This window comes from Bos taurus, chromosome 24, assembly GCF_002263795.3.
Source record: "Bos taurus isolate L1 Dominette 01449 registration number 42190680 breed Hereford chromosome 24, ARS-UCD2.0, whole genome shotgun sequence".
Taxonomy (NCBI): Eukaryota; Metazoa; Chordata; class Mammalia; order Artiodactyla; family Bovidae; genus Bos; species Bos taurus.
In genome coordinates this window covers 11,011,056-11,083,144 of record NC_037351.1, presented here as the reverse complement: position 1 = coordinate 11,083,144, position 72,089 = coordinate 11,011,056, and positions in this window count along the sequence as shown.

Sequence of the window (72,089 nt, the reverse complement as noted above, 5' to 3'; positions counted from 1 at the left end):
CTTTAAGAAAATACAGGCATGATGGCCTCTTACCGTGAGTAAAATATGTATATCAGATCTTTTGTATTCTGAGTTTTTCTGTTATTTTATCCCGGTGACATCAAGGTCTTCAATAGACACCAACTCAGCCAGTTGTCCTCTGGCCAGAAGAAAAATTAAAACAAACACCTTAAATTGGTCATCCCTAAGTTGAGTATATGGTACTCGTGGGCATGCTCTGGGATATCGACAAAGGCTCCACTAAATAATTGTGACTTGCGGTCCTGCAGGGGTTTGGGTGCCTCTGGCAGCCTTTGTTGTTTAGCTGGTGTACTCAGCTCACATTCACCCACGAGGGCAAGATGCGCCTCTAAGCAGCTGACCACATCATCACCGGGTATCCTGAACTGTGCTATTTATTCGATCTCACTTGAGAATCACAGAGAATCCACTTGTTTAATAGAAAACAGCCTAGTTTAGAGTCAGTTTCCTCTAGACATGCTTCTCAGCAAAGGCCTTAAAATGGCTTGCCAGTGGAAATAAGGGGACATAATTAGTAAAATAAAAATAGTTTCATAAACACTGTTGTATGTGGCAGGTCTTGCTTTTAGTTCCTAATGATCAGTCTGGGAATTTTTTAGAAAGATAATAGGGTCTGTAAACTTGTAGTGTGTTCTATCTACAGGAGTACCATATGCTGTAGACACAAAGTCATCTTTAAGAGCTAAACACTCTGTTCCAGTTGGTCATTTCTTGGTGTTGATCATGTAAAAAGTTAGAAGTGCTAATGAGTTACATTCCGTAAAAGTGGCTTCTTTTCCTTCATCCTAGGTTGAAGTGTTTAAGAACAGCAGAGATGTTGGCCCTCTGCCCTAACCTACATTTTTTTCTAATAGAAATTAATATACTTTCCTCTAGTATGCCTGTATGAATATTTTAGCATTTGATGCAAACATTACATTTAGTTATATTAAAGGAATATAAATTTCAAGCAAATGTGAACCCAAGAGAAGCAGAGAGTATGTTTATTGATGTCATAAGACCATAGGTATTGTACTATGTAGTTTTCCAAAGAGCATTGACAACGTATATATTTCTGTATAACTATTTCCTATAGTATATTAATTGTGCCAGTGGTGTGATATACTTGACTTATGACTGTGAAATCAAAAAAGTTTATATTTAAGTGAATGAGTCTGCTACTATATAATGTTTTACATAATTAAAATAAATTTCCATGTGTATCTAAGATTTCTAGTCATATAGATGTGTGTCCATGAAATTGTAAAAACCAAGAAAATGCAGTCAAACTATTAGCTTTAAACTTTCATTGAGGTTATCTGAATTCTAGAATTGAACTCATTTTTCACTTATATATTACTGTTAACTCTGACTTCCACTAAGATTCTTTAAGAGAATTTCTTGAGTTTCCCTCTTTCTATTCTCTACAAACATATTCCAATTAGGCTGTTACCTTCCCCACTCCCAAGTCCACTAAGACTGCTCTTAACAAGGCACAGGTGCTGTCCTTTGTTGCTGTTCAGTTGCTCAGTCTTTGCTCCAACTCTTTGTGACGCTGTGGACTGCAGCACACCAGGCTTCCCTGTCCTTCACATCTCCTGGAGTTTGCTCAAACTCATGTGCATTGAGCCGGTGATGCCATCCAACCATCTCATTCTCTATCATCCCCTTCTCCTCCTGCCTTCAATCTCCTGCTGTCCTGCTGTTGCTGCTCTAAGTCACTTCAGTCGTGTCCGATTCTGTGTGACCCCATAGACGGCAGCCCACCAGGCTCCCCCGTCCCTGGGATTCTCCAGGCCAGAACACTGGAGTGGGTTGCCATTTCCTTCTCCAATGCATGAAAGTGAAGAGTGAAAGCGAAGTCGCTCAGTTGTGTCCGACTCTTCGCAACCCTATGGACTGCAGCCCACTAGGCTCCTCCATCCATGGGATTTTTCCAGGCAAGAGTACTGGAGTGGGTTGTTATTGCCTTCTCCTATGTGTTTCTAAATTCAGTGGTCCATTCTTAACTTTTAGCTTACTTAATCTAGCAACAGCATTAGAATCAGTCACTCCCACCTCTTTGATTGACTTCCTCTCTAGCCTTGCAGGACACCACTCCCTCTTTGCTTTTCGCCTGCTTTCCTACTCACACCTTCCCCTCCTCAGTTACTGGTTCCTCAGGGGCAGTGGCCGGGAGGAGCAACATGCCAGAGGCCAGGGGCGGCGACGAGAGGAGTTACCCGGAGCCTTTGCTGAGCCGGCACAGGAGGGCCTAGAGGAGCTATCCCACATTGAAGGTCAGGAAGGGCGGCGGTGAGGAGATACCCCTTGTCCAAGGTAAGGAGCAATGGCTGTGCTTTGCTGGAGCAGCCATTAAGAGATACCCCACACTCAAGGTAATAGAAACCCAAGTAAGATGGTAGGTGTTGCAAGAGGGCATCAGAGGGCAAACACACTGAAACCATACTCACAGAAAACTAGTCAATCTAATCACACTAGGACCACAGCCTTGCCTAACTCAATGAAACTAAGCCATGCCTGTGGGGCAACCCAAGATGGGTGGGTCATGGTGGAGAGATTTGACAGAATGTGGTCCACTGGAGAAGGGAATGGCAAACCACTTCAGTATTCTTGCCTTGAGAACACCATGAACAGGATGAAAAGGCAAAATGATAGGATACTGCAAGAGAAACTCCCCAGGTCAGTAGGTGCCCAATATGCTACTGGAGATCAGTGGAGAAATAACTCCAGAAAGAATGAAGGGATGGAGCCAAAGCAAAAACAATACCCAGCTGTGGATGTGACTGGTGATAGAAGCAAGGTCCGATGCTGTAAAGAGCAATATTGCATAGGAACCTGGAATGTCAGGTCCATGAATCAAGGCAAATTGGAAGTGGTCAAACAAGAGATGGCAAGAGTGAATGTCGACATTCTAGGAATCAGCGAACTAAAATAGTCTGGAATGGGTGAATTTAATTCTGATGACCATTATATCTACTACTGCGGGCAGGAATCCCTCAGAAGAAATGGAGTAGCCATCATGGTCAACAAAAGAGTCTGAAATGCAGTACTTGGATGCAATCTCAAAACCGACAGAATGATCTCTGTTAGTTTCCAAGGAAAACCATTCAATATCACAGTAATCCAAGTCTATACCCCAACCAGTAACCCTGAAGAAGCTGAAATTGAACGGTTCTATCAAGACCTTTTAGAACTAACACCCCAAAAAGATGTCCTTTTCATTATAGGGGACTGGAATGCAAAAGTAGGAAGTCAAGAAACACCTGGAGTAACAGGCAAATTTGGCCTTGGAATACGGAATGAAGCAGGGCAAAGACTAATAGAGTTTGGCCAAGAAAATGCACTGGTCATAACAAACACCCTCTTCCAACAACATAAGAGAAGACTCTACACATGGACATCACCAGATGGTCAATACCGAAATCAGATTGATTATATTCTTTGCAGCCAAAGATGGAGAAGCTCTATACAGTCAGCAAAAACAAGACCAGGAGCTGACTGTGGCTCAGACGATGAACTCCTTATTGCCAAATTCAGACTTAAATTGAAGAAAGTAGGGAAAACCACTAGACCATTCAGGTATGACCTAAATCAAATCCCTTATGATTATACAGTAGAAGTGAGAAATAGATTAAAGGGCCTAGATCTGATAGATAGAGTGCCTGATGAACTATGGAATGAGGTTCGTGACATTGTACAGGAGACAGGGATCAAGACCATTCCCATAGAAAAGAAATGCAAAAAAGCAAAATGGCTGTCTGGGGAAGCCTTACAAATAGCTGTGAAAAGAAGAGAAGCCAAAAGCAAAGGAAAAAAGGAAAGATATAAACATCTGAATGCAGAGTTCCAAAGAATAGCAAGAAGAAATAAGAAAGGCTTCTTCAGTGATCAATGCAAAGAAATAGAAGAAAACAACAGAATGGGAAAGACTAGGGATCTCTTCAAGAAAATCAGAGATATCAAAGGAACATTTCATGCAAAGATGAGCTTGATAAAGGACAGAAATGGTGTGGACCTAACAGAAGCAGAAGATATTAAGAAAAAATAGCAAGAATACACAGAAGAACGGTACAAAAAAGATCTTCATGACCCAGATAATCATGATGGTGTGATCACTGACCTAGAGCCAGACATCCTGGAATGTGAAGTCAAGTGGGCCTTAGAAAGCATCACTACGAACAAAGCTAGTGGAGATGATGGAATTCCAGTTGAGCTACTCCAAATCCTGAAAGATGATGCTGTGAAAGTGCTGCACTCAATATGCCAGCAAATTTGGAAAACTCAGCAGTGGCCACAGGACTGGAAAAGGTCAGTTTTCATTCCAATCCCAAAGAAAGGCAGTGCCAAAGAATGCTCAAACTACCACACAATTGCACTCATCTCACATGCTAGTAAAGTAATGCTCAAAATTCTCCAAGCCAGGCTTCAGCAATATGTGAACTGTGAACTTCCAGATGTTCAAGCTGGTTTTAGAAAAGGCAGAGGAACCAGAGATCAAATTGCAAACATCCGCTGGATCATAGAAAAAGCAAGAGAGTTCCAGAAAAACATCTGTTTCTGCTTTATTGACTATGCCAAAGCCTTTGACTGTGTGGATCACAATAAACTGTGGAAAATTCTTCAAGAGATGGGAATACCAGACCACCTGATCTGCCTCTTGAGAAATCTGTGTGCAGGTCAGGAAGCAACAGTTAGAACTGGACATGGAACAACAGACTGGTTCCAAATAGGAAAAGGAGTTCATCAAGGCTGTATATTGTCACCCTGTTTATTTAACTTCTATGCAGAGTACATCATGAGAAACGCTGGACTGGAAGAAACACAAACTGGAATCAAGATTGCCGGGAGAAATATCAATAACCTCAGATATGCAGATGACACCACCCTTATGGCAGAAAGTGAAGAGGAACTCAAAAGCCTCTTGATGAAAGTGAAAGTGCAGAGTGAAAAAGTTGGCTTAAAGCTCAATATTCAGAAAACGAAGATCATGGCATCTGGTCCCATCACTTCATGGGAAATAGATGGGGAAACAGTGGAAACAGTGTCAGACTTTATTTTTTGGGGCTCCAAAATCATTACATATGGTGAATGCAGCCATGAAATTAAAAGACGCTTACTCCTTGGAAGGAAAGTTATGACCAACCTGGATAGCATATTGAAAAGCAGAGACATTACTTTGCCAACAAAGGTTCGTCTAGTCAAGGCTATGGTTTTTCCTGTGGTCATGTATGGATGTGAGAGTTGGACTGTGAAGAAGGCTGAGCGCTGAAGAATTGATGCTTTTGAACTGTGGTGTTAGAGAAGACTCTTGAGAGTCCCTTGGACTGCAAGGAGATCCAACCAGTCCATTCTGAAGGAGATCAGCCCTGGGATTTCTTTGGTAGGACTGATTTTGAATCTGAAACTCCAGTACTTTGGCCACTTCATGCAAAGAGTTGATTCACTGGAAAAGACCCTGATGCTGGGAGGGATTGAGGGCAGGAGGAGAAGGGGACGACAGAGGATGAGATGGCTGGATGGCATCACTGACTCGATGGACGTGAGTCTGGGTGAACTCCGGGAGTTGGTGATGGACATGGAGGCCTGGTGTGCTGCGATTCATGGGGTCGCAAAGAGTCGGACACAACTGAGCGACTGATCTGATCTGATCTTCTCCAGACTCCTTAGTGTGGCTGACCAGAATCTGTCCCTGTGGTTGCTTGTGCTCTTGGGTGATCTTGTTCAGGGTCATGACTTTATACAGCACCCAAATCCTGACACTGCTGAAGCTCCATCTCTAACCCAGACTCATGTGTATTCAGCCAGCTATTAGATTTCTCCTCTCGAGTGTTTAGTGTACATCCAGTAGTTAGTATACATCTAACATACACATTGAGATTTAACATTTTGAAACAGAACTCCAAATCCCTAGAAACATCCTCCAGCTGCAGCATTACTCATCTCGGTTGATGGCAACTTGAATAATCCAGTAGTTTAGATCAAAATATTTTGGATTCACTTTTGTTTCTTCTTTGATTCTCACACTATGCCCAGCTCACAAAACCTCCTGTTGTCTTAAATTCCAAAATACGTTTATGACATGACCACTTTCACTGACACCACTGGTGCCACCCTGGTCTGCACTATCCTTACTTCTAACCTAGATTTATGTCATTAATGTCCCAGGTTGTATGCTTTCCTCTCTACAGTCCAATCTTGACAAAGTCAAGTAATCCTCTTAAAACAAAAGATGGATTATGTCTCCTACACTTAAACTCTGCAGTGGCTTCTGGATGAACTCAAAGGAAAAGCCAAAGTGCTTACATGACCCTACATGATGTATACCCCACCTTCTGCCATAAACTCTGGATTTATCCTCTACATTTATCTCCCTAACTCACTCCATCTCACTGGCCACATTCTTCTGTTTGGGGAACAGACCAGAAAGTGTCCTACCAATATGTATTTCTGCATTTTCTGGTGCCCTTGACCGAATTTTTTTTTCTTGTCTATCTAAGCTGTCTAAGAAACACAGACTTCAAGTCTGTGTTTGAAAATTGTGTTAGTGATGAGACCTATCTACTCTGCACACATGACTTTAAATTGCAGCTCATTCCAAGGTACATGATTCTTTCTACCCTACTCTATTTCATATAAACTCTACATCAATCATTACTTTCTTCTATATTATATTACACACTCATTTATTATGTTTATTGTTGATTTTTTCTCTCTCTCCATGTGCCTTGTTCACTGTTATCATCCAGCCCCCATAAGTACAAACTAGTTTCTTAACTAAAGATTCATCATACTGAATTAACTTAGCTATATTGTCAGCAGAAACAAAACATACCCTTCCCTGATTATCACTGATCCTTCTAGAAGAGGGTTTTATTTAACACGAAGTGGAACAAAGAACCCTACATAGAATTTACAGAACCATCTTACCCTCTATTTATTTCTCACTTAAAGTAGACTTTATTTTTTGGAACACTTGTAAGTTGACAGGAAAAAAAAAAAAAAAATGATCAAAAGAGACAAAGAGAACCCTCACCCCTCTACCCCTGCACAATCACGGCCTCCCTTATCAGTGTTCCCCCCAAGAGTGGCATGGTTACACTCTAGTTTGTTATTTGTGAATCCTTGAACTAATAAAATGAAATAAACTTTACTCTCCTCAAACAGCAAAATGGTTAAGTGAGACAAAATAAGTGAAATAGTTAAAAAGCCAAATTAGATTTTTTTTTAAATGTGGGATGCCCATAGTCCCTGGAAACGAACTGGCAATTAATTATAGTTTTCTTTCATCCTTCTCTCTATTTCCTTTCAAGTTTTCAATTTCCTTGCCCTGAGGCATCATGATTTTAAAGATAAAGCTTTGCTTTGGTTTATTTTTAATGCCTATTTATTGCTCACATTGTTGTGCCAGTTAATATTCTGTTATGTCCTGTGTATTAGTGCTTGCCATGTTCCTGAATTTTTAGCAGTAGTCTGTTAAAAATATACTTGCACCTGAGGAAGCAAATTTCATCCAAATGTCATTCATTCACTATTACACTTTAGGATGCAAATAGAACTTTTTCTCTGCTAGAAGATTATGATTTATTATTAATGAGAAGATAACTTTAAATAAATTAATGTAAAGATCTCCAAATATTCTACATCAGTAAAAACAAACTTGATCTTTGGAATAATTGCTTTTGATAGACAGGCATAATTTGTTTCAGTTTATGGATGGAGAAGTCAAGGTTATATGAGCTATCTAGGTACAGAACTCAGCCAATCAGTCAATCAACATGCAAGTCAGTCATGTTATTCTTCCCACTTAGTTCACTTGCCTAACACTCAGTTGGCACTTGCCCAAGCATTGTAATGTAACACTGTTATCAAATATTCACAGGAGGACTCTATCCCACTGCCTTACACAGAGCATCTAATGCCTTTGACTTCAGTTAACCTGTCCATGAGGACTACTAAAAGGATTTTCATGTAGAATACATTGAGACTCAAATGTATGGGAAACATTTAACTTTTATACATATCATATATATATATAACTATTGAAGCTTTTGTGGAAAGCTGTCCCACTTGACTATATAACAAACTCTTCCTTCCACTCTGAAAATGTAAAATAGAGAGTAAAGCAGTCCAGTCTTTAAAGTATGATTGATGACTCTCTCCACCCCTCTTCCATTCAGTCTTACCATGGAGACTTTAAATGAGAGAATATTAAAGTGTATGCCATATAAGTTAAAGATGTTACATATGAGAAAAAAGTTATCTTCAATAACTCAGAAAGAGTCACACATATTTCTGCCTATATTTCCCAAATTATAAAACTCAGTATTTCTTCTCTGTAATGTTTTCCACTTTGCAATATTTTTTTTTCAAAAACAAGATAAACCAAGCAAACAGAAAAACAAATAGAAAAAATTAAAAAGGAAATGCATTTAGGATAATAAGGCATATGTTCTCAAGGAATACTGCTCCACTGAACCTAATTCTGAACCTAATTGCCTGGAAAATCCCATGGACGGAGGAGCCTGGTGGGCTGCAGTCCATGGGGTCACTAAGAGTTGGACACGACTGAGTGACTTCACTTTCACTTTTCACTTTCATGCATTGGAGAAGGAAATGGCAACCCACTCCAGTGTTCTTGCCTGGAGAATCTCACAGACCGTGGAGCCTGGCGGGCTGCTGTCTATGGGGTTGCACATAGTCAGACACGACTGAAGCGACTTAGCAGCAGCGGAACCTAACTCTAAGACTGAAAACTGAGAAAGAGTAGGACTGTCTCCAAGTTGTTCTTGTTTAGTCATTCAGTTGTGTCCGACTCTTTGCAACCCCATGGACTGTAACCTGTCAGGCTCCGCTGTCTGTGGAATTTCCTAGGCAAGAAAACTGGAGTGGGTTGCCATTTCCTTCTTCAGGGGATCTTCCCAACCCAAGGATTGAACCCATGCTTTCTGCATTAGCAGGCAGATTCTTTACCACTGAGCCACCAGGGAAGCCCTCTCTGCAAGTTCCAGTTTCAGTTCAGTTGCTCAGTCGTGTCCGACTCTTTGTGACCCCATGGACTGCAGTACACCAGGCTCCCCTGTCCCTCACCAACTCCCAGAGCTTACTCAAACTCATGTCCATTGAGTCAGTGATACCATCCAACCATCTCATCCTCTGTCATCCCCTTCTCCTTCCCCCTTCAATTATTCCCAGCATCAGGATCTTTCCAAATGAGTCAGTTCTTCATATCAAGTGGCCAAAGTATTGGAGTTTCAGCTTCAGCATCTGTCCTTCCAATGAATATTCAGGACTGATTTCCTTTAGGATGGACTGGTTTGATCTTGCAGTCCAAGAGTCTTCTCCAAAACCACAGTTCAAAAGCATCCATTCTTCAGCGCTCAACTTTCTTTATAGTCCACTCTCACATCCATATATGACTACTGGTAAAACCAAAGCTTTGAAAAAGTGAAGGTCGCTCAGTCATGTCCAACTCTTTGCGACCCTGTGGCTGTAGACTACCAGGCTCCTCAGCCCATGAGATTTTCCAGGCAAGAGTACTGAAGTGGGTTGCCATTTCCTTCTCCAGGGGATCTTCCCGACCCAGGGATCAAACCCAGGTCTCTGACACTGTAGGCAGGTATTTTACTGTCTGAGCCACTAGGGAAGTCACACCAAAGCTTTGACCAGAGAACAAAAAGATGATAATGTGTAGTGGCAACTGATCAACCTGTGACCCATACGTACGTGAAAGAATGAATATGAATTATTTAGCTCCTATTAGGTCCTACCTGAGAGTTATTGTCTGTATCAGTGAATGAAAGAGAGAAGTGAAGATGGAGAAGGAAAAAAGTGCTAACATTTTTTAGCACTTACCAAAGGCCAGGCAGTTGGCTGTGAGGTTTTATATTTTATTGGATTTAATTTTCTCAGGACCCTAGGGGGTATAATTGGATCTATTTTTCTGCTGCTTAAATATGAGCCTTGGCTCAGTTGAGTCTTGTTAGACTTTGTCAGCTCTTGACCTTGTTGACATAGCTGCAAGTGACACACATCAATGGATGAGCCAAGAGAAAGCTCTCTGGTGGACACTATGCAGTGGGAGGAAAATGAGCTTATAGTCAGGCCTGGGAGGCCTGACTTATTAACAGCATCCCAAATATGGTTGGTAAGTTGGTTGAAATGTTCTATAAGTCTTAAAAGCTTATTTCTGCTGAAAGTCTTTAAAACCCCAAGAGGGCAAGTTTTCATCATAGAGTAGTAATTTGAACATTAGCCAAGTCGGATATATTGTATTTTCAGTTATGAAGAGTTTTTGTTTGTTTCCCCTTTCAGATTTAGATGAAATTATCTGACACGAGTTTGGGAAAATGAAAAATAGGTGATAACAGATTAGATTCTACCAAAAATGCTGATTGGTACAAGAGGTCTAACAAGACGGGTGTCAGAAGTGCTTGGGGACCAATAAACCCTGCACGGTTGCTTCCCTTAGACAGGTGGCTGCAAGATTCTTACATTATAAATTAAGGAAACAGTTGGAACTCACCTTTAAACGTCAGCGTTCCTGTCAGAGCCCTGACAAGGTGATCTGTGGTGCTGACTCTGTTTCAGCAACTGTTCACAGGCACATTTTTAGAATCAGATGCTTCTTTTAAACAAAATACTTTTCCTTGCCACTCAGTTGAAGCCTTGAACCTATTTCTTGAGCGTTGGTTTGGACAGAGAAGTTATGTTTTACTGCAATATGTAACTTGTGCTTCAAGGCTCAAACAATTAAAGGACTAATAAAAGTATAGAAGATAGTGTGATTCAAGCCACAATCATCCCAACAGAAGTGCTATTCCTTCTAACTGTTTCATCTTTGCTTTCATTTTATTAAGGAAATGAAATTTGTTACTACTGTACACATTCATGTATATTTTGTACTATACATGCCATGAACTTTTCTAGTTGATAAACAAATCTAGATATAAGTGTATTTAAGATATAAATATAGGCCTTTTGGTGCTAGTGGTAAAGGACCTGCCAATGCAGGAGACTTAAGAGACTTAAGAGTTTGATCCCTGGATTGGGAAGATCTCCAGGAGGAGTGCATGGCAACCCACTCCAGTATTCTTGCCTGGAGAATTCCAAGGACAGAGGAGCCTGGTGGCTACAATCCATGGGGTCACAGAGTCAGACTTGACTGAAGTGAGTTAGCATGCACCAAGATATAAGTACATATAAGTTGTTTTTTGGTAGATCAAGCTCCCTTGGGTCTACCTTCTCATGTGTTTCTAGAACTTAAAAAAATAAGCATATTTCAGACTGGCTTTGCCCTGGAGAGGCGTATAACTTTGAAACTTTATCTCCTCATCTGTGAAGTGATGATAACACCTAATTTGTTAAGCTGGATTGACATATATGAACCTAACAAATATGGGCATGTATTGAATCTCACTAAGTAAATTACACATATGGCATAAACATTACAGCTAAAGGGAACAGTGCCTGAGAAGTACATAGCATACTGCCTGGCACTAGAAAATACTCGAAATGACAGCAGTGGTGATGATGATGATAATGATGGTAAAGGTGATGCTGACTATTTTTATGATTATGTCAGCAGTCCTTTTATTATCTACGTAAATAAGCACAGGATTGATCTTAAAGTCTTACTTAGATAGTTAACGTATTTTTAGCTTGATTTGACTTTCAATTGAAATTTAGTTACTGGTGGTACAACTTAAATGAGTTGGACACTGGCTAGCAGTAACTTTCGGAGTTCGTGGTGAAATGTTTAATGAGTGAACTTCAGCACTAACTGAAAATTGCAACTGAGTACCTGGGGGGAGAGATTGGAGAGTCAGCTCTGAGAGCCAAGTTGGAGAATCAGTCAGGTGAGAAAGGAAAATTACTTCCTTCTGATTAGAAACAGAGAGCCATGGGAATTTGTTTTGCTGATGAGCAGACACGTAACATAATGGAGATTTTTTTTTTTTTTTTTTTTTTGCTTTTTGCTTCTGCCTGGAAAGAGAGAAACAGAGAAAGTCATAACAAAGAGCAAGGGGGAAATAAAGCAGGGACTTTCGAGATGATTAGGAAAACCAGAAAGCAAAAAGGATAACCATCTCCTTAATAGACTTAGGGACTGAATGAAGGAAAACCTCTAGGAGAAAACTCACTCATTGTTTTACACCCAGTTTCCCTGGAACCTCCAAGTTGCTATTACATAAGTGACTCACAGACTGTTTTGGTCTGAAGTTATCTTCTAGATGAAGCTTGGTATGGTGGGAAAATAAACGGCTTTTGATCCAGGTGGACCATGTCCTATATACTGATAACTGTGCAAATTATTTAACCTATTCTGAAGCCCACCTTCTTCTTTATTAAAAGGTACATAGTAATAGCATCCTGAAATTATATGGTAAGAACAAATAAAAATGCAGTTTGTGTACATAGTTTCTTGCAGAAAATACTTTAAAATGCTCATTATAATCCACTATCTAAGACCATTTCTTCTATCTTTTCTATTGATCTTTCTCCTTCCATCTCATAGGATTCTCTCTTGCTGCTTTATTCTTTAAAAGCGATATTTGCCATTCCTAGTCAATATTGGCTTGTCCTTTGTCTTCCGTAATCAAATATATAATGATGCTTGGCTGCAGAGATTGTTTCCTAGTTCCAGATCTACATTTAAACTACTAACTAAATTGCTGTCTCCACTTGTATGTCCTTCAGACACAATAGATTCAGCACGTCCCTCAGTGACAGCATCAGATCACCTCTTAACCTCTTCCTTCTCTTCCAATAATCACTAGCTTTATTCATGGTTTTATAGCACTATTTGTTTTCAAAGTTATAACCCAGAGATTGACTCCCATATTTATCACTTCGAACTTGGAAAAAAATCATGTTCTTTCTAATGTTTGGAAGCTAGACTAATTCCCAAGCCTTTAGTTTAAATCTGTGCCATCATCACCTAGACTGATCTCTTAAAGAGTCACTTTTCCTTTGACCTCTTCCCTCTTCAGTGAATCACCAAAATTTTTCCTGTGTTGGTGAAAGTCAAACATTTTATAACTAAGCACAACTGAGCTATGAAGAAAAAAAGAAAACTTGGTAAAAGAATCAGACAAAGCTGGAAAGAAATGAAAGTGAAAGTATTAGTCACTCAGTAGTGTCTGATACTTTATGACCCCATGGACCATAGCCTGCCAGGCTCCTCTGTCCATGGGATTCTCCAGGCAAGAATACTGGAGTGGGGAGCCATTTCCTTCTACAGGGGATCTTCCCAACCCAGGGATCGAACGGGCTGGGTCTCCTGCACTATAGGCAGATTCTTTACTGTCTGAGCCACCAGGGAAGCCCAGAAAGAAATGGTACATGATTGTACTAGGTTGCATTGCAACGGGTACTAGGTATTGGTTTTAAGTTCTCATGCCTCATCAAGTAAGAAGTACAATTATCTGTAAACCATTTGTACATAGTGGAATAAATAGAAAACATCAAAATCTTCACTAGCAGTTTCACTGTCAGCTGATGACATTAACTCATACTTTGCTAGAAAGGTTGCTGTCATGAAATATGAACTCACTCATCTTCCATTCAGTTCAGTTCAGTTCAGTCACTCAGTCATGTCCGATTCTTTGCAACCCCATGAATCGCAGCATGCCAGGCCTCCCTGTCTATCACCAGCTACTGGAGTTCACTCAGACTCACGTCCATCAAGTCAGTGATGCCATCCAGCCATCTCATCCTCTGTGGTCCCCTTATTCTCCTGCCCCCAATCCCTCCCAGCATCACAGTCTTTTCCAATGAGTCAACTCTTTGCATGAGGTGGCCAAAGTACTGGAGTTTCAGCTGTAGCATCATTCCTTCCAAAGAAATCCCAGGGCTGACCTCCTTCAGAATGGACTGGTTGGATCTCCTTGCAGTCCAAGGGACTCTCAAGAGTCTTCTCCAACACCACAGTTCAAAATCATCAATTCTTTGGCGCTCAGCCTTCTTCACAGTCCAACTCTCACATCCATACATGACCACAGGAAAAACCATAGCCTTAACTAGACAGACCTTTGTTGGCAAAGTAATGTCTCTGCTTTTGAATATGCTATCTAGGTTGTTCATAACTTTTCTTCCAAGGAGTAAGCGTCTTTTAATTTCATGGCTGCAGTCACCATCTGTAGTGATTTTGGAGCCAAAAAAAATAGTCTGACACTGTTTCCACTGTTCCCCCATCTATTTCCAATGAAGTGATGGGACTGCATGCCATGATCTTCATTTTCTGAATGTTGAGCTTTAGGCCAACTTTTCACTCTCCACTTTCACTTTCATCAAGAGGCTTTTGAGTTCCTCTTCACTTTCTGCCATTAGGGTGGTGTCATCTGCATATCTGAGGTTATTGATATTTCTCCCGGCATCTTGTGTTTCTTCCAGTCCAGCATTTCTCATGATGTACTCTGCATATAAGTTAAATAAGCAGGGAGACAATATACAGCCTTGATGTACTCCTTTTCTTATTCGAAACCAGTCTGTACCACAGCCTTGTCTAACTCAATGAAACTAAGCCACGCCCATTGGGCAACCCAAGACAGGTGGGTCATGGTGGAGAGATCTGACAGAATGAGGTCCACTGAAGAAGGGAATGGCAAACCACTTCAGTATCCTTGCCTTGAGAACCCCATCTTCCATAGTTTCTATAATAAACTATTTCGTATATTGACTCAGCATCTCTCTCTCTTTTTTAATATATGAAGTCATTTCTCTTGTTATAGCTGAAACAAATGCATGGCTTGAGTCATACTGCAGGACAAGCATGCTCACATATATCAGTGATCCACAATGTACAAATGTAGGTTCTGCCATCCAGGTCATTCCTCCATAAATTATTTCTTCCACTAGTGAAACTTCAACCTTATTAATAACTGAACCATTTGTTATCCAAAGCATAAATACATAATATATTCTTCCCTAAATAAAAATAAGCACAATATAATAAACAAGCAAGCAAAAAGAAAGTCCCTCTCCTCCCTCATACAACCTCTCTCTCTCTCTGGATTTTGAATGTCTTGAAGGAGCAGTCAGTCCCCATAACTTGCACTTCTTCAGTACCCTCTCCTTTCAATCTGGCATGTATTTCCACAATTTGTTAGTAAACAATCCTTTACAAAACACTATTTCTAGAGTTATTACTGGTTTTAATTCCTTAAATCCACTTAGTTTCATATCAGTCCCCTTCCTACTTAGCTTTTGTGTAGTATTGGGCATTTTATGACATTGTTTAAATGTGTTGTAGAGAATCAAGCTTTCACCTTATGTTTCAAATTACTCTTTAAGAGTAACACTTATTTTACCTGTAAAATGACTTTTTCACAGTGTGCAATGCTAATAGATACGTTTGTTATTTAAAGAGAATCTGCAGTATTTATATTTAATTATAAATTAGAAGTGGATCAATGAGGTCATAGTGCATTAAGTAATGAATGGCTGATGAATAAATTCGTATTTCTGAGATGATCATAGTTTACAACCTTAATTGAGTCATTGATAGTCTAACAAATGTGGTTTCCTTCAATAACATCCACAGTCTAATGTTATTAGACGAATGTCCCCAAACCATTAATATGTTTGTTATTATAAGAAAACTATGTGCATTTTTAGTAAATAGACTTGAAATTTGATATATGATGATAAGACATAAAAGTATCCATAAGGCCATCCCCAGCGACCAAAATTTGTAATATTAAAAGTTGAGATCTGCTAAAAACTATAAGGTATCCCAATGGGCAGACTCCCAAGTGCTCATTTTAGATGCAAACATGGAGGAAATGAAGACCAACAAAGTAGTATCTTCCGGAGAAAGAATTCATTGTCTCATGGAAGACAATGAGATGGATATCATCGAAAGAACAGAATTGAAGGTTGCCACGTGGGATCAGGCTCTGACAATTCAGATTCATTCAGTGCTCATCTAACAGGATGGCATTTGTATAGTTTCCCCTTCAAGTTTTTGTAAAATGTGGGGCTAAACTAAGCTATTCAGTTCTATTACTACCTTTATAAACTGAGTGTGTGTATTATGTTTAGTGTGTTGGGCAAATCTAATTCTAATCTGAACCAATACCTATCTCCCTAGGGACTATTCTTGTCACAAGGAAGAAACATGACTAAGTTGATTTAAACTGAAGAGAAGGATTTTATCATGGGTGGGAGAAATGTTCTTTATCTTAGGCAGGAAGTGAACAGGAAAGTATTTTGGCCTGGATTTTGTGGGCAATTTTCCAAAGATCACCAACAGAAACTAGTCTTGAAATGAGGCTGATGTGAACAGGAAAAAAAAAAAAAAGACAGAAAAATTTTGAGTTCTAGATGTCATTGTTGAAAGGCTCCACCTACCAGCCCTGCATGCTGTCATGTGAAATGGTGGGCTTATTTGTTTTGAAGACTGAGGTTTCATGGTTTCTGCTACTTATAACAGAAGATGTCTTAATTCAGACAGTATTTTAAATCAGCCCCTTATATTCCATCTTATTCCCAATCGCTTTATTAAAGCTACTTCATTTCTTTCAACTTTATCTTTTCCCCCAGTAGGCAGGACTAGAAATCTTGGAGTGATTCTTGAACACTTCCCTTCCTATATCCTGTAAATCCTATACAAGGCAACCAAGTGTTGCTTCCCCTTAAACATCCCTAAAATGTCTTCATATCTGATCTTTTACTCAAGTAGAAGTTACAGAAAACCTCCTAGATATGCAGTGTACTGGGGGTCTGTCTATCTTTCCTGGAGTAATACGATGCTGCCTATAGAATTCTACCAGTCTGATCTTCTAATGTCCCTAACTAATAAAATCCCCATTTACAGTTTCTATTTATTTCCAACCACTCAATTAGGACAGTGTTAGTGGAAACTGAGTTAATGATGTAATCTTGAGAATGAGTTAGATAACAGGGCTCAGGTTCCATCAGATAGAACAGTTCATTTTACGGTTGTGATTCTCCTGAGCACTTTTCTCAATTTGTGGCAAACAATGAAAACCTTTCACTATTTCTTTTGTGACTCTGCCTTTCTGGCTGTATTCTGGGATTTCTTGAAGGTTCAAAGCATGGTCTACCTTTTGCTTTTTTTGTATCGCTTATAACACTAGTGACCACATTACGTATTCATGGAACAATCTACATATTGAATAATAATGACAACTAGGAAAAAACATGTCTCAGTTTTCTACTACTGAGTAACAAGTTGCCAGAAATTTAGTAACTTGAAACACCATTTATCATTTTGTATTTCCTGTGTGTTAGAAGTCTGGCATAATGTGTCTGAATCTTCTACTAAGGCTCTCCTTGGGCTAAAATCAGGACGTAAGTCCAAAAAGTCAAGGCTGCTGTTCTCGTCTGGAGTTCTGGACGCTCTTCTGGTGCAGTGGGCTTTGATAGAATGTATGTATTTCTCATGTTTTCCTTGTGGACCCCTCCATCTTCAAGCACATCAACTATTTCTCTTGCTTCAGATATCTTTAATTTTCTCTCCTGCTCTTAAGCGTTCATGTGATTACATTGGGCCCACCAGGCTATCCAGGACAATCTTCTTATCTTAAATTCAACTGAATTGTAAAACTATATGTAGAGTTCCTTTGTTCAGGTAATGTAACATTTTCATGGGTTTTTCAGGTGGCTTAGTGGTAACAAAACCATCTGCAAATGCAAGAGATGTAACTTTGATCCCTGGATCAGGAAGATTCCCTGGAGAAGGACATGGCAACCTGCTGCAGTATTCTTACCTGGAAAATTCCATGGACAGAGGAGGCTGGCAGGCTATATAGTCCATGAGGTTACAAAAGAGTCAGACACGACTTTGCCACTAAGCAACAACAACATTTTCATAGACACAGCACCAGGGGACAGTGTTACTAGGGGCCAGGATCCTGCCAGTCACAGCACGCATAAAGCATATATCAGTTGAGCATAGCAGAATACAAAATGTTTTACAATGTAATTGAAAACGTGTAAAAAAATATGGGCAGGTGGGGTCAGAAAATTATTCTAAAATATTAAGACTGATATAAATTAATTTTTTCTATGTATACAAGCCTTTCATCTTTTATAACATAAAAATAGAAGAAATATAAACACCAACATAAAATTTATGTTTAAAGGGTTAAGTGAAAATCAGTCCAACTCTTTGCAACCCCATGGACTATATAGTCCATGGAATTTTCCAGGGCAGAATACTGGGATGGGTAGCCTTCTCCTTCTCCAGGGGATCTTCCCAACCCAGGGATCGAATCCAGATCTCCCACATTGCAGGCAGATTCTTTACCAGTTGAGCCACAAGGGAAGCCTATAAAGGGTTAAAAAATGCATCTAAATATTTGTCAGTGGCAAGGCTTATTAGTGAATTTTATTTCTTATTTTATTACATAAGGTTGAAATTTTTCCTTGATTTAGTAAAGCTTATGGGGTTATTTTTCATTTTATTAGGTAATGATAAATAACCTATCTGTCAGAATCACCCAATACATCAAGTATCTAATTTGTGTAGCTGATGGAGGGTGGGGAAAAAAAAAAGCATGATTACAGTGTTAATGGAAGAAATGCAATTATATATTAACTCAGCATATGTACCCTGGAAAGAGAATAGGTGATACTGTGGCATGTTCAGAGATGCCTGTGAGTAAGAACAGTTGACTTTCATTCTAATCTTACAATTATGAAGCAAATTTTATAATGGAGCAAGTACTCATATTAGGGTAAAAGGTATTTTTAACAACTATTGTGTAGAAACATTATTTTATTTTTATCAACTTTTAACATTTTAATCCTGTTAGCTGTTAATATCTAATAGAGGGTATTATGCAAATACAGATAATAATCTGAGAATCTTCCAAATGAAACATGTCTGTACAGATGGTCTGAAATGCTGAATTGTTTTCAGTGTCCTTTAACAACTGTCCAAACAGAAGTACACTTACAGGCCTGCTCTCATTTTCATTGGTAAATCATGAATTATTTTGAGACATATTAATTTAAGTTGGATTACACTCAGGAAAAACATAGCTGTTTCTACATTGTAAATAAACTTTGAAAATACACATGAATAAGCAGAGAGCCCTTGGGATGTGTGTAACAGTAGATTTGTGAACATAGTTTTAAATAACTTATTTTTTAATAAATTTGAAGATTTTCCACATTTTTTTCCTCCTTTCCTCCCACCTTTCAACATCCAAATACACTTGTGGTTTTGTATAAAAATGTAATACACACCCTTTCCTGGTGGCTAAGGATGAAAAGATTGCATTGATTGTGATAGATTAGTTTTATTCCCCAAGCTGCTTGGAGCTGTTGAGATGATCGCAGGAGTTGACAGGGTTGATACTGTGTAATGTAACTGGAGATAATCAAGAGATTTTTTATACATTATTCACACATTGTTTCTATCAGTTCAACAGCCCTCAAAAGAGTCTATCCATTTTATAGCAATCTAGTTCTCTGACTCTGCAGGTAAGGTTAAGACAAATACATTTCTATACAGTATAGAAGAAATTGTGTAAAATTCGTAGATTCATTTTTAATGGATCATGATTTAAAATTATAGAATACTATTTTTAATTGTAAAAAATAGCACTAAGTGAAGCATTTCTTGTTCTAAATAAAATGATTGTTCCTATTTATTATTGTTTATCCTTATATTACTTTACTATAAAATTGATAAAATAGATAAAAATCATTTTAAAAGCAACATAAAATTTATGTCATTTGGTACCTTTTTAAAAAAACTGTAAAATTATCTGTATTCAGTTCCTATCAACTAAATCTTTTCTTATTTTAAAACTCCAGTTGGAAGGTTGACAACAGGAAAAGCCAACACTCATGCTAAAAAGGTGCTGTTGAGAGCTCATTTGAAGAAACCGAGAAAAAGAGGAAAGCATGTGTCGAGTAAAAAAATTACTAATTTCCTAGGCAGCAGTGTGATTAAATATTGGAATGATCACCTATAATTAAGCCAAACTTAAGAGTAACTAGTGGGATAAAACCAAAATAGTGCAAGGTGCAGAAAGGTTAAGGAAACATTTTTACCAAGTAACAAGTCTATTGTAATTGCCTTTGTCTACACTTATTATAACTCTTCTTCAATTCTTGATCTACTTCTCCATTGTTATATATGTAGTTTATAAGAGGAGATTTTATTCATTCTTATGGACTTTTTATTTTCCCCTTTCATCTTTATCGATAGATACACAGATAGGTAGATGGATAAATATACATTAAAACCTTGCATATGCTAGGCACTAGGAACAGAGAGATGTGAAATCTAATAGCCATGTTGGAATAGGGAGTTAAACAAATAAAGAAATAGTTACATAAATATGGGAAGAGTCCTAAAGTGTAGAGAGTGAAGGAAATATATTAAGAGGCTTATAGGAAGCATCTAACTGCCTGGAATGGTCTGCGGGTATCAAGGATGAATGTGTTCACTAATGATCAAGTGGATAGGTGAGCAACGTATCGGAAATAAAACATGTGCTGCACTTAGGGAAAATATGATTTGAAATATCCAAAAAAGGCTGTGAGAACAATCCGTCAGGTCAAGTATACAAAGATTGTTATTAAGATTTTTCCTCACAAATGAATAGGAGCTGCTCTGTCTTGACCCAGACCATCATTTAGGGTGGTTTAAGTGAGCTAAAATGACTGAACAAAACCAGTGTGTCACCGCCCCCGATTTCCTTGCCCAGACACATAGGTAAAACATATTTGTATCTTGATGGACGTCTTGCATCCCATCACCTTCCCAAACTAGATTGTTAGAGTAAGATGAAGTAGATTTAAACATTGAGCCCTAGTGGCTCAGTGGCAAAGAATCTGCCCGCAGTGCAGGAGACACAAGAGACATAGGTTCAATCCCTGGGTCAGGAAGATCCCCTGGAGGAGGAAATGACAACCCACTCCAGTATTCTTGTCTGGGAAATCCCATGGACAGAGGAGCCTGATGGGCTACAATTTAACAGGTCGCAAAGAGTTCGACATGACTAGTGACTAAACACACAAACACACAGTATATTTAAAAAGCCCTTGGTTCAAGAAAAAATAGTAATATTAACAAGTGTCAATATATTTATAGTGAAAAATGTTAGCTGCACAGTTGTGTCTCTTTGTGACCCCATGGACTGTAGCCCGCCAGGCTCCTCTGTCCATGGGATCCTCCAGGCAGGAATACTGGAATGGGTAGCCTTTCTTCCTCCAGGAGACCTTCAGGACCGAGGGATCAAAGCCAAGTCTACTGCATTGCAGGCAGATTCTTTACTGTCTGAGCCATCAGGGAGGTCCTCGATATATTTATAGGGCTTCAGTTTACACATTAAAGCGCAAAATCTAAAGAGTAAATTCTTCCTAAACCCTAGCATAAATGAAAGATAAGGTCTCTCTGGGCTCTTTTATAGCATTCTAGAAGTTCTAAGTGTACAAGAGCACAGCTGAGAAGCAGGCTGAAGGAGATAAGAGTGGTGAATGTGGCTTATATCCACAGGTGTGGGGCCAGGAAGCTAAAATGAATAATAAACCGGGGCTTTAAAGGTGGAAGTGAACAATTAAGCATTAAGTAAATGTAAAAGTAGAGGGATAAGTTCTAGCAAAATGCATGTTGAGGGTCTTGCAACTATATTTCTGCATTGTGGCAAGACAATTAATGAAGGTGGCAGGAAAGCCAGCAAGTAATGCATTATAATTATCAATCAATAAGTGCAATGAATGCATTGATCAAAGTCTAAATATCTCCTGCATTAAGTAGGGGCATAATGGAACTATAATTACTAGTATCGGTGGACTCCCAGAACAGTTTCTTCAAGGTCAGTCATAATACTGAAATGTGAAAATGTTGGGCAAATAGCCCAATTAGAGACATTTATAAGTTTGAGATAAAGGAAGCTGAAAGACAGCTGAATCAGTAAAAGATAAGAAGAATTTTCCATGCTTAGTACTTGCTGAGCTTCTGATTAGCCAACTGAGATTAAAACATAACCAAAGGGGCAAAAAGTAATAGAATACTCTCATTTATCAGGATGATGTTGGATATTATATATATACTGTGTGTGTTGAGAAATATACAAAATTACATGTTAAGTCATTTATCCCTCAAATGGGAAAAACAACAGCAAAATAATTTACTTTTTACAACTAAAGAGAACATGAAACTATATAAATATTACTTGAAATTCTATTTATCAGGGCTTTAAAAGGGCAAAAATATGATGCATGACAAAAATTCATATGATTCCTTGTTTTAAAAATCGCTATGTACATCTCTTTGGTGTGTCAGTGTTATTGATTAGATTAGATTTGGTTTACTCAGGTTGCCTCAGACCAATTTAGCTGGCTAGCCTTAAGTGTTCTAGCTGACAGATCACTCTTCCCCGTGTCAGTTAGGGAATTGCAAGGATTTTTTTTGAACTCCGTAAAAAGTGTCATTAAGGATTTCCTCCATGCCAGGCATGACTATTGCCTTCAACCCTGCTTTGACATATCATTTATTCAAGGGTGTCCTTGTTGCCTTTCCCTCCTCTAAACTCAGTAATTATGGTGCCACACTATTTAGCCTTAGAGAAAAATTTCCAGAACAATTCCAGATAGTTCAGAACTCAGCAAGCTGTCAGTCCATTTGCTCCAGCAATGATACAACCATTTATATTGCAGAAGAATTCTATAGCCTTATGAAGCAGTATAAACTCAAAATGATATTTTAACCTAAATTTAAAATATCCTCTTCCCCTTTGCAAAAACGTCGACCTAAGCTGCTTTCAGTGATGTATGTCTTTAAATATTCCTGTCAATATTTATTATCAATTTTAAGTGGATTACATGAATGAAACTTTTAATTCTGCATTAGTGCAGACAAATGGAACAATAATCAGAGGTGTTAAATATTAACTGACGTAACTTCGAGTATTTCTCTTCCATCTCCAAATAATTCTTTCTAAATTCTTGACCTTAGTACCATTTGCTACTTTCATTCATTATGTTTATCTACCAATCAGCTAGTTAGACTGGATTCTGTTGCACCATTTCCAGGATCATCCCTGATAACTTCAGCATCACAGTATCACAAGGGCTTTGTGGCAGTTGCTTTACTCCTTGAAATATTCATGGTGTCATGCAGGTCCTTTTCATGCTCACCTCTAATATGGATTTTCTCTACTTCTCAACTTTCAGCTACCTACTTCTTTGGGATTGGCTTAAACCTTTATATTACCAGTAGCTTCTTCTCCAAGTAGAACACATTACCCCATGTTCCTAACTCATTAACTCAATCATTCCCATGTCAAGGTTCCAGCACTCCAGAAAAGTTTTCTTTTCCAAAAATCCTTGTATTTACTTTTTATTTTTTTTAAGTATCCAGTATTTTTTTTTTTTTAAATTTCGACCTCTCTGCATATGAGATCTCAATCCCCTGACCAGGGATCAAACCAGAGCCCCTTGCATTGGAAATACGGAGTCTTAACCACTAGACTTCCAGGGAAGTCCCCAGAAAAGCTTTCTAAACACACTGATATTGCCATTTTTTCCAGAGGAGTTTCAACTGAATGCATCACAATTTTTTTTTTAAAAGAAAACATATGTAAAAGAGGGAACTTTTAAAATCATAAAGCATATTCTAATATACAAAAATAGATTTTAAAGCTAATGAGGGATCATTTATTTACTAAGGTTAATGATATGTGAAGGACTGGAGAGCACAATGATTGGGGAGGAAAGTGAGAGAAGCGTGTTTTGGCATTCTATATTTTAGTTGCTTATTGTATGTCCGAATGAAGATATCAAGTCACCACAGCATTATATTGCAAATATATGTGTGTGTCATCTTAATATTATACAAATATTCATCACTTTTAGGTTTCACTCTGGCTTCCATCCCATTTTTTTGTTCTCCTTCCTAGTAAAATTCTTCACAAACTGCTTGCTGACTCTGCTTCCTTTCTTCCCTGGTCTCTTCTGTCCACTCTAGACTGGAGGACTCTCCCTGAGTTCTCAGTGACAATCCATAAACTTTTTGTTGTTCAGTCGTGAAGCCGTGTCCCAACTGTTTGCAACCCCATGGACTGTAACCCACCAGGCTCCTCTGTCCATGGAATTCTCCAGGCAAGAATACCGGAGTGAGTTGCCGTTTCCTTCTCCTTCTCCAGGGAGTCTTCCCAACCCAGGGATCGAACCTGTGTTTCCTGCTTGGCAGGGTGGACTCTTTATCACTGAGCCACCTGGGAAGATATACAAAGGTCGTTCACTATCAAATCAGTAGTGTAATCACTGCAATTCCCTGGAATGCAGATGCATATCGTGCAATAGCTACTTGATAGCTTTATTGGATGTTTTATAATCAGCCACAATTTAGCATGGCAAAATATAACTGTCATTTTCTCCCCAAATATTTTTCTTTTTAGTCTTTCTCATATTAGTAATTTTAATAAATGTACTATCCATCATTGTCTACTTTTATTTCATTAAAATTTACTAAAATTTTATGCAAACATCACACAGTATGTTGATGTGTATAATGAAATTTTATTAAAATTTGTAAAAAATATTATTACCAACAACAGTGAAACCTAGACATAATCTTGATGCACATCTTTTTTCGTTACACCCAACAGCGAGATCTGCAACTTTGTCTCCAAAACATAAATGAACTTTTCCTGATTCTCTCCATATCCACAGTTCTACCATAGTCTTATCACTCAGCTTTCATGGTTCCCACACAACGGCTAGAATGGCCTTTTAATAGACATTAGATCATGTAACTCTACTATAGAACATTGTGCAATGACCTGTTAAGCATTCAGAATTAAATCCAGTATCTATATATACCATGACGTACAAGCCTTTCATAACTTGGTCTTTGCTTATTACAACTATCCCTCTCCCCTTGAATACAATGCAGCCGCTTGCACTTTCTGTTCCTTGTCCTAGCCATAGTTTGGACCACTCTGCATATGGACATTTCCATAGCCAGATTTCATAGAACTCTAGATGACAATTAAATCAGATAAATTTTAGAAAGTGAGTGAAGAGCTACATATGTTAATTTGATCAGAGGCTACATCTGTACCACTTCTTAGTTTCATTGGTTTCATAGAACTTGTCACTGCTTGAAGCTATCTTACTTATTGGTTTGCCTTTTTTCCCCTCTTTCTGCCAACTAGAATTTATGCTTCAGGAGAAAAAGAAGCAGTGGTATTGTGAATATCGCTGAGTGTTGAAGCCTTATCACCTGGAACAGCTAGCTATAGGATAAGATCTGTATTATATTTAATGAATAAACCAAATAAATGAACACAATTGTGAATATTTTCTCATTATAGAATCAAGTTAAAGTTTTGCTCTAGGCCTTTAACACCAATTTATCTTTGTAGTGTGTTTTTAATTTGATAAGCCCCTATAGACGTTTAGATCCAGTGTTTTCTATCATTCCTAAAGTCAACAAGAAAATGAGGAAATAATAAATTGTGGGTGCTCAGTCCAACAAGCTGGCTCTTCTCATTCCAACTTCCAAATATGACTCACATTTCCTGAGTTTCTTAACAATTAGGTGATTTTTCTTTTCTGAAAAAAATGCCCTCAGGCATTAAATCTCAGCGCCTGTTGGCAGCGGTGGCTCTCCACACCTGCTGTCCTCAGCAGCTCCTGTTTCTGCTTCTGGCCAGAACACCTCTCCGTAGTGACTCATGGCATCCATCACTCCTGGAGGGCCCAGACAATGCTAGTAGTTTCCCTGGGGCTTCCTCTCTCACTTCGTTTGACCTGTGGCTACCTTGTCTTCTTTGCACTCAACTCTAGCATCAGTTTCTCACCCTCAGCCTTGCAGCCCTTTGGAGTGGATACTTAACCTGCCGTGACAGCCTTTCCTTTGTGTTGTTGGATATTTAGCAGCAACCCTGGCCTCTTCCCACTAGATCCAGTGGCTCCTCCCAGCTGGGACAACCGCAAATGTTCCCAGATAATGACAAGTTTCCTTAGGACCCCGAGTCACCCACCCACCCATGAGAAACACCGGTCTCATGGACAAGTCACTGAATGAGACTTTCTACAAAATACCTCTTCCCCTTGACTTCCATGGACTGATTGTCTCCTATTCACTACCTGCTTGATGCTTCTTCTTTGTCTTTTATGAGAAATGATGTCCTGGAATTCCTAAGGTTCAGTTCTTCGTTTTTCTCTTTTCATTCTATATGTATCCTATAAAAGCTATGGGCGACCGGGGAAATCTGGTTGCCCATAACTTCAACATTACCTTAAAAGCTGTTTTCTCTGGCAAGAGCCCCAAAGTCCCAGTAGAGGTCCTATGTCTTTGTTATACACTCTTTCAAGACTGTTGCATTCCTTCAGAGTGCTAATCTCAGATTGTAAGTCTTATGTAATGCATTCATAGTTTTCGTACTGTTTTTATTAATGGCTGTCTCCTACATAAGACTATAAGCTCCCCGAGAGCTGGATCATTTATATATTTTGTTTTCCATGTATTCCAATAAGGCTCAAAATACCCTCAACCAAATTCTAGGAACAACTTGGATTTCCCCAGGCTAGACATAAAATATACTCTTTGAATAGCCTTCTTAACTAAGATTATTTCTGACAATACCCGCTTAGGTATTTTCAATAAACCCAGTACGTTCCAGTTCTGTAGATTCAGTCTTCTCTCACTTACAAGATTTGTCTTGACGTAAAGCTTTCAGTACTATCAATAACTTCATTCAGGAAAATGTGGTTACTGTCTGTTAGGTTTAACCAGGACATGTGAACAGTTGCTCATTTGTTTCATTTTTGTTCCACAGGAATACGGCCCTTTTTATGTACTTTCTTTTTAGGTTTTTCATTCTAGTTTTTTTGGGTTTTTTTAAGAATATTTTCTTCTTGTCTCTATTTTTAGAAACTGGTTTGATTTTGGCCAGTTTTCTCCTTTGGGCCTGAAGCCTTTGTTTGTGCTCTGTTGCCTGTGGGCCAATAACCCTGTAGGCTAATGGCCAGCATCACGAGTATGGCTCCTACCCCGACAACGCACTCACCTGTTAGCAAACATTTCTTATGGTTCAAGCTGCATGACATGAACCTTTTAACCTTAACATAAGCTGAAGTCAGGACACGGCAGCCCCCATGAGACCTTACAACGTACAGACAAGTCTAAAACTTAGTCCTGGACCATGCCCAATGCTTTACTACAAAAAGCACATACCCCCTCAAAAATAAGTGCCAAATATGACGATCATCTTCATATATATGTTGTCAGAAATATACCATTATCCATAACAGAGATAGCAATGGAAATGCAGTTTAATTCAGCATCAAAAATATCTTACCCCTTCAGCAAATGTTAACTGAGGGATGATGCTTATCTGGCACTCTTCTAGATTTTCAGTATATCAATGCACAACACACACACACACACACACACACAAAATCCAAATAGAAAATTCTTGCTCTAAAGGATTGTCTCCACACATAACACACAGTGAGGATGTGGCTGAGTGATTTTTTTTCCTGAGCTTCAGTATTCCCATTGTAAAGGGCAGAATGATAATATCAAATTAATCCTTGGAAAGTCTAAATTAGACGGAGGACTGGTACAGTGCTTGGAATAAGAGAATATCAGTTGTTCGTGGTTTTTCATTTATTTTTTTTTTAGATTATTCCTACAATCTCTCCCAAAATAACACATGAGATTCTGAGCTATGCATTAGCAATCTCAGGACCCTAACTTTCATATCTACTAAATAGACTTAGGTCAAAATGATGAAAGCCTCCTCAGAAAACGTGGTATAATTATGATTTATTCAAACCTGATACAAACTAACTACAGTAATAATCATTTTACAACTGGATTTTTAAGCTTTTTGTTTGTGTGATTTTTTTTTAAAAGGAGGAATTAAAGTTCAGTTGTAAGGATGGCTGTACTTCTGAAACAGAGGGGTAAATCCTAAAAATGATCCTCTCACAGTTCTGTTCAGGTGCTTCCCTGTTAGGCCCCCTCCTACGGGGATGCTCGCCATCAGCATCTGCACATGAGAACAGGAGCTGCCTCCTGACACTTCCCAACCTCAGATACCGTGTCTATCCCACCCACTCCTGATGTTCCCCTTCACCTTGGTGCCTGTAGTCTTGGCTCTAGCAAGGAAGCAAAAGGTCAAAAAGAAAGTCACCAGGTGACTTGTGTGTACAAGAGAGGAGGAATTCAAAGAAAGATGGCTTGCAGAGTGAGTTGGGTGACAACGGTCAGTCTGTGGGAATTTCTTTTCCGTGGGTTATGAGATTTTGTCAAAAGGAAGTATTTCTCCCAAAATTGGGAGCATGCAAACTACTAATCAGTTTAGCTTTGTGTTGTATGCTAGTTTGGAAAAGAAAATATAATGTTTAAAAAAAAGCCTTTATGACGGATTTTGTAAATAGATTGTCACAGGGTAACCTGTTCTCTGGGCTTTCTTGGTGGCTCAGTGGTAAAGAATCCTCCTGCCAATGGAGGAGCTACAGGACATGCAGGTTCAATCCCTGGGTCAGGAAGATCCCCTGGAGGAGGGCATGACAACCCACTCCAGCATTCTTGCCTGGAGAATCCCATGGACAGAGGAGCCTGGCAGTCCATGGGGTCACAAAGAGTTGGACACGACTGAGCAACTAAACAACAACAACCTATTCTCCAGCTGCAATCTCATCACTTCATATGGGTGTAGTCTGAATAAACTGTGTGTGGTAGATGATCAATAAAAGGATGTTTTAAGGAAAAAGAAAGAACTCACAAGGATTGGAAAGAGTAAAACTTTTACTTGCAGATGATTAATTGTGTATGATTCCTAAGAAATTATTAGGAATAATAATTAGATAAGGTTACAGATTGCAAGAGCAAGAAAATTAGATTAATTGTGCAGTAAGCAAAAGAAAAAATGTCACCAATATTTACATTGGCCTCACAAAATATAGGATGTGTAACAGCATTGGTGGGTACACTGAGACTAAGAGACATTGCTGAAAATTAATGAAGACAAAGAAATGGAAAACACATCACCTTCATGATTGGATGACTTAATGTTGTCAGGTTAGCAATACTTTCCAAATGAATCTTTACTTCCAGTGAAGCGCCAATCAGTATCGCAGCAGGCATATTCAAAAATTAAAAGGGAAGTGAAAAGGCCCTAGATAGTCAAAATAATCTTTAAAACGATGAACAAATTTGTGGAACTTGCTATGTCATTTCAGGACTTTCTCAAAAGCTACAAAAATGGGGAAACTGTGTAAGAATAGATCAATCAATGTGATTTATAACTTAATTTAAAAAATAGAAAAGCAATTAAAAATAGAAAAAAATTATAAGGGCAAAAAAAATTTTTTTAATAAGAGGCCTAAATTTTCCTGTTGAAAATAAGGAAAGAAATTCCTCCTCACTCTTTTTTTAAGCCTGTACTTTAGAAAACTTGCAATTATAACTTCTTTCTCAGTCTCTTTGAAATGTATGTAAATCTTTTCAAAAGCTAAATAAGTCTCTCACCAGCTTAGCAACACAGGAATATCTTTCTCAAAGACCTGGGAACCATCTCTTTGAAATGTCATCATCAAAGAAGTGAACACCCTGTTTCTGGGAGGTGAGGCTGCGGGAGGGGTGGTAGGAGTCTAACCTGGACCGAGGCTGAGGCCTTGCTCCAAAGCTACATCCTGTCATTAAGACAGAAGTAAAAGAAAGGAAAAGGTGAACTCCACTTAAAAGCCTTTACCTAATACATTAGGTTAAGAATTATGTCTACACAAGTATAAACTGCAAGTACGGAGTTCTCCTAAGTGCACAATTGAAGAATTTAGACTTCCATTCAAATCCCACCTGTCTTAACCTCCATCCTTTCAGAAGTAAATTAATAACTGAGTAGAGCATGCAAGGGTCTCTCAGGTGAGATTGTAAAACCTTGTCCTGTCTTCCGTGTGTGTATATTAAACATCCCCTGGCACTCTTTTACAAAGATAGAGTTAATCCTGATATGACCTTGGTCAAACTCCTTTTTTCTTTTTCATTTGTAGGTTGTAGCAGGCTCCAACAGCAGCTCATTGAACTCTGTATCATGTGGCCGTCACTTTCATGTAGTAATCATAAGCTTTAAAAATCATTTAGGTATCAGTCAGAATTTTTTTTTAAATATGTACATTATACTGGTTTCTTATACAACATTTAGTGAAATGCTACAGTGTTATATATATGAGGCAAAATATGTACACTATACTGGTTTCTTATTCAACATTTAATAAATGCTACAATGTTATATATATATGAGACAAAATATGTACATTATACTGGTTTCTTATTCAACATTTAATAAATGCCAGAATGTTATATATATATATGAGGCAAAATATATACATTATACTGGTTTCTTATACAACATTTAGTAAAATGCCACAATGTTATATATATGGGGCATGCATACATATTATGTTTATATACTTACCTATACTGTATGTAATAGATAGACATAGGTTTTCATTTGAGATTACTGGAGGGATGAGTAATGCATCAAATACCTGCTTAACTACAAGTCAAATCAATGTCTCTCCATAAATGGAAATGGTTTCATAGCTTTATCTTGAAGAAAATTAATAATTATCCATGCAAGTTTTAATAAGTGTTGTGTTAGTCGCTCAATCACGTCTGCCTCTCTGTGACCCATGGACTGTAGCCCACCAGGTTTGTCTGTCCATGGAATTCTGCATGCCAAGATTACTGGAGTGGGTAGCTCACTCTCGTCTCCAGAAAATCTTCCTGACCCTGGGATTGAACCCGGGTCTCCAGCATTTCAGGCAGATTCTTTACCATCTAAGCCACCAGGGAACCCTAGATGATGTAATAGAATAATATCCGTATATTGAAGAAATATTAAGTCAAATCCCATAGAGGAATTGAGTATCTTTGCAGGAGGAGGGTTATGAAACTGGAACATTTTAAATAGGAAATGATCTATGATCGCAAACCTGTGATTTTAGGCACTAGCCACATTTGACTTTTTCAGATTAAGAAAAAATATAGCCTATCTGCTTAAAACAGAAAAATAAATTTCAAAGAATATGCCTATGATCCCTGAAAGATGACACTTTAACAAGCTATATGTTGTTTAATGGCCAGTGAACCAATGAAGTTTTCAGTAGTTCCTCCATTTACTTGTCAAATCATATTAAATTTTTACTTAATTTTATAGATACAGTACTGTGAATAATGACTAATTCTATCCATAAAGAGAAGGTACAACTTTGAAAAAGCTAACATCACTGAGCAAAGGTTGTTAGTTAATTTTTATTTGAAGCTATCACTAGAAATTGGAGGTTTGCAAATACCGATTAAGACTTTTCCAAGAAGTTACTTTATTAATGTTCATTCTACAATGTTTATTACATGCTTTTTTGGATTAACAAGTTGTTAATTTGGTTATAAAATGTAACCATCCTCATGATGAAATGTTCTTCTGGTATAGATGATAAATTATGGGCTCAGAAGAATTTACCTTTTCTGATTTGAAATATTGTTATTCATTACCCTTAATTTCCTTACAATATCTTTATTCTCACTATAATTCATAAAAGGTGCTCAAAAAAGGCATATAGGTGAGTTATCGAACTCTACTGGCAACTTCACAAGAACCTTTGCAAATAGTAATATAGCACAGACTCAAAATTTATTGTTATAATCTCTATAATTTATATTAAATAACAAATTGAAACTATTTTGTGTTAAATAAGTTGTACAATAAATGATATTTGTTCAAAGTAAAAAAAAAAATCCTTCTCTAAGCTTTTATAATATTCTGACGTGTCAGATAACTTAGTCTGACAGTTTGCGGCCGCTGCTAAGTTACCTCAGTTGTGTGCGACCCCATAGACGGCAGCACACCAGGCTCCTCTGTCCATGGGATTCTCTAGGCGAGAATACTGGAGTGGGTTGCCAGTTCCTTCTCCAGTCTGACAGTTTGGGATCAGTTAAAAAAAAGAAAACTGAGTCATGACTATTTGTTTCCCATCCCCTGAGGCATTCAGGATTGCTCAGCAAGTTTTCAGGACCTAAATATATGTTCCAGGCCTATTTTGTAGAGATCATATTTGTACTTCACTAACTAACCTGCTTTACATCAAATTTTGATATGTATTATTGTAAATTGCAGCATGGCTGGAAAGGAATGACTATATAAAGTAGTTGCTTGGTGATCCCATTTCACAAAGGGAAGTCTGGGTGATAAAATGGAAAGCTTATAAACTTAAAATTAACTAAGTCTTCTGCCCCAAAATTCTTCCCCATGCAACCTGCTTTCACCATCAACTTGTCTTCCCTAAACTCTACAATCTCTGTAAGACTTTTTCTGAGGTTTTAGTTTTAATTTAGACCATACCACTCCTCTTCCTCATTCTCTTCTCCCTCCCTGCTCTTTTTTCTGTAAGCCACTTATCAGCTTCTAATTAGTTGCTGTATCCTGCTTCACATGTTCTCATATGGCTTTTAACTGAGTATTCTCACTGCTGCTCTGTCATCCCTCCTAGCACTGACATCGTTCATTTTGCTGTCCATATGCTTCATTTATCCTATGCTGTAGTATGTTGTTAATATCAGTAGTTTAATCCAGTAGCTATTTCTTTGCTCTTGTTCAGTTCCTAAGCCATGTCTGATTCTTTGAGAAACCATGGACTGCAGCACGCCAGGCTTCCCTGTCCTTCACTATCTCCTGGAGTTTGCTTAAACTCATGTCCATTGAGTCGGTGATGCCATCCAACCGTCTCATCCTGTCACCCTCTTCTCCCCTTACCCTCAATCCTTCCCAGCATCAGGGTCTTTTCCAATGAGTTGGTTCTTTGCATCAGGTGGCCAAAGTATTGGAACTTCAGCTTCAGTCCTTCCAATGAATATTCAGAGTTGATTTCCTTTAGGATGGACTGATTTGATCTCCTTCCAGTCCAAGGGACTGATACCTGGCTGGGCCTTTCCCAACATCTCCTAAGCTCTTCTTTAGTTCCTACTCCAAAAAGGAGCCGCTCATCCCAGGGTCTGCCTTGAACAGCTCCAGGTTCCACATTCACTTTGTTTTTCTGCAGTCCGAATTTTACATATCTTGAAGTGGATGGGAGGGAGTGGGGGTGGGGTGTTATGCTTAGTGAGCTCAGTGCTCTGGCTCAGTTTATTCTGTTTTTTTCTTGTTGTAAGATGGGAGTGACAACTTTCCAGCCGGTTCAATGTCAGAACTGAAACTTATCTTTTTTCAAATGGCACCAAGATGGTGAATAATGGTATATTAGAGTTTCATGTATCACAGCACAGAGAACATATTATACTCCCTCACTGGCCATGAGCATTCTGAAATGAGGTAAGCCTCACGACACACTGCACACCATTTTAAATACAATGGCTTTCTAATACAAAGCACTAAATACACACCAGAATACTGGAGGGAGCAAGGATTTTACTTAATATTTACTCTTAATGTGGCATAGTTTATTGTATGGTGAACACACATACATACTCTTCTGTAGTCAACATATATAAAAATAACTCACTAAAATTTTGCCACACATCAGACAGTGTGCTTGGTACTGGTGATTCAAAGTGGGGAAACACATCCTGTACCCCAAAAATGTTTGTGCACTTGACCCTTGACCCACCCCACCCCTCACACAGCTGAAAATCCAAATAGTGCTATCTCTGCCTCAAAACAAAATGATTCATCCAAAGGCAGGAAGATGAAACAAGTTTGGATAGAACCTGAACTCAAAGTTTTTTTTTTTACTCCATATACTATTATCTCTAACCAAACACAAACTTTGCCCAACACGAAGAACAGTAAGCTGAAAATAACCTACGTTTAAGTGGACTGCAAAGTTCAAACCCATGTTGTTCAAGGATCAACTGTAATTATGTATGAAGGAGGTAAATAAGTAACAAAAGCCCTCTGTAGCCCCCCTGCCTCTATTTAGCCCAAACTTAGTATCTTCTATAGTGATATTTGATAATATTAATGACATTAATTCTAATAATTTAAATATAAAACCTTATATTTCCATCTATGTTATTTAGAAAGGTCATCTCACTACCAAGCTAAGCTAAATAGCCATATGAATTTGTCAAGAAGCTTGTGCATGCTTCCACGTGGGTTGGTAGGCGTGTGCCATGAAACATGATAGCACAGACACCAGAATGCTGCGTGTGTCCCATCCTCGAGATCAGCCCTGGGCTCACATACACTGTGAAATCACATTTTTAAATGCAATTCGACAACCATTTATTGGGAACCAATAATTTTACTCTGAAAGTTTTCTCTATCTTTTTATTTAATAACTGAGTCATTACTGTGAAATATTCCAAGTATTTCCAGATGGGCAAACAGGGGTCTGATATTTGCATTGCTAGTTTCATTAAACTACCATTCTCCATCCTCTTAAGCAAGTGAAGTCACTCAGTCCTGTCGGACTCTTTGCAACTCTGTGGACTATAGCCTATCAGGCTCCTCCGTCCATGGGATTCTCCAGGCAAGAGTACTGGAGTGGGTCGCCATTTCCTTCTCCAGGGCATCCTCCCGACCCGGGCATCGATCCTGGGTCTCCTGCATTGCAGGCAGATGCTTTACCGTCTTGAGCCACCAGGGAAGCCCTTTCCTCCATCCTCTTAGTAACACAGTAACATAGACATCAGTGGACACATATGTGTGTTTGCACATTCTTAAGCACTGTTTCATATACTGTAAAGTAAATCTTTACTGGGGTATTTATTTTGTAAAATGGTGCCTTGCAAAAACTAGAAAGTGAAAGTTGAATAAGAAATTGGTATATTATTCTTTCCAAAAGCATATTGACAAAATCATCTCAAAATATTATTAGGAATAAAGTTTTGCTGACATGGTTGTTTTGTCTAATTAAAATAATTACATTTTACTTAATTGAAAATAACCAAATACTAATTTGGTTTTCTCTTTCTTTACTGAATTATACAAAGCTTTAATTCTCATTTTGTTCACCAGCATGTTCAGTGCTACAAGACATTTCAAACCAAACAATTTTCCAAGTGCTAAAATTATTTTTTTTTCCATTTGTAACTCCTTAATCTAATTTAGAAGTATGCAGTTTAAAATGTGAAGATTGCAAAACACATACTGAATTTGGTCTTTGGAGCAAGACTGCCAGCTGAAAATGACCATAGACTGAGAAAAGTCTTTTTCTTTTTTTGCATACTGATGAGAGTTTATGGTTTCTACTTGTGCAGATGGTAGTCTATCTTATTTCATAACCATTTTAGAGGTAAAGAAATTTTGCCATGTTTGTCTCTAGCACATATTTGTTAGACCAAGAAAAGAAATCCTAGCTCTATTTCTTACTTTTTCACTCTTCACCTCTCTGGAATAAGTGGAGTATCTTTCTTAGGTGCCAAAAATAAAATTAATAACTCTACCTTCTTACTCTCATAGATGACAGAAACGTTATTGCTTCAGAGAAAGAAAAGAGTATTACATTCTATTTCACTGATTTCATAATTTTTTAGTTACTGTTTCCAGATGTCTCTTATCAGACTGTTCTGAAGAGAATCAGGAAGGACTTAAAGGGACAGACAGTCTGACCCCTGGGATGCTGGGCCACCTTCCCTCACAGAGAAATGTGGGACTTCTCTGCATGCTTCAGTTTTCATCCTTTGGATGAGTTACAGAATTCTGTAGCTCATTATTGGCCATAAACCATGGCAAAGTAGAAGAGGAGCCTGTTGGCAGCAACAGAACTTCAGACAGCTTGGAAAAAGAAAGGGAGTTTGCAGTTTGGGAGCAAACAGCTCTCTGATTGGAAACTCTCCTGGGAAGAATCTAAAGAACAAGAACAGCCCTCATATGAGTTTTTAGAACACGTGGATGTTTTGTTCAAGTGTTAGAAAGACTAATAATTGGACTCAGCTATAAAAGCTTGTTTTCTAACTAGGGCAGACATATTAAGCGGTATTTGGGTTCTAGATTAATATTCTATCATCAAATGGCGATGTATTTAGGATTGTTGAATCTTTTGAGGCCCAATGTATTTATTATGTAAAAGTAGCAACTCTTTCTTTCAAATGACCTTTGACAAATGTTGTTTTCTCTCACAATGAACTGAAGGAATTAATAGTAAATGCAAACTTACGGCAAATTTTAACCTGGCATACTGATTTACACTTCTCTGAGTGGTCCTCCAGAGCCCACTGGGATATTGATGTCTAGGCCAGCAATTTGCTAGCTTATGGAGTGTGTGTGTTAGTCGTTAAGTCATGTCTGACTCTTTGCGACCCCATGGACTATAGCCCGCCAGGCTCCTCTGTCCAAGGAGTTCTCCAGGCAAGAATACTTATTAGAGTGCGTAGTCATTCCCTTCTCCAGGGGATCTTCCTGACCCGAAGGTCAAACTCAGGTCTCCTCCATTGCAGGCAGATTGTTCACCATCTGAGCCACCAAGGAGAGTGTTCAGAAAATCTAGCGCCCCATCAGTCAGAGCTTCCAGTGGAGCAGGACAGGTTTTGGGGTTTGTTTGTTTGGTTGGTTGGTTCGTTGGTTTCTTTTTTTTTTTTGGCTGTACTGGGTCTTCATTGCTGTGTGCCAGCTTTCTCAAGTTGTGTCAAGTTGGGGCTACTCTCTAGCGGTGGTGCACGGGCTTCTCACTGCAGTGGCTTCTCTTCTTGCAGAGCACGGCTCTAGGTGCGGAGGTTTCAATAGTTGTGGCACAAGAGCTTAGTTGCTCCACAGCATGTGGGATCCTCCCAGACCATGGATCACATCCATGTCCCCTGGGCTGGGAGGTGGATTCTTATCCACTAGACTGCCAAGGTGGAGAAGGCAATGGCACCCCACTCCAGTACTCTTGCCTGGAAAATCCCATGGATGGAGGAGCCTGGTAGGCTGCAGTCCATGGGATCGCTAAGAGTTGGACACGACTGAGTGACTTCACTTTCACTTTTCACTTTCATGCATTGGAGAAGGAAATGGCAACCGACTCCAGTGTTCTTGCCTGGAGAATCCCAGGGATGGGGGAGCCTGGTGGGCTGCCATCTATGGGGTTGCACAGAGTTGGACACGACTGAAGCGACTTAGCAGTACCAGCAGCAAACCACCAAGGGAGCCCAGGACAGTATGATGGGGGCTTGGCTGTGGCAGGTGCCCTGAAGATCAGGCTGCTGCACTCCAAGCAGCCACTCTGGCGGCCCCAGAGGAGTGTGGCACGTGATGATCTTGGTGCAAAACTTAGTAGCAACTGATCACAAGGGACAGAAGCCTGGCAGTGTGGTGCACAGTCATGTCTGACTCTTTGTGACCCCATGAACCGTAACTCTCCAGGCTCCTCTGTGTGTGGAATTTTTCAGGCAAGAATACTGGAGTGAGTCACCATTTACTCTTCCAGAGGATCTCCCAACCCAAGGATGGCAGCCGCCTCTCCTGTGTCTCCTGCGTTGCAGGCAGATTCTGCTGAGCCACTGGGAAAGCCCTAACAGTCTGGTAGCTAGTCTTTGTCAAATGTTCACTCTTAGAGCAAGCATCTAAGTTTTAAGGTAAGATTGAGCAACTTGACAAAGACAGAGTGAAACAACTTCCAAGTAATCCCGTAGGAATGAGAAAGAGAGCAATCTCTTCTGTTCTTTTGCTCAAATTCCTAACAAGTTGCGTGGGAAGCATTTATTCTTTGTGGTCTATCGTCTTCTAACATCTGAGGACAAAGTAACTTCTATATACACAAATTATACAATGTGGGGGAAATGACAATAGTGTCAGGTACAGAGTGACAAGGACTAAGTAATTCAGAAACTAGTCTCTTTTCTTTAGTCTCCTTATAAAGTACTTTTGGCATATGATTGATAGATATTGTGTTAAACCTAGGAGGAAAAGTTCCAGGAGAAAACTTAGATGTAAACTTTATCTTTTTTTCATATCCAAAACATACATACAGAAAGAAGCAAGTGAAGTCTCAAGGTCATACTGCTCCAGCATTCAAAAGGACAGAGTTCAGTGTCCTGTAGGGTGCACAGGCTTTAAACCCAATTCATTACGTGAAGGGCTAGAAGGAAATAAAAGGCGTCTTCCATCTTCGTGCGTGCTAAGTCACTTCAATTGTGTCCTATTCTTTGGGATCCTATGGACTGTAGCCCACCAGCCTCCTCTGTCCATGGGATTCCCCATGCAAGAATATTGGAGTGGGTTGACATGCTGTGTTCCAGCTGTAAGTCATTCTAAGGCTGGGTAGAATCACATGGTAAAGGCAGAGTCGTAGTTTTGAATTTAAAAATTTTAAAGCCATTTGTGTTTTATCCAAGAACATTTTTTATTCTGCTTAATTGGAGCCTGATTGCAGTTGCTAAGATTAGAAATACTACATCATTTGTACTCATGGGCATATTGCATCAATTCTCAAGTAGTTTCTACATGCGTGTTCCTTACAAATCTCCATGTTAATATTTTTAAGGCCTCTCTCTGACACAAAAATCACATACAGTGTGTGTTCAGTAAACAATATCAATTAATGATGTAATTTCTCATCTAGAATTAAAATATCATTCTTATGTATATATTCTGTTTTAGTAGATACCATTGTTGTGAGAAGTAGAAAGTGTTACCTGATAGAAACTATATATACTATTACATTTTTTATTCTTTAAAGCCTCTAAGAACTAAGAGCAGAGATGATATCATGCAGATATTCAATTTTAATTATTATTACAAATGTTTCATATTATTATTTTGCTTATTGTATTGCATGCAATCGCTGTTACCAAAACTCTTGAACATCATTTCAATTAATGGTTGAATTGCTACTCTTGGCAAGATGTAAATGATGGACACTGCTGGGTATTAGAATGAATGCTGCAGATTAGGTTACTGTTTTACCTTTGTCCTTTAGCTACATACATAGGTATACATACATAACTACATAGGTAGCCTTTCTATTCATTTAGCTTCCTATGATAAGTTTTTTAACCCAAGAGAATCCTTCTTTCTTTGTTCATGATTGTCCTTCTGCTCACCTCTATTTCTCATATGGAAATTGCCTCCCAATTTTTGATGATTATTTGGTAGTAAATTCATGACTAATAATTAGCTACACATGTACATAATATTACCAAGATCTTAATTTATATAAAAAATTAAGAAAATTCATAAGTGAGCCCATAGGGCTTCCAGCTTCTGCATGTCATAGCTCAGCACATTTGCCTTGCTTTCTACCTAAAGCAGCCCTTGCCAGGTGAGCTCCATCACCTGGGTCTTTGGGACAGGACTCTGCTTCTCCGTCACTGCCACACACCTGCACTTCACCTCCCTGAGGGGGCTTCTCTGTCCACTGAGACCCTAGATTGTTGCTATCCTCACTCGATGATCATACCCCAGAGGAGACAAGAATTATAGAAGCAACACTTCTGCTTCCTAAATACCAAAACGATTTAGGAACCCGCAACATCGGAGAAGGCAATGGCACCCCACTCCAGTACTCTTGCCTGGAAAATCCCATGGTGGAGGAGCCTGGTAGGCTGCAGTCCATGGGGTTGCTAAGGGTCGGAGACGACTGAGCGACTTCACTTTCACTTTTCACTTTCATGCATTGGAGAAGGAAATGGCAACCCACTCCAGTGTTCTTGCCTGGAGAATTCCAGGGACGGGGGAGCCTGGTGGGCTGCCGTCTATGGGGTCGCACAGAGTCGGACACAACTGAAGTGACTTAGCAGTAGCAGCAACATCGGTATGTTTTTAGGAATCCAGAAATTTGAAGCACCCTTGAATATCTTCTCTGAGACAGAAGATAAAATGTTGCTTCTCACATTCTGTCACATTCAGTTCAGTTGCTCAGTCATGTCCAACTCTTTGTGATCCCATGAATTGCAGCACGCCAGGCCCCCCTGTCCATCACCAACTCCAGAAGTTCACTCAAACTCATGTCCATCGAGTCAGTGATGCCATTCAGCCATCACATCCTCTGTCATCCCCTTCTCCTCCTGTCCCCAATCCCTCCCAGCATCAGAGTCTTTTCCAATGGGTCAACTCTTCACATGAGGTGGCCAAAGTATTGGAGTTTTGGCTTTAGCATCAGTCCTTCCAACGAACACCCAGGACTGATCTCCTTTAGAATGGACTGGTTGGATCTCCTCGTAGTCCAAGGGACTCTCAAGAGTCTTCTCCAACACCGCAGTTCAAAAGCATCAATTCTTCGGTGTTCAGCTTTCTTCACAGTCCATACATATGGACTCTCACATCCATACATGACCACTGGAAAAACCATGCCTTGATTAGACGGACCTTAGGACTTAATGGTTTGACTTGGGTTTCCCAGGTGGTGTTAAGTGGTAAAGAACCTGCCTGCCAATGCAGGAGACATAAGAGACACAGGTTCAATCCCTGGGTCGGGAAGAATCCCTGGAGGAAGGCATGGCAACCCACTCTAGTATTCTTGCCTGGAGAATCCCATGGACAGAGCAGCCTGATGGGCTTCAGTCCATAGGATCGCAGAGTCAGACTGAAGTGATTTTAGCATGCAGGCATGCAATGGTTCTACATATATTGTCTCAGACCATGAAACTTTGTGGCAGGTGACAACAGGACTCATTGGTCCTGTGTGCATTTTTAGCCACACACACCCAATCTGGAAGCTCAGCTCAAAGTGCCAACTCAAGGAAAGTAATTTACAGATTTGGGACACTCTCCTCCATCATGTGGTGTAGGCACTGACCCAGTGGCTGATATGACGTACTGCATCCCCTTGACCTGCAGCATATAGGAACTGGCATCTGTCACCACCAAGCTCAGGGATTGAATTGTGGAATTTATGCTTTTCAGTCTACTATCTTAAACTCTGCCAGTTAGAAGTTCTGGTTGCTGGGGGCTGCTAGCTTCTGTCAGGTTCCATTGAGCTGATTGCTCTGACCACCATCTGATCACTTTAGGATCCTCTTGCCAAAGTACCAGAAGGCAAGTAAAGGAGTTACAGGACCGGCAGGGATAATCAACTCTGATCATCGTAAGCTTCCAGGGTGGCTGCCAAACAGGAGCCGAGAGGCGGAAGTCTGAAAAAAAAGTACCTTCACTGGGATGTAGCATGGTGCTGGGTGATGGCTATAAATAGTTGATTTCAGCAACTATGCCCCAACAAGGCAAGACGGCTAAGGACAGACCACTTCATGAAGAGACTGTTTGCTCATTGTGTTGTATTAGATCCTTTGTCAAAGATCAGTTGACATATTTGTGACATGTGAGTTGGGTAGGAGTCTTTTTCTGGCTCTCTATGCTGTTTCATTGATTTATTTGTCTGTTCTCCCACTAACACCACCCTGTCTTCACTGCTTTAGCTTTATAAGAAGTCGTCAAGTTGACTAGTGTCAGTCCGTCTCCATCGGTTTGTGTCTCCAGGTCTTTTTGCCTCTCCATATAAAGTCTAGAGTCATTTTGCCAATATTCACAAAATAATTTTCTAGGATTTTGATTGGCACTGCCTTGAATCTGTAGGTCAAGTTGGGAAGAACTGATAACCTGAACAATATTGAATCTTCCCATTTATGGCCACAGACTCTCTCTTCCTTTACTTAGTTTTTCTTTGACTTTGTTCTCAGAATTTTGCAGTTTTCCTCATATAGATGCTGTATGTATTTTGTTAGATTTATACCTAGCTATTTAATTTTGGCGGGTTCTAATGTAAGTGGTATTATGTTTTTAATTTCAAATTCCACTTGTCTTGCTACTATACAAGAAAGTGTTTGACCTCCTTCTTTGGGGAGTGTTTGTCTTAGAAAGCCCGTAATTATAAACTCTCAGTTCCTTTGACATATATATCTTTTAAAAACCTCTTTCCAGTTTTATACCTCAGAAGTGTATTTGTCAAGGACATGGTAACCATCCTTTTGAAAGGTAACTATTAGTATCAAGGAAGATAGTGTAGGAGCCTCACTTAGATGGGTACCTTGCTCCAAAGTGTAAAATTACCTCCTTTCGTGAAGATATGAAAAGTTTACTTTTCCTTCAGGTAAAACCAGTTAGTAAACATGGATGGTCTATGATCTCTTCTCCCATGAAATCCCTGTTCCTTTTATTTCACTCAGACTCACTTGTGGCCTTTCTCTCCTACCTCAATATCCTCAAAAAAATGCCTTTCTTGCCAGCTTAGCTTTGTCCAGTGCAAATGTTTACTTTGAAAGAGATCATACCGTTTGGGGTAAAGAAGTCAGGAAAACCTTTCCTAAGAAGGTGACATATAATCAGAGACATGAATCGTGTTTACTGTTATAAAACATCAGGAAATATACTCTAGCGGGAGGCGGAAGCAGATATTCTCTGGGGCACAAGTGGGCTCAGTTTGTTTTAGGAGCAGGATAAGTACAGTGCAGTTAAAATCGATGGAGGGGAGAATAGCAATTGAGACACAAATGTTTCATCTAGGTGTTGAAGCTCTTGTAACACATTTAACAAGAGCCATTTAAAACATTTAACATCTTGTCTTTATGAGATAAGATGCCATTCTTCACTAGGAGAACTGGCATGCTCTGATCCACTTGTAAAAGAACATTCTGGATTCTAAGCGGAGAACAGACTGAATGAAAATCAAGAACGTAAGCATACAGACCATTTAGGAAGTGGTCCAGACAAGTATCAGATCATGAAGGATTGTGCCAGAGTATTAGCAGTTAATGTGGAGTCTGATTCAGCTGTGGTTTCAAGTTAAATGTAGCAAGATTTGCTGAAAGGCGATGTTGGATGAGAAGGAAAAATGCGAACCTAAGACACTGCTTGGTCTTCTAACTCAGGAATTGGACATGACTTTGGTCAAGTGGATCAATGATTTGGAACACAAAGCAACCTTTTGTGGAGGGAGCAGGGGATCAAGAGTATTATTGTGAGCAAAACTGATTTGCAATGCCTGCTAGATATTCACATGGGATTTTATAGTCGAAAGTTCCATCTATGCATCTGTGGAAACAGTGACAGACTTTATTTTCTTGGGCTCCAAAATCACTGCAGATGGTGACTGCAGCCATGAAATTAAAAGATGCTTGCTCCTTGGAAGAAAGGCTGTGACAAACCTAGACAGCGTATAAAAAAGCAGAGACATTACTTTGCCAACAAAGCTCCATCTAGTCAAAGCTATTGCTTTTCCAGTAGTCATATATGGATGTTGAAAGTTGGACAATAAAGAAGGCTGAGTGCCAAAGAATTAATGCTTTTGAACTGTGGTGTTGAGAAGACTCTTGTGAGTCCCTTAGATAACAAGGAAATCAGTGCTGAATATTCATTGGAAGGATTGATGCTGAAGCTGAAACCCCAATACTTTGGCCAATAGACATGAACAACTGACTCAACTGGAAAAGACCCTGATGCTGGGAAAGATTGAAGGCAGGAGGAGAATGGGAATGACAGAGGATGAAGTGGTTGGATGGCATCACCAACTCTATGGACATGAGTTTGAGCAAGCTCCAGAAGTTGGTGTTAGACAGTGAAGCCTGGCATGCTGTGGTCCATGAAGTCACAAAGAGTCAGACACAACTGAGTGACTGAACTGAATTGATACAACTGTAATCAATGAGAGCTCATGACTGGTACATGCTGCTGCTGCTGCTGCTGCTGCTGCTAAATCGCTCAGTTGTGTCCGACTCTGTGCAACCCCATGGACTGCAGCCTACCAGGATCCTCCATCCATGGGATTTTCCAGGCAAGAGTACTGGAGTGGGGTGCCATTGCCTTCTCTGACTGGTACATGAACTTGATGTAATTGGCTCCATGGCTTCCCAACAGTGGGGTGGGGGGGGGGGCAGGGAAGAGGCACAGATGCAGTGAGGTGGATTCATTGAGTTATAGGTAATGTGGGAGATAAATTATGCAAGGAGATTATCTAAAGATAAAGGAGTAACTTGTTAATATAGTCACTTTTTTATACATAAGCAGTCAACTCTAACGTCTTTTCTAGAACTCAGATATTTTAAGAGAAAGAAGAAATTTAAAACATGTATTAAAAAAAAAACTGAAATTATAACTGGAAAGAAAATAAGTGAATGGCTATTAAACATCTAAAATTCTGTACATTATTTTCACAAAATGAAATGTTAGTGTATTAAAAATCATATGGTAAATATTCTATGATATATTTCACATATCCTCTAAGCAAAATGTCTATTTTCTAATCAAGTTTGAGCTTTTCATTCCTTCAATATCCTCATAAGCCGAATTGCAGATTTGGACACTAATAGCATCTTGAGTCTGTCCACTTAAATTACATTTAATATGTGAAGAAAAAGACTAAATCTTTCCCAGTCAATCAAAAAGGATATTTTCTTAATAGATGTCTTGTCTCCAGTTATTTAGCCAGCTTGAAATCTGTATTTTCAAAATTATATAAAGGCAGATCATTTTGGATTGAACATAGTAAGATATATATCTGAAAAAAATTTTGTTCTCTCTTTAGCATATCAATAAATATGACTAATATGTTTAAATATGATTTTAAATATTCATTCAAAAAATCTTTGTTTTTGAGAAATACCACCTAAAATCTAATTTCCAAGTATCATGCATTTTGGCTATCTTGATTAACAGTCTTCCTGTTTTATCCCCCACTGGATTCCATTAGGAGAAATAAAATATGAGAAATTACATATTTTTATGACGTTTTAAACATTATTTATACTGATTAAACTGCTGCAGTAAATCTGCTCGGAGGATGAATCTTAAAAGTACTCATCACAAGAAAAGCATTTTATAACTGGTGACAGATGTTCACTAGACATTTTAGTGATCATTTTGCAATAAATACAAATATTGAAACATTATTGTACACCTGAAACTAATATAATGTTATATGTCAATTACATCTCTATAAAAAAAAAATTCAGATACAATCTACATTTGCCTGCATAATGCATAACGGAGTCCCCCACACAAGCTTTCTGCCCTGGCGCCCTTACTCGACAGAAATCATAAGTTCTGAGAAGTCAGTGCGCTGTTAATTTCTTGTCAGAAAAGCCTCAAGTAGATGTGACATTTGATAGTGATTATTAACCTGGCATTGAACCAGTAATTAAACAATACCGTCTGAGTGAAGGGAGGGGGTACATTGCCTGCTCTTGTTCAGTGGTCCTTCTGATTCTAGTTCTCTAATCTGACCTTAGTTAGGCTCATTATTATTTTCGGTCAGAGCTTCAGATCTAAATCATCACGTAGGACATTTTTTTCTTCTATATTCCTATTTTATTCTCAGATAAATTTGTTGTATTCTTCAGAACTAATAAAATAAAAAGTAAAACAAAGCAAAAACTAGACTCAATTCAAGTCTCAACTACCTTTATTACACTAGTTTGACAAATTCCCCAAATGGATTGGAATGTCAAATAAAACACGTTCTTTGCGTTTGAGTCCTTCCATGAGTTTTAGAGGCTTCCTATTTTCACTGTCAGTGTATATTTTTTTGTCTTGGCTCATTTAAGATATGCAGACGATAAGGAGGTCAGGAGGGACCAGAGGGAGATTCATTAAGTGCATGCATTTAAGTGCAATGCATTCTTCTTACTACTTTATTCCCATTGTCCCACTTAATCCTCCTTAATACTCTTACTGTCATTTTCATTAAAAAAACAAAAAAAAAAAACCAAAAATTGAAGCTCAAAGTGTTTATGTTGCTCTGCCAAAATTACAGTTTCCATTTTACAATTCTGTCTCTCCAGGGACTTTTAAAAAATTTACGTTCTGTAGTGGACAATGAGTGATAAAGCCAGGATTTGCTGGATGAAGAGAAACTGGACATAAATTACAACTTCACTATGAAAAGTTGTTATCAGCTCATGAAAGTAAAACTACCTAAAAGTACAGTAAATGATCATGATTTATTAAACTAATAAATAGTGTGCTCCTGATTTCTATAAAGTATTTATTCTGAAAATCTATAATGATACAAATTACCAGTCACTGACCCCAAAAAAATACTGATGAAGTGCTTTCTACAGGCCAGACCTGCCACAGGAACTGGGGGATTGACGATAGCCCTCACAGGTAGAGTTGCCACGTTTAGCACATAAACATACAGGATGCCTAGTTAAATTTGAGTTCCAGATCAAGAACATATAATATTTTAGTATAAGTATGTTTCCTGAAACATTGGAACATTCTTATACTAAAAAAAAAAAAAAATATGCATTCTTTATCCGAAGTTCAGCTTTAACTGGGCATCTCACATTTTATCTGGCAACGGTATCAAACGACCTAAGCTGGAATCAGGGAAAATGAGAAATAATGGAATAAATGTCAAATCCAAAAGATGAGTAAGAGTTAAATATACAAAGACGGAAGGGAAGGGCTTCTCAGGAAGTGATACGAACAATGATGCTGTGGCAGGAGGAGAAGGCACTGTAAGTCAGGCAGGAATGGAGAGAGTGAGAGGTGGGTTTTAAGGGGAACCTGTTAAGCAGAGGCGGAGAGGAGATGGCACCCAACTCTAGTACTCTTGCCTGGAAAATCCCATGGAGGGAGGAGCCTGGTAGGCTGCAGTCCATGGGGTCGCTAAGAGTTGGACATGACTGAGTGACTACACTTTCACTTTTCACTTTCATGCATTGGAGAAGGAAATGGTAACCCACTCCAGTGTTCTTGCCTGAAGAATCCCAGGGACGGGGGAGCCTGGTCGGCTGCCGTCTGTGGGGTCGCACAGAGTCGGACACGACTGAACCGACTTAGCAGCAGCAGCAGCAGCTAATCAAAGGGCTTCCCAGGTGGCTGAGCAATACAGAATCCACCTGCCAATGCAGGAGACACAGGAGATGCGGGTTCAAATCCCTGGGTCGGGAAGATCCCCTGGAGGAGGAAATGGCAACCCACTGGTGTTCTTGCCTGGAGAATTCCATGGACAGAGGAGCATGGTGGGCCACAGTCCCTGGGGTTACAGAGAGTCAGACATGACTGAGTAGGCATGCATCTGATCTGCTAAGCAGATGCATGGGGTCTAACTGTGAAGGTCCATGATAGGCTTGGGTAGGCAGCCTCTAGAGGGCCCACAGCAATTCCTGACTCCTTGTGTTAAAGCCCTTGGATTCTTTCGGTTTCTCATAAGGAATGGAATATACAGACGTGACCGTGGGTCACTTCTGAGATTAGGGACAAAAAAAACCTGTGATTTCCCTCTCACTGGGCCTTTCTCTCCTCTTCTCAACCCCCTCACTCCCCTCTCCCTTCTCTCCCCTCCTCCTCCTTCCCTTCTCTCCTCTCTTCCCTTTCTTCTTTGCCCAGCAGAATCAGTCCATCCCACCCTTGAGTTCAGTTAGCACTTGCGTTACTAGCATACCAGCTCTCTTCTCAGGGACCTCTGCTTCTGGCTGCCGGGCCACCAGGAGTTAATGGTATTCCCAGAGAACATATAATTACTCTGGAGGCACATCACAGTCTGACAACTTACTTTCTGTAGATTTGACTTCCCATTTAGAGGACTGCTTGAACTAATAAAATCAGCTTGCACACATCACCTGAAAGTGTGAAGCAGGCTCTTAGACGACACAAACATAACCTGTTTGTTTCATGTTCTACCACAAATGATCTATAAGGTAGTACTCTTGCCTGGAAAATCCCATGGAGGGAGCAGCCTGGTGGGCTGCAGTCCATGGGCTCACTAAGAGTCGGACACGACTGAGCCACTTCACTTTCACTTTTCACTTTCATGCATTGGAGAAGGAAATGGCAACCCACTCCAGTGCTCTTGCCTGGAGAATCCCAGGGACGGGGGAGACTGGTGGGCTGCCGTTTATGGGGTCGCACAGTCGAACATGACTGAAGCGACTTAGCAGCAGCAGCAGCAGCAACCTTTAAAAAAAATACAATAAAACTATCTTTCCCCTAAGTAGCCTTTTAAGGAATGCTTTTTTCTCTAATGGCCCTGCCCCATGAAATTTAGTGCCACAACATATCGCACCTCTGTTTACACAGTGCGCTTGGAAGCTCCGCACACTATTGTCACATTTAAGTTTTTCACTCCTGCAAGAACTGATCTTTTATCTCACTGGAAACATCAGTCCCATTGAGACTGTTTAATATACAGAATGGTGACTCTCAATCAAAGCAAGCAAATAAAAGGCAGAAGTCTTTCAGTAAATTACACACGCTTCGTGACAGAAAAATTTCCACTGTATTATGCGCGCATGCATGCTGTTGCTTCAGTCATGTCCGACACTTGCGACCCCATGGATTGTAGTCCACCAGGCTCCTCTGCCCATGGGATTCTCCAGACAGAAATACTGGAGTGGTTTGCCATGCCCTCCTCTAGGGGGTCTTCCGGACCCAGGGATTGAACCCGTGTCTCATGTCTCCGGCATCGGCAGAGATGCTTGTTTACCACTAGCGCCCCCTGGCAAGCCCCTCCATTTTATTATGCATGTACTTTAAAAATCATTTGTATGATGTGAAAAGTAAAGTTATATTTCTGCCATTACTGCTTGCTTTAAACTTCCTGACATTATTTCCATGACATGAAGCCTTCACTGTGGCCAGGAGACTGTCATGATATGACTGGGGCCTTTGGTCAGCCCAATAGAATCATTTTCTGGGTAAGAAGAATGAGATTTTATGTATTTTATGTCAGGCCCATCCCTGCAGTGGAGGGAAAGGTTAATCTCATCCAAACTGTTAGATTGCTGGGGACTTGCCTAGTGGTCCAGTGGTTAAGACTCCACGCTCCAATGCAAGGGGTGCAGGTTCAATCCCTGGTCAGGGAACTAAGATACCACATGCAGCACAGTATAGCCAAAAATTATACTAAAAAGGAAAAGGTTGCCCTATAGATGCTGCTGGGAAATAGGAGTATCTCCTTTGGGTCACATTCTCCATCTTTGAGAGCCCTTGAGTTTGTTGATCAATGGATTAACTAAGGATCTGATACAGCAGACCTTCTGCCCTGAGTCACAGCCTCAGAAAGCTCTCTTTCCACCTGAGGCCTGAGTCAGCCACTCCATCAGCTGGTGCCATAGGTAAGGTCTGTGGGGAGCAGAGAATCCCAATCTGAAGTTAACAAAAATTAACCCCTGCTGCCTGGAAGGTGATTTCTTACTGGAAAATTGAATCCTTAAATCTGCTAGAAAACAAAAGTTCAGAACAAGTTCATGCACATTTAAAGAAAACTGTCTATTTGGAGAAACTCTAGATTCTTACCAAGTTATGTCCTTTAAGATAGACACTGTCTATTTTGTACACATTTATTCATTCAACTAATATTTATTGTGTGACTTCTGATTGCTCAGAACACTGTTGAACATAAAGGATACAAAGAAGGGAATAAAACATTGGCCTCTCTGAGCTTGCAGACTAAGGGAAGTACAGATAAGCAAACATCATTTGTGGAACAGAGGAACAGCTCAGTATCAGGCAGCAACATCTGTCCCCAGATATCAGGCAAGACCACACGTAAGAGGTAACAGTAAAGCTAAGAAATGAAGCCTGACAAAAATAAACAAGAGGGACTACATCAAACTAAAAAGCTGCTGCACAGCAAAAGAAACAGTCAACAAAATGAAAAAACAGCTTACAGAGTAGAGAAAATATTTGAAAACTATCTATCAGATAAGACCCACTCCTAGTGGCTCAGACAGTAAAGAACCTGTCCGCAATACAGGAGAACCTAGTTGGATCCCTGGGTTAGGAAGATCCCCTGGAGAAGGGAATGGCTACTCACTCCAGTATTCTTGCCTGGAGAATTCCATGGACAGAGGAGCCTGGCTGACTACAGTCCACGAGGTTACAAAGAGTCAGACACGACTGAGTGACTAACAATTTTCACTGTCAGATGAGGGGTTAATGTCCTCATATACAAGGAACTCACATGATGCAATCCTAGAACAACAAATAACCCAATTTAAAACTGGGCAAAGGTCTGGAATAAACATCTTTTCAAAGAAGATATACAGATACATGGAAAGGTATGAAAAGGCCAACAGGTATATAAAAGGATGTTTAACATCACTCATCATCAGGAATTGCACATCAAAACCACAGTTAGATATCACTTCACACCTGATAAGATGGCTATCAACTAAGAGAGCCATAAATTCTGGCAAGAATGTGGAGAAAAGGAATCCTTGTGCACTGCTGGTGAGAATCTAACCTGGTGCAGCCACTATGGAAAACAGCACAGAGGTGTTTGTTTGTTTGTTTTTGTTTTTTAAATAGAACTACCGTACAGCCCAACAATCCCAATGCTGGATATATATGCTGCTAAGTCGCTTCAGTCGTGTCCAACTCTGTGTGACCCCACAGACAGCAGCCCATCAGGCTCCCCCGTCCCTGAGATCCTCCAGGCAAGAACACTGGAGTGGGTTGCCATTTCCTTCTCCAATGCATGAAAGTGAAAAGTGAAAGTGAAGTCGCTCAGTCGTGTCCGACTCTTAGCGACCCCATGGACTGCAGCCCACCAGGCTCCTCCGTCCATGGGGTTTGCCAGGCAAGAGTACTGGAGTGGGTTGCCATTGCCTTCTCCGGGATATGTGTGTGTGTGTATATATATATATATAATCTCCAAAGGGAACAAAATCAGGGTTTCAGAGAGATATCTATTCCCTTGTTCATTGCAGCATTATTCACAATAACCCAAGTATAGAAATGCTTGTACCTACTGGTGGATGAATGGATAAAGAAAATGCAGAATTCATCCTTAAAAAAAGAATAACATACTTGTATTTGCAACAACATGAATGAATTTGGAGGACATTTTTTTAAAGTAAAATATGCCAGATAGAATACTGCAGGGTGTAACTTTAAGTGGAATCTGAAAAAAAAAAAAAAATTGAATGTATAGGAACAGAGAGTAGAACTCTGATTGCCAGGGCCTAGGGGGTGACAGAAATGTGGATAAGTGGGAAAAGGTACAAACTTTCAGTTATAAGATGAATAAGGGCTGAGGTCAAATGGTGACTTGAGTTAAAAATACTATTTTGTATAAATGAAATTTGCTAAGAGAATAGAACTTCACCTTTCCCAACAACAACAAAAAACGCAGAAGTAAATGTGTGAGGTGATGGATGTGTTAACTAACTTCACCACCAGAATCCTTTCACAATGCATGTTTGTGTAATACTTTAAATACATTACAATTTTCTAAATCAATTATATCTCAATAAAGTTTAAAAAAAGAGCTTGAGTCACATTGTCCCTAAAAAGTGTGAAAGAGTCAAATATATACCAAAATATCTCCCATAGAGATTAGAATTCTCAGATTATCCATTCCTGTAAATAAAGATCTATTTATTTAAAGATTGTATGACATTGAAATAGTATCTCAGAAATTAGGAAGAAGTGATTATTACTCTGATTTAAATGCACTGATCACATCAGTTATTTAGCCACATTATAAAGCCCAGGAAAAATGAGTAACAAAGTGACCTAGTGGAAATGCCTGGAAGGCAACTGGTCTTGGAACTTACCCAGAATAAGAGGCCAAGGGAGTCACTGAAATTGGCAATCCAGCTGCCTCACTGCTGTAGGGAGGACATAAAGAGAATTTAGACTACCATAGAAACACTGCTTCTTTCATTAATTTTCCTTTAACCTGTTCTGATCTTCTGTTTACTGGGCAAAAATGAACTCAGTGTTTCGTTTCCATTGCTTAGACTGGCTTCTACTGCTTTGCTACACTCTGCTCAACTTCTCCCACCAAGCCAGGCTGATGAACACCTAACTGTCTTTTAAGTTATAAGTGACTTCTCCCCCTGCTGTTTAGTCTCTTCCATCCCTCCTTGATACAGGTACACACAGCTCATCCTCCCCTGTAACATGAGAGGTCTTCCATCAATATCGAGCACTTTACTTTCCTGCATCTGTTCATTCACTCATCTCACAAATATTTAGTGACTGTTACTTACTACAGTAAACGTTTTCATGCGGGCCAGGAATGCAAAGAATGAACAAGACAAATCTGATTCCTGTTGTCATGGAACTTACATTTTTAAATGAAACATAGTCTTTCTCTGTTATCCCTAAGAACTTGTGAGTTCCATATGAGAAAAAGCCATGAATTATTCAGTTTAGTATCTCATAATTGTAATGCAGTTACTGGCCATAGAGAATAAAATATTTTCAGTGATACACAATGAAAAATAATTTTGGTTTTTTTGCTTGTTTCTTTTAAAGCAGGCACATTAAATGTAAGTTCTGCTACTGAGGATGACAATTTATGTCTCAACAGGTATTATTTTTTATTTTTTAATATTATTAACTTGAGCACTCAGAGATGTTAAGTAATTTTTCCAAAGCCATAGAGACCAGATATTGTATTGCCAATATTCAAACCCAAACCTATCAGACTCTAAAGCTCAAATGATTAGACCTTCACCACCTTCCTCAGGCTGAGCACCAAAGAATTGATGCTTTTGAGCTGTTGTGCTGGGAAGACTCTTGAGAGTCCCTTGGACAGCAGGAAGATCAAACCAGTCCGTCCTAAAGAAAATCAACCCTGAATATTCATTGGAAGGACTGATGCTGAAGCTGAAGCTCCAATGCTTTGGCCACCTGATGTGAAGAGCCAACTCACTGGAAAAGACCTTGATGCTCGTAAAGATGGAGGGCAGAAAGAGAAGAGGGTAACAGAGGACGAGATGGTTGGATGGCATCACCGACTCAATGGACATAAGTTTGAACAAACTGCAGGAGATCATGATGGACAGAGAAGTCAGGCGTGCTGCTGTCCATGGGGTCCCTAAGAGTCAGGCATGACTGAGCGACTGAATGACCACCTGCCTCACATTGCATTGTTGTGAAAACTGTAATAACTGTCATTTGTCCTCTGAATCCACTGTTGGTTTTCTCTAGGTCTGTCCCTTAAAACTCCTGGTAATATATAATTGAATGCTGATGTGTTTATTTCCCAAGACCGCTATAACAAAGTACCAAAAAGTGGATATGTTTTGAGGTGGCCAAAAACAATGAAAAATTGTTCTCTCACAGTTCTGAGAGCCAGGAGTCTGATGTCAAAGTGTCTGCAGGGCTGTGGCCCCTCTGAAGGCTCCAGGGACGAATCATTCCTTGTCTCCCTCAGCTTCTGGTGGCTACAGGTGATCCTTGGCATGCCTTGGCTTGTAGCTGCTTGATTCCAATCTCTGATTCCATCATCACATTGTTTTCTCATATAGTGTGTGTCCTCTCCTCTTCTCATAAGGACACCAGTCATTGGATGTAGGTCCCACGTTAACCTAGCATGATGTCAAAGAAGCTTGATTACATCTGCAAAGACCCTATCTCCAAAGAAGGTCACATACGCAGGTATCAGAGTTAGGGCTTGAAAATGTGTGTTTTTTGGAGACACAATTCAGCCCACTGTAGCTGGATACTACATATGGAATGTTTTTGAGAATTTGATAATATTATTTTTCTTTAAAATGAGTTTAGCCTATTTTTTTCCACACATACTAACATTTTCCAGATGTCTTGCTCTACTTCCTTTAGCCTATTATTTTTTTAGTAGAGCAGAAACTGCGCTCACTTAAGTTTGAGTACAGTTTCTGTACGATTGTCCTTCTGATTAATCTCAAATCTTTGGTTTTGTATACCACAGGTCCTCACTGAGAGCTGAGGATAGCATTTAGCATATTCTAGATTCTTTCCTTTCTAGCAGATTCTTCTTCCAACTTTTGTGTCCCTAGCACTGTAAGACTGATTAAAACACACACACACACACACACACACACACACACTCTGCTTTTTAGAGACTTTTAACTTACCATTTTATTTCTTTGCTTTATGCAGCTTAAGAAATTGGCATATGTATCCAGTGGAAAACTGGAATGTCAGATTGATTTCTCTATACTTCATTTTCTCTGAAATTGAACCCTTAAGTTCAGAGTTCCTTGGCACTTCCAAACTAAAAGACTTGTCTCTATAATATTGTGAGTTTGCCAGAAACTCTGATGACTTGTCTACTCTTGATGGCTAAAATATTCTCACTGTGTTTTCAACAGACCTAGTTTATACCCTGTGGGTCAGAGATAAACTAAGAGTTGGTCATTTCCTAAATTCTTCATAATTTTTTGAAAATTAAATTTGACAATCAAAGGAAATTGTTATCCTAAACCACTAGGTTCTGAGATGGTTTGTTCTACCATACTAAAAAATAACAAACAACAGGAAAGGAATTGACAATGTTAATTCACTAAACATCTATTATCAACTTTCTTCTCACTTGATTTTTTTCACTGTAAGGGCTAGTAAATCAAATATTCCATCTAACATCCCTTCCAACTGGGGGTTCACACAACATAAAATTGTTTGATAAAAAATATAAGTACAAATCCCTGAATATGGAGCTTCTGTCTAAATTGAAAAAAAAAAAAAAAGAGAGAGAGAGAGAAGAAAAGTCTTGGTATGTGGGAACTTTTTACCCCTTAAACATTCATTCTTTTCTTCCTTCCTGGAACATGCTCGTGAATAGCAGAAATCTTGCTTCCATTCATTGACAAACATGGTGATAGAGGTCTACCTGCCGTGAATAGCAGATATAAAAAGTAGAAAAGCTTGAATAGTCACACCAGCCCTGGACTCCCATATTTCAACTTATTATTGTTCAGTCCTAAGTTGTGTCCTACTCTTTGCAACCCCATGGACTGTAGCCCTGTCCTCCATTATCTCCCAGAGTTTGCTCTGGGAGTTTGCTCAAACTCATGTCTATTGAGTTGGTGATGTTATGCAACCATTTCATTCTCTACTGCCCACTTCTCCTCCTGCCATCAATCTTTCCCAGCATCAGGTTTTTTTTCCCATGAACTGGCTCTTTGAATCAGGTGGCCAAAGTATTTGAGCTTTAGCTTTAGCATTAGTCCTTCCAATGAGTATTCAGGGTTGATTTTCTTTAGGATTAACTGGTTTGATCTCCTTGCAGTCCAAGGGAGTCTCAAGAGTCTTCTCCAGCACCACAATTTGAAAGAATCAATTCATTGGCACTCAGACTTCTTTATGGTCCAACTCTCAACATCCATACATGACTACTGGAAAAACCATAGCTTTGACTATATGGACCTTTGTAGGCAAAGTGATGTCTCTGCACTTTAATACACTGCCGAGATTTGTCACAGGTTCTTTTCCAAGGAGCAAGCATCTTTTAATTTCATGGCTGCAGTCACCATCTGCAGTGATTTTTGGAGCTCCAAAGAAGAAAATCTGTCACTGCTTCCACTTTTTTCCCTTCTATTTGTCACGACATGATGGAACTGGACACCATGATCTTAGTTTTTTGAATGTTAAGTTTTAAGTCAGCTTTTTCACTCTCCTCTTTCATCCTCATCAAGAGGCTCTGTAGTTCATTTATACTTTCTGCCATTAGAATGGTATCATCTGCATATCCAAGGTTGTTGATATTTCTCCTGGCGATCTTAATTTTAGCTTGTGCTTCATCCAGTCCAGCATTTTACATATAAGTTAAATACACAGGGTGACAATATACAGCCTTGTTATACTCCTTTCCCAATTTTGAACTAGTCATTTGTTCCAAGTCTGGTTCTAACTGTTGTTTCTTGACCTGCATACAGGTTTCTCAGGAGATAGTTCAAGGGGTCTGGTACTCCCATCTCTTTAAGAATTTTCCATAGTTTGTTGTGATCCACACAGTCAAAGGCTTTAGCATAGTCAATGAAAGAGAAGTAGACATTTTTCTGGAATTCATTTGTTTTCTCTGTGATCCAGTGAATGTTGGCAATTTGATCTCTGGCTCCTCTGCCTTTTGTAAACCCAGCTTCTACATCTGGAAGTTCTCAATTCATGTGTTGCTGAAGCCTAGCTTGAAGGATTTTGAGCGTTATCTTGCTAACATGTGAAATGAGTACAGTTGTATAGTAGTTTGAACATTCTTTGGCATTGCCCTTCTTTGGGATTGAAATGAAAACTGACCTTTACCAGTCCTGAGGCCTACTATATATATATATAGTTGGACTACAAAGAAAGCTGAGGGCAAAGGAATTGATGCTTTTGAACTGTGGTATTGGAGACGACTCTTGAGAGTCCCTTGGACTGCAAGGAGATCCAACCAGTCCATCCTAAAAGAGATCAGTCCTGGGTGTTCATTGGTAGGACTGATGTTGAAGCTGAAACTCCAATACTTTGGCCACCTGAGGCAAAGAGCTGACTCATTTGAAAAGACCCTGATGCTGGGAAAGATTGAGGGCAGGATGAGAAGGGGACGACAGAGGATGAGATGGCTGGATGGCATCACCGACTCAATGGACGTGGGTTTGGGTGGACTCTGGGAGTTGGTGATGGACAGGGAGGCCTGGCGTGCTGCAGTGTTTGGGGTCACAAAGAGTCAGACACGACTGAGTGACTGAACTAAACTGAACTGATATATGCCCTTTCCCAGTTGGTCATTTTAAAAATGTGCGTTACCTTTCAGACTCTCATTAAAATGAATAACTGGCAAATGTGTTTCATATACCAAGGCCATCAGTTTTTCTTCAAAGAGAGATTGTGAATGTTTTCTTAACATACAGAGTCACCCACAATAAAATTACTTCATGATAATTTGTAAAATATTAAATTCCAAACCATACATTGACAAAGTACTGTGTTGTAGGCTACAGATATTTACTGTTTCAGAAACCTAACATATAACTATTTGAACTTGATAAGGTTATAAAGTAGTAACTTAATTTGCTTTATGAAACCATAACACTCAATCATAAAGAATTTTGAGGTGAAAATAGTCAGAGTTAAATTCCTTTAGGCAATAAATACTATTATAAAACAGGAAGAGGAAATCAATTTTCTAAGATTAGAATCAGAGGCTCATTAAAATATTCATTATGTATATGAGATACTCTTGTGGTCTGCAAGAGTACCAGATTGAGTGACAGAAAAGACACTGAGGCCAAAAACTTGATTTTATGTAAGTGACAACTCTCAGCAGTTCAAATCAACTTTTGGGTAACATTATGCCACATGCCAGAAAACCTTTGTCATATCATCTCTTTTTTCTAAAGCTTTTTACTTAATTTCATAGTAAAATCACATTGATATTATGTGGAATAATACAATTATCTATATTATCTATCTGTAATTCATAGCAAATTTGCTGGAATCGGCTTAATTCACAAACTATGTGATGCATATGTAACTATGAATTGTGACAAAAGATTTCTATCATAGTCTGTGTAGCAGAGAGAAAATTATTTCTTGAAGAATTTTTACTTTGTTTCTTAAGTTTTATTCCATTCAACATACCTAGAAAAGAAATAAGGCTGACTGTATTATAAGGAGACAGCCCTGAGTGCCGCTGGGGAAGAATTTTCTTCCACTACACCGTTTAAAAAAATCAATGTAATGGATCTTAACCAGAACCAATATAAGAAGTAAAGGAAATGATTTGCCCTTCTCTTGATAAAAGTCAATGGAAACATCCTATGGAAAAAAAAAGTTCTTTTCAAGAAATAGTGCTGAAAGAACTGGACATCCATATGCAAAAAAAAAAAAAAAAGCCATGAATTTACACAATTCAAAAACATTAATCCAAGATGGATCACAAACTTACATGTAAAGTGTAAAACTATAAAACTCCTAGAAAATAGCATATGAGAAAATTCAAATGGCCTTGGTTTTGGCAATGACTTTTCAGATACAACATCTAAGAATGAAATAATTGATAAACTTGACTTAATTAATATTTTTAAAAATTGCTCTGCAAAAGACACTGTCAAGAAAATAAAAAGACATGACACAGATTAGGAGAAAATATTTGCAAAAGGAACATCTGATGAAAGACTGCTATCTAAAATACATAAGGCCACTTAAACTTTAACGTAAGAAAAAAACAACCCTATTTAAAAATGGGTTCCATATCATATGCCATCAGGAGAATGTAATTTACAACAACAATGAGATACCACACACCTATTAGAATAGCAAATGCAGAGTACTGGTAATGCCACATGCTGGCGAGGATGTGGAGCAATAAGAGCTCTCATTCATTGCTAGTGGGAATGAAAAAACAGTACAGCCACTTAGCAAGACAGTCTGCTTGTTTCTTACAGAATGAACATACTCTTACCATATGATCCAGCGATTGTATTCATTGCTGTTTACCCAAATGAACTGAAAATTATATCCACACGAAAACCTGCACATGGATGTCAATAGCAAATTTATTCATAAATGCTCAAACTTAAAAACTAGCAGGATGTCCTTCAATAGGTAAAAGGATACATAAACTGTTGCTCATCCAAACAACAGAATATTTTTCTGTAATAAACAGAAATGAACTGTCAAGTGAGGAAAAGATACAGAGAAGATTTAAATGCATATTACAAAGTGAAAGAAACTGATTTGAAAAGGCTATATACTGTACAGTTACAACTCTATGACATTCTGAAAAAGGCGAATCTATAGAGACAGTGCTGGAGAAGACTTCTGAGAGTCCTTGGGCAGCAAGGAGATCACACCAGTCAATCCTAAAGGAAATTAACCCTGAATATTCATTGGAAGGACTGGTGCTGAAGCTGAAGCTCCAACACTTAGGCCACCTGATACAAAGAACCGACTTATTGGAAAAGACCCTGATGCTGGGAAAGATTGAGGGCGAAAGGAGAAGGGGACAACAGAGGATGAGATGATTGGATGGCATCACTGACTCAATGGACATGAGTTTGAGCAAACCCAGGGAGATAGTGAAGGACAGGGAAGCTGGGCACGCTGCCGTCCCTGGGTCGCAAAGAGTCGGACACGACTTAGAGACGGAACAACAACAACAAAATTTCCCATGAAGTGATGGGACCAGAAGACATGATCTTAGTTTTTTGAATGCTGAGTTTTAAGCCAGCTTTTTCACTCTCCTCTTTCACTTTTATCAAGAGGCTTTTTAGTTCCTCTTCACTTTCTGCCATAAGGGTGGTGTCATCTGCATATCTGAGGTGATTGATATTTCTCCCAGCAATCTTGATTCCAGCTTGTGCTTCCTCCAGCCCAGCATTTCTCATGATGTTCTCTGCATATAAGTTAAATAAGCAGGGTGACAGTATACAGCCTGGATGTATTCCTTTCCCTATTTGGAACCAGTCTGTTGTTCCATGTCCAGTTCTAACTGTTGCTTCCTGACCTGCATACAGATTTCTCAAGAGGCAGGTCAGGTGGTCTGCTATTCCCATCTCTTTCAGAATTTTCCACAGTTTATTGTGATCCACACAGTCAAAGGCTTTGGCATAGTCAATAAAGCAGAAATAGATGTTTTTTTGGAACTCTCTTGCTTTTTTGATGATCCAGAGTATATTGGCAATTTGGTCTCTTGGTCCTCTGCCTTTTCTAAAACCAGGTTGAACATCTGGAAGTTCATAGTTCAAGTACTGTTGAAGCCTGGCTTGGAGAATTTTAATGGCATCACATTTAGTTTATTCTAAACCTTTATATATATATATATATATATATCACACACACACATATATATATACATACATACATATATATATGGAGAAAAAGAGAGACTTATATGTAACCAAAGGAATAGAAAGAGATCATAATTAATGCCATAGACTGAAGGCATCATGTTTTACCAAATCACCAGCAAATGGTTTATTTCCACTTTTTCCATTTATTGGAGTTGTGTGAAATAGATAAAATAATAGGAAATTTAATATTTTTAAAAATTAGTCCAAATAATAATGATAACAGAAGCTATTATTTACAAAGCTCTATGTTAAATATTGGAGCAGGAAATGGCACCCCACTCCAATACTCTTACCTGGAAAACTCCATGGAAGGAGGAGCCTGGTAGGCTGCCGTCTATGGGGTCCCACAGAGTCGGACATGACTGAAGCGACTTAGCAGCAAACAGTAAGTGAAAGAACAGGGATTTTAACTTAGACTCCTGCAATATCACTCTGACCCCATGACCAAGACAAAGTGCACATTAATAGACTTCATCAGACTATTATCCTCACAGTGTGCTTTTCTATTTCAAATTTCTTTGGTTGTTCAAATTCATTACATCCTTCAAAATGGTATCCTTTATTTGTCTGTCCTTAAATGAAATCACTTTATAGGATATATTATCAATTATGAAGGTGATGAATTGCTGCATTACTTTTCAAAGAGCTGCTTCAGCAGGCTGTCAAGTACAACATTTCTTCAACAAGCACTGAGGTCACGAGTCGTCTTGTCTCAGCCCTAACAAGGACTCTTCCTTTGCTAGTGATGCAATTAATTGTCAGGTCTCATCACACGTTGTTTCCTCATAAGTAATTCAAGACGAATATCGAGTTGCATGGAAGCTCATTTTAAACAGGATTTCAGCGGTCTTTTGAGACTTACTCATTGAAGCATGAATAGATGGTGAGCAAAACCGGATGTTCAGTTGGTACTCCTCAACATATTTAAGTATATTTCATGAAAAATATTAGACAGAGGGAGTATTATGAAAATCTGCTTAATTAAAACCAAATAAGAAAGGCGCTTATGAAGAAGTTGACATAAAACTTATAATACCAAATACTGCTATAGACTTTGCATTTCCTCTTTCCTCTGCATGAGTTTCTTCCTGAGATCTTTTTCATACCTGTGTCCTTCTCATCATTTAGCTGTAACATTTTTTAAAATATTTATTTATTTGGCCTCATCTGGTTTCCAGGGCTTCCCTGGTGGCCCAGATGGTAAAGAATCTGCCTGAAATGGAAGAGACCCAGGTTTGATCCCTGGGTTGGGAAAATCCGCTGGAGAAGGGAATGGCTACCCACTCCAGTATTCTTGCCTGGAGAATTCCATGGACAGAGGAGCCTGGTGGGCCATAGTCCATGGGGTCTCAAAGAGTCAGACTCGACTGAGTGACTAACACTTTCACTTTCTATCTTTGGCTGAGGCCCAGGGACTCTCTGGTTGTGGCCAGAGGGCTCAGTAGTTGCAGCCCATGGGTTTAGTTGCCCCATCATGTAGGGGGATCTTAGTTCCCCAAGCGGGGATCAAACCTACATTTGATCAAATCCCTCACACTGCAAGGCAAACCCTCAACCCTGGACTGCCATGTGTAACATTTAATGCTCATTCTTAGGGAGATTTCCTTATCACTTTACCTAAAATAATGTTCCTTTCTCCTTTTATTCTCTATCACATGACTATTTCATTCCTTATGTACTATTAGGGATGGAATGTTTGTGTCCCCCTAAAATTCATGTGTTGAAATCCTAACCCCTAATGTGATAGCATTAGGAGGTTGAGCCTTCTGAAGATGATTTGGTCATGAGGACCCTCAGAGATGGGATTAGTGCCCACAGAAGAAGAAGAGACTCCAGGAGCTGGTTCATTTTTTTCTGTGATGCACTGGGGAGCCAGGAGCAGGCCCTCATCAGACACTGAATGTGCCAGCTCCTTGAACATGAAGTCCTCAGCCTCCAAAACTGTGAGATATAAATGTTAAGATGTATGATTTCAAGGCACTTCTTTTTTCCTTCTATAATATCTGATCTTAAACACTCTTTTAACTGATAAGTCATTAGCCAACTTATCAATAATGTCCTGATTTTCATGCGATATTGTGATTTTTATGTAATCTGTGTCCATATCTGTATTTCATGACACATTAGCAAGAAATTTAAATATTTTTCCAACATGTTTATATGATTCATGCCACTTCATTAATTGGATTATCAAGCAATGCAAATGTTAGTCACAGTCATATCTGATTCTTTGCAATTTCATGGACTGTAGCCCACCAGTCTCCTCTGTCCATGGAATTCTCCAGGCAAGAATACTGGAGTAGCCATTCCCTTCTCCAGGGGATCTTCCTGACCCAGGGATTGAACCCGGATCTTCCACATTGCAGGCAGATTCTTTACCACTTGAGACACCAGGGAAGCCCAAAACAATGTAAAATCCTGTGAATTATTTGAATCAAAATGTATTGCTTCCTTTAATTAGTTACTGCTTATGGTGTGATCTGAAATCATTTTTCATTGCAATTAGTGTTTCAGTGACAGAATTATCTTAATTTATTATTTTTTTTGTTTTGCATTTTATTAATTTTATCTATGTTTCCCCTCAGGTCTTTACTAAATGAATTTAATATTCATATGTACTTTCAATTCAGAAGTTTGCAGTTTCTTTATTTTAATGGTACTTTTCCTATAATTTTTTTTTTCAAATTGTAGCTCTCCCAGCCTGTTTTCATTCACATGTTACTTTAGTCCATTCCAGTGAAATCCCAAATAGGAAGAGTGTCATGGAGGAAAATCATAATGGAAGGAGACACCAATCTTGAATAATTTTGGTAAAATTACATATTTTTTAATTTTTTTTTAAATGTGTATGACCACATGTATACATCAACAGGTTCACTTGAGGTAGCAGAAGCAGGAGGCCTTGCAACTTAAGTTTCCTTAATTCTATGGAAAGTCCATCCCTGTCAAAGTATTATTTATTTGTTTAAAGTGAAGGATAATTGCTTTACAATATTATGTTGGTTTCTGACACATATCAACATGAATCAGCCATAGATGTATATATATGTCCCCTCCTTCTAGATCCTCCCTCTCACCTTCTACCCCATCCCACCCCTCTAGGTTGTCACAGAGCACAGGGTTTGAGCTCCCTGAGTCATACAGCAAATTCCCACTGGCTATTTTACATATGATAGTGTATATGTTTCTATGCTACTGTCTACATTCCTCCCATCTTCTCCTTCTTGAAAAACTACAGGCCCAAAACGGCATCACTTGTTCTATAGCCCATGATACCAAAACTAGATTTAATACCTACCTAACTGCAGTTCCAGCCTTCACCAGAAATGGAGTCTTAATCAACCAGTCTGGAATTTTCTGATCAGCACCAAGAAGGTAATCTGCCAGTAAGACCCTCTACTTCTCTTCCCAGGGAAAAGAGGCAGTCTACACAAATGCTTGTGATTCCTTCCCATTTCCATCAAGAAAGGTGTCCTGCCCTAAAAATAACTATTTTCTTTTGCTAATAGCTCCCTTGCCCCACCCTTCTTCCTATAAAAGTCTTTCATTTTGCACAACTCCCTGGAGCATCCTGCTAGTTGCCAGATTGGACCCTGAGCAAATCATGAATTGCCTAGTGAAACCAACTAGGTCTTCAAATGTACCTGGTTGAATTTTGTTTTTTTAACAAAAGTAAAATTAAGACTAGCATCTTGTTCAGTGTATTTGATAGATAGGTATATGCTCTCAATGCTAAACTCCAAAGAAGATAAGACACACACTTTATTTTTTTTTTTTAATCTGTATTTGATAAACAAGTTGGAGAGAAACTGTAAGAAGATAGTTTAGGGCATCCCCAGAGAAAGAGAATCAGGCTTGGCTTTCTTGAAGTAGGAGAACCCATTTGGCCTAAGCCATTTTGGGACCTGAGCCTGGCCACAATGCTTGCCCTTGAATAGGTGTTGGCAGTTAATGATCTTAAAGTAACAAAGGAATGTAGAACAGAGAAAAAGCAATGAAACAATTGCGTTGTTGCTCAGTCACCCAATCATGTCCAACTCTTTGCAACCCCATGAACTGCAGCAAATCAGGCCTCCCTGTCCCTTACCATCTCCCGGAGTTTGTCCGAGTTCATGTTCATTGCATTGATGCTGTCACCCAGTGAAACAATAGTACAGTGATAAAGCAGGGTCCTAGTTACCCCTCAAGGGATAGACATAAAATATCTTTGAGTTCTGCAGGAACAAACGCCCCCACCAAGGTGGAGGATGGAATTACGTTGACCATCCCGGCTTCAAACAACAAAGACTTGGATGCTGCTGACCTTTACCCCAATAATGTGCTGAATTCTCCTCTGCTCACACTGCTTTATACGTATGTATGTCCCCTTAGCTTAAACCTTCCCCAGTTTTGCTGTTCATGGAAACATTGCTTTAGTAAAGATCCAGTGTTCTTACTGAAGACAAATTGTGCCTCCATACCCCAACACCAAATTAAATCGTTAGGTAGTTAGAATAGGAAAAAGGAGTCCAGAATGGCGATGGCTAAAAGACAAAGAAGGGAAAAGCCTGCGAAAATAGGACAAAGGAAGGTCTGAGAACCAGAGTGAGGACCTCAGGTAAAACAAATAGCCCTTCTGGCTAGCCCAATTTACATAGGGCAGGCTCAGGATGCAAAGAAATAACATATAAAAGGAGGAGACAAAATTGAGCCGGGGGTGGGGGCGGGGGGAGGGTGGTGCTTGGCTTCTCTTTGCATCTTTTGGGTCTGCCCACCCTCACTCCTCGAGGATGTCTTTTCCTTTGTTTGTCAAATAAAACTGAGCTGTAACATTGGTCCGTCCGTCGCTTCAAATTTTTGCTGTGGAGAGAAAGAACCAAGGAAATTATAAACTCCCCCAACAAAATCTCAGAGACAACAGTTTTGGGTAAAGTCGAAAAGAATAGCTTTACTGCTTTCCCAGGCAAACGGGGCCACAGTGGGATAGTGCCCTCAGAATTGTGTCTTTTGACCAAAGGATGTAGTGAAGAGTATTTTAGAAGTGGATCAAGACTCCATGATCAGCTCTTGGACATTCTTCTGTTTGGTTGATGGTGATGTAAGTAGAACATTATCAACTGGCTCTGCCAACCAATCTAGGTCTACATGGGCAGGCTGCAGTTAACTTCTTCCACCTGGTGGGGCTTTCAGTATCTGCAAAACAGCTCAAAGATATTGTTATTTATATCGCTTGAGGGGGAAGGAACCAGGACCTGGCCCAAGGCTGCACTATTGTTTCTTTTGATTCCGTCCCTTCCCTAATTAGCAACTGCTTGAACAGCCCCTTGCAACTCAGGAAAGGTTTTGGAGACTGAATAAAACCTATTTCCTGTAATCCAGAAATGCAGGACCCAGGAAGGAGGTGTGTCCAGGAGCCCCACAGGGTTCTGCTGGGTGTCGTTACTTGTTGCAATAAATCTTTCCTCCTCCCACTCTTTGGCTTGGTTATGGACATTGACTCAACATGCATGAAGAGGTAAACCCAGTTTTCAGGTGACAAATCTATGTAACTCATTGAAAGTAATTCTATTTTCTTAAAATATGTGTTGAAAAGTTGATATATTAAAAAATGAACACAACTTTAGAAACAATAAGAGCAAGCTAAGGAAAGCTGAGCAAATTTTGGACTATAAACTCTTAACAAATTTTGCTTAATTTATTATGGATTCTTAATGCCTACCATGCAGATGGAGCTCAATAAATATTTGTGACTGAGCACATTAATGAGTAAATGAACTACAGCATTTGAAATAATTAAGAATCTAACAACCTAATATTTAATGGGAAGGAGGAGCATACAACATGATAGAAGGAAAATATTCTCCTGATTGAGAAAAATATAATGGGAGAATATAATATATTCACAGTAATATTAATTTTCATTTAAAATTTTCCTTCACATAAGGGAGGGATAAGGATGTATAAAGTTGTGCTGTTCAAGAAAAGAGATTCAGTGCTGGGGCTAAGTAATTACAGTGAACAATACAAATAGAGAGCTATCAAAAAGCTAATCAGTGGCCAAAGCAGAGATGAAAGTTATCAGCGTCTCTGGTGAACCAAGATGTCTCCATAGGAAACAGCTCTACATCTTCCCAATTATAGTAAGTCCCCTGAATATGAATGAGTTCTGTCCCAAGAGTGCCTTCATAAGTCCAATTTGTTTGTAAACCCAACAGAATTAGCTTATGTGCCCAACTAACACAATTACTGTGCAGTCCTGTACAATGCTGTGCTCAGCTGCTTAGTCATGTCCGAGTCTGTTGCAATCCCATGGACTGTAGCCCACCAGGCTCTTCTGTCAATTTTGTTTGGATTTTCCAGACAAGAATACTGGAGTGAGTTGACATTTCCTTCTGCAGGGTGTCTTCCTAACCCAGGGATCAAACCCATGTCTCCAGCTTTGCAGATTCTTTACCACTGAGCCTCTGGGGAAACCCTAGTACCATACTATATGAGGTTTATGATACTTTTTACACAAATAATACATTAAAAACAAACAAAAAATAAAACATTTTTAATCTTAGGGTACAGTACCTTGAAAAGTACAGTAGTACAGAACAACAGCTGGCTTATAGGGGTTGGCATTGCATGAACAGGCAAGAAGAGTTACCGGCTGGAGGAGGGAAAGGAGGTGAAAGATGATGGAGCTGAAGGATTATCCGCAATAGGAGATGAGGGGCAAGCTGCAATCTCACTCACACCTGTCTTTGATGGCACAGGTTCTAGTTCCTTACTGGATTCAATTCTGTCTACTCTCTTGAAAAAAGGATCTAGTGATATCTGAATAGTATTGTACCAGCTACATCATCACTGCTTTTATGCTTGCTTCCAAACATCCTGGGCTTGAAATAAAGGTGCTGTACTACTATACTCTACACTGTACTGTACACTAAAGCACACAAAAGCACAATCACTTGGAGAGGATGCACATGTGTGACAATGTGTGCCAGACACATGAACTAACTTACATGATTGGACATGCAAATGCACATTTGCTTCTTTGAAAATTTGCAATTTGAAGATTCATATGTAGGGGACTTACTGCACTGTGCTTCCCTTTTCTGAGGTATGTAAGCCCATACTCCTTAATGGTATCTTTGCCAAACTATTTGACTTTAACTTTGTAGCCACATCTGTTATTATTATAGTCGTGTTTTTGTGTTTAAGGCATGAGTGCATGCGTGCTCAGTCAATAAGTCCCGTCCAACTCTTTGGACCCCCATGGACTGTAGACCACCAGGCTCCTCTGTCCATGGGATTTCCTACGCAAGAATATTGGAGTGGGTTGCCATTTACTTCTCCTGGGGATCTTCCCAACCCAGGGATCAAACCCACATGTTCTGAGTTTCCTACACTGGCAGGCAGATTCTTTATCACTCCACCACCTGGGAAACCCATTTAAGGCATAGTCATGTTCATTTCAAAATGGCATCCACATAGCTAGGTCAAAGGATTTCTCTTCAGGATTTAAGAGTGTGTTAATGTGTTTTTGTGTGACCCACTGTGATGGGAAGGGAGTATAGAGGTGATCTAAATCTCTGATTCTCTCTTCCTCTTCTTCTGAGCTCCACCTCCACTGGCACTGAGAGAATGGGAAAAAGGGGAAAAGGCAGTGAATGCAGCCTCATTCTGTTAGTTCTTGATGCTTCACTGGTTAACATAATAACAGGAAGGAAGGTACACTATAATTATTTTTTAATATAAATGTATTTATTTTAATTGGAGGCTAATTGCTTTACAATATTCTGGTGGTTTTTGCCATACATTGACATAAATCCATCATGGGTGTACATGTGTACCCCATCCTGAACCCCCCTCCCACCTCCCTCCCCGTCCCATCCTTCAGGGTCATCCCAGTGCACCAGCCCTGAACACCCTGTCTCATGCATCAAACCTGGGCTGGTGATCCATTTCACATATGATAATATACATGTTTCAATGCCATTCTCCCAAATCATCCCACCCTCACCCTCTCCCACAGAGTCCAAAAGACTGTTCTATACATCTGTGTCTCTTTTGCTGTCTCTCATATGGGGTTATTGTTACCATCTATTTCTTTGCTGAAAGTTTCTTCTCACAGTGGGAGCTTGATTCTATTAGTAGCAGGTTTGATTTTCTGTTCACTTATATCCCTTTGAGTTTTACAGCCAACTTACAAGCCAGTAATCTTCACAAAAGTGTTAGTTGCTCAGTCTTTGAGATCCCATGCATTACAGACTGCTAGGCTCCTGTCCATGGAGTTCTCCAAACAAGAATACTGGAGTGGGTTGCCACTGCCTACTCCAGAGCATCTTCCCTGACTCAGGGATTGAACCTGGGTCTCCTGTATTGCAGGCAGATTCTTTACTATCTGAGCCACCAGGGAAGTCCAGTAATCTGCATGGTTGGGTGTTTGCCTCCAGTTGAGAGTTCATTCATTCATTTGCAGGAGCAAGTATTGTCTGTGATCAGGGCTGGAGGTTTCCCCAGAGTAAACAGGATGAAGGGACAATATACAGAATATGCAAAATGTTAATGAAACCTGACTATGAAATCTAAGTTGGAGGGAGGAAAAGAGATGTACAAGTGTTAGGTTCAATAAAGAAAAATTCTGTTGATGCTGAGAAATTATTCAAATTTGAGTTCTTTGCATGAAATTTTGAAAATTCTATTTTATAAGTAGTAAGTAAGGTCAACTAACACTTTCACTTTTCAAATAAGGTCTAGAATCTTGTTCATCAAAATGCTGCTGGGGGCCTAGCATCACCTAGGAGCTTTTTATAAAAGTAGAATCTTCAGATGAATCAGAATCTTTATTTTAGCAAGTTCTGCAGTTGACTCAAATACACATTAAGTCTGAGAAACACTGGTCTAGAATAGCGGTTCTCAACTCTGGTTGCATAATAAAATCACTGGAGGAGTTTTAAAAGAACTCCAGATTACAAGTGAGAAAGTCTTGGGAGGCAGCCCTGGCACTGATATTTTTTAAAACCAGAATTTGACCTTGACCATGGTTGGTAAGTAAGGAGTCACCAAGAGACAGAAAGCTTCAAAGTGCTGGATGGCTCATCCACTTGGATTTTCAAGTTACCAAGTTACCACATTCTAACCAACTCCACCCAGTTGTGGCCATGTGGAGATTGTTGATCTTGCTGTTGCTCTTGCTTGTTCTTGTTCAGTTGTGTCCAACTCTTTTACGACCCCATGGACTGTAGCCCACTAGGCTCCTCTGTCCATGGGATTTCCCAGGCAAGAATACTGGAGTGGGTTGCCATTTCCTTCTCCAAGGGATCTTTCTGACCCAGGGATCAAATCCAAGTCTCTTGCATTTGGCAGGTGGATTCTTTACCACTGAGCCACCAGAGGAAGAACAGCCATGTGGAGATACAGATTGTCAGAGGCAAGAAATCTGCTCTTCATAAGAAATATATTTTAAAATTGTGGTTAAAGTTGAAAAGAAAAAAAAATAAGCTCACTAGGAAATTCACAGACAATAGGTTAGATTTTGACATAGAAAGAATGGAAGTTTTGAGCCTTCTGGAGTGTCAGCACACCACAGCTGTCTCTCTTTTCCAACTGCTGAGTCACATTAAGTTTATAGTTACATAGAGTAGCAGTGAGTAAAATAGCTGAGGATTTTATAGGGGTCAGGATAGTCACATTGACTTTAGCATTATCTTCACTCTGGATATACAATGATCAGTGGTGATCAGGGGAAAATGTGGCAGAAGTTAGAGAAATTCAGATAAGACTCATGCTTCTGTCTTCAGTGGATGTAAAACTTTTCTGTGGTATATATATATATAATTTTATATATTAACATAAATAAGTGTTCATTTGTATATATGTTTGTATATGTTTGTGAGCTCCAGGCATATAAAACTGAATTATATACAAGATATTAGAGGCCAAATTTAAGTAGAATATGACTGCCTTCCAGCATTTAACAGACCAATGGCAACATAAATGTAAACAGAGGACAGTCCAAATTCAAAAAAAAGAATGACCAGTATTATCAAATGCCACAAAGAAGTCAAATAAAATGAGGACTTAAAATTATGAAGAAGTTCCAAATCAGAAGGTCAAAAGGATTTTCCTATAGTGATGTTAACAAACTACTCTGCAGTAGAGAGATGAATGGTGAGATGAGATTCTGGAGACAGGAATTATAGATTATACTTTCAGGGAGCAAAACTCTGAAAGGAAGGGGAAAAAATAGAGCCAACAATGAGATGGGAAGACAATGAATGCTTGAGGGATGGCTTATTTTCTTAAAATTAGTTATTGAACCAATAGGGAAAGATAAGTTAGACCACAACCTTTCTGGCACCAGGTATCAGTTTTGTGGAAGACAATTATTCCATGAATCTGCAGGGCGGCAGGATAGTTTCGAGATGATTCAAATGCACTTTTATTATGCATTTTTCACTTTTTATTATGCACTTTTATTATGCACTTTACTTCTCGTCTAATGCCTCCGCTGATCTGACAGGAGGTACTGGTCCATGGCTGAGGGGTTGGGGACCCCCAAGTTAGACAACAGTGACTGATCGGATGTGCCCTGGATCCAGACAACAGATGAGGGGGTTAGCTTAGAGAGGGGCCCGGCTCCTTCTTCTTCTGGGAAAAGGAAAAAGGGAAGGATGAGCAGAGGTGCAACTAAATTATCTGGACACAGAAAAGTACGTCAAGCAAAAGGCTTTTCTTGCCTCTGTGTGAGATCGTACTTGACTTCTTTTGTCACCACCCTAGTTTTCACCACCATCACCTCTAACCTAGACTATTGCAATTGTCTCATAACCATTCTGCTTGCTTTTAACTTCATCTCTCTTTTCTCTTTTCTCAATGCTGCATCCAGAGTAATGTTAAAATTTTCCTGATCACATGACCCCTCTGGACAAGACCCTCCAAATGTTTTATTAAAATACAGTCCACATGGTGACCTATTTGATATGCCGGTGTTCTGCCCCCACACCCACCCCTGGCTCACAAACTCTCTGAGCCATCTGCTTCTCTTCCTTGGCTCCCTGGCTCCAGCCACAGAGGTCTTTGTCCATGCCTTCAGCTGTGCTCCACTATCATCCAGGACGTTGCACTTGACATTCCCTCTCCCTGGAAGGCTCCTCCCCAAGAATCATAGCTCAGCTTCTTCACTCCCCCAGATGCTGCAATCACTGAGGCCTTTTCAGGACACTATGTCTAAAAATTCTTCAATGTTCCTCTGTTGACATTTTCTATCCCAATTTCCTGAATCACATTTTCAGTTTAGGCTAGCTACTCAAGGAGATCAAACCAGTCAATCCTAAAGAATATCAATCATGAATATTCATTGGAAGGACTGATGCTGAAGCTGAAGTTCCAATACTTTGGCCACCTGATGCGAAGAGCCCACTGATTAGAAAAGACCCTGATGCTGGGAAAGATTGAAGATGCTGGGAAAGGAGAAGAAGGGGACAACAGAAGATGAGATGATTGGATGGCACACCAACTCAATGAACATGAGTTTAGGCAAACTCCAGGAGATGGTGAAGGACAGGGAGGCCTGGCATATTGCAGTCTATGAAGTCGCAAAGAGTTGAACATGACTTAGAGACTGAGCAATAACGATGTGAACAAACAACTTGTTTTCCTAAAGTGCCTTGTGTTTTGTCCGCCTCCACCATGAGAGTAAGGATTCTTATCTCATTCGTGGGTCCATCCTCAGCTCCTACACTGGTGTCTGGCATGGTTGGCACTCAGTACACATTTGTTGTGTGAATTGTGAATAGACAGTTGACGGCTTGAGTTCTCTGGGGACAAGTTAAAGGTTGTCTGAAGAGTAGTGATGGTCATTTTAGGCTAGAAATGGACATTTTAGGATAGAAATACACACAGTTGTATAATGTCTCTCACCAAGTTTAATGCTCAGGAGCGGACAGTGAAGGACATAAGCTCCTTGACAATGTTAATTAGCATTGCTCCAGCACACATATGATGCAGACCACACATGCAAACCATATATGTAAATTTAGTTTTTAATATTTTTCCAGCTGAATTGAGGTATGATTAATAAAAATGATTAACAAAATCATATGATGATTATATGATGATTAATAAAAATATATATTTAAGGTGTACAATATGACAATTTGATATGTGTATGTATGTATACATACACATACATACACATTGTGAATTGATTATCACAACTAAGGTAATTAATGTGATTTTACATTCTTGTTTTATACTAAGTCAGTGAATTCTTGTATGTATTTCATACATACAGCATATTTCAATTCAGAGTAGTCATATTTCACGTGCCAATTATGGTTAGTGGCTGCCATTTCAGATGATGTAGAGCTAGACAAATGTGGCATTGGAATTGGTTGATTCTAACTGAAAGATCGGAAAAGGCAATGGCACCCCACTCCAGTACTCTTGCCTGGAAAATCCCATGGATGCAGGAGCCTGGTAGGCTGCAGTCCATGGGGTCGCTAAGAGTTGGACACTACTGAGTGACTTCATTTTCACTTTTCACTTTCATGCATTGGAGGAGGAAATGGCAACCCACTCCAGTGTTCTTCTGAAAGATATGATATGGAGGCAACTAAGTATGAAAACAAGACAGCCGTTGGAATGATGCAATAGAAAACCAATAGCAACAGTAGGTGAAATGAGTGGGACAGAAGAGAATTATGAAAGGAATTCCAAATTCTGGCAAAGGACACGTCCATGGGATTAAAGCATGGGCGTCTGTGATCAGAGA